The sequence below is a fragment of the Balaenoptera musculus genome, chromosome 11 (assembly GCF_009873245.2).
Source record: "Balaenoptera musculus isolate JJ_BM4_2016_0621 chromosome 11, mBalMus1.pri.v3, whole genome shotgun sequence".
Taxonomy (NCBI): Eukaryota; Metazoa; Chordata; class Mammalia; order Artiodactyla; family Balaenopteridae; genus Balaenoptera; species Balaenoptera musculus.
Genome location: NC_045795.1, coordinates 102,043,662 through 102,112,570, shown reverse-complemented (window position 1 = coordinate 102,112,570; position 68,909 = coordinate 102,043,662). Strand labels below are relative to the sequence as shown.

General features: G+C 53.7%; 3 protein-coding genes across 5 annotated transcripts; 2 read left to right on the top strand and 1 right to left on the bottom strand.

The window, feature by feature from the left end:
* Positions 1-3,167: 3,167 nt before the first annotated feature.
* Positions 3,168-20,539, top strand: ISY1 (ISY1 splicing factor homolog). Its single transcript, XM_036868032.1, has 11 exons — positions 3,168-3,418; positions 5,367-5,389; positions 5,897-5,948; positions 6,927-6,992; positions 7,173-7,215; positions 9,681-9,793; positions 13,130-13,247; positions 16,163-16,285; positions 17,290-17,420; positions 19,498-19,584; positions 19,904-20,539. Exons 1-11 carry the CDS (start codon positions 3,416-3,418, stop codon positions 20,009-20,011), a joined length of 867 nt encoding a protein of 288 aa, XP_036723927.1. The 5' UTR covers positions 3,168-3,415; the 3' UTR covers positions 20,012-20,539.
* A 5,521-nt stretch (positions 20,540-26,060) lies between these two features.
* Positions 26,061-53,008, top strand: RAB43 (RAB43, member RAS oncogene family). Of its 3 annotated transcripts, none has more exons than XM_036868034.1 (3): positions 26,066-26,394; positions 46,771-46,948; positions 49,349-53,008. In XM_036868034.1, exons 1-3 carry the CDS (start codon positions 26,197-26,199, stop codon positions 49,597-49,599), a joined length of 627 nt encoding a protein of 208 aa, XP_036723929.1. In that variant the 5' UTR covers positions 26,066-26,196; the 3' UTR covers positions 49,600-53,008. The 3 variants fall into 3 exon arrangements, with proteins under 3 accessions (XP_036723931.1, XP_036723929.1, XP_036723928.1); XM_036868033.1 differs by having other exon boundaries at positions 26,070-26,394; positions 46,765-46,948; XM_036868036.1 differs by lacking the exon at positions 49,349-53,008 and having other exon boundaries at positions 26,061-26,380; positions 46,765-46,901.
* A 3,300-nt stretch (positions 53,009-56,308) lies between these two features.
* On the bottom strand, positions 56,309-58,450 carry GP9 (glycoprotein IX platelet). Its single transcript, XM_036867841.1, has one exon. The coding sequence runs from the start codon at positions 56,876-56,878 to the stop codon at positions 56,345-56,347; it is 534 nt and encodes a 177-aa protein (XP_036723736.1). The 5' UTR covers positions 56,879-58,450; the 3' UTR covers positions 56,309-56,344.
* Positions 58,451-68,909: the final 10,459 nt, after the last annotated feature.

The following is a 68,909-nucleotide window of genomic DNA, read 5'->3' as shown; positions in this document are numbered from 1 at the left end:
TCCAACATCTATTCTGATTACAAGGAATCAACCACTGTATTACTTTGCCATCTACAAATGTCTCTTGCAATATAAGGTAACGTTCACAGGGTTTGGGGATCAGGACACGTACATAAAAGGGGGAGGGTATGCTACTACCTCAGGCTGCACTCTGTTCCCTCAAGATTCACAGCCATCTCACATGCAAAATGCATTCACCTCATCCCAACATCACTGAGAGTGTCAGCCCACCACAGTCTTTAAGTCTCATCTAAATGTCATCAGCTCCGCAGTCCCCAATCTCATTGTCTTAAGTCAGGTATGGGTGAGATCTGGGTATGATCCATCCCAGGGCAAAACTCCTGTCTGCGGTTTTATAACTTGTTTTAAGGTTATCTGCTCCCCAAAATCAATGGGAGGCATAGGACACCAGCAATCGGACAGAGGACACCACCTTTGACAATGGGAGACGAAGGAAAAGGCATCACTGGTCTCAGCCAGTTACAGAATCCAGCAGGGCAAACAGTATTAGGCTTTAAGGCCTGAGCATTTCCTCTGCTTGAGCTGCCTCCCCCGGAGCCATCCATTCTTTCCCATGAAGGGTGGCACCTGTTTACGGTTGCGTACTTTCATCAGTCTGTTTGCTGCCCCTACAATTTCAGGAGTTGAACAGCCTTTCGTTTTTGTCCCCTCTCTGTCCCTCGAAGTCCAAGCTGGCAATGGTTCTGCTGGTGTAAAATGTTCAGCCTAGGGGGTCTCCTGTGTATGTCATGGGAATTCACTCTGTTACACAAGAGGTTTCTCCACGGATCATTTCTGGATAATCCCATCTCTTCCTGGCTTCTGCTGAAATGGTTGAGGGGACCCATGAGTCACACACCTAATCTCTTCCAAAAGCCATCTGTCCTTTTAATCCTTCTGAGACACTAGAAAAGGGCTGCCCACCCACACCCTTGGCTTTTCCTCCAGAGCACATGTCCCTTGATAGTGAATCTCCTAATTTTAGCATCTTTTACAGTTTTACTGTGGATATATAGATAAAATATATAGACATATAGATGGTTGGTACTAGGATATGAGTACAGAGATGCTTACTACAAAAAACGCTGTTACAGCACACAGGGTCACTAGGAAGCAGCATCAGCTGGGGCTGTTGGCCCGAACAGAAGGCAGCACAGCCTTGTTGTACGTGCCCTTCATTCAGCCATAAAATCTTCCATGTCAGACCTATGCCTGCGGTGGGTGTGGAGGTGGACAGAGAAAACGAGAGAGGATTACAGTAAGGGCAGGCCTGTCGATCTTAAACCTAGTGATTTAAAGGCTAAGAGAGCTTTTACAAAGCCCTGCAAGCCCCTGAGCCTGGCCAGCTGACGGTACATGGGAGTTAGGTGAGGCCACACACTAGATCTGACTGCAGTGCATGGGGTTTTTGTTTTTGAAATAGTTGAGAGCTTTACATAGATCTGTTTTGAGCAGTTTTTGTGCGTAGTGTCTCCTTTAAAACCACAGCTCCTTAAGGCAAATGTCCCAATTTCGTGGATGAGGTAATATGAGAGCAGGAAGGTAAATACTCTTAGGCCAATTTCACAGCAGAGTAAAAATTAAACAGAGAGGTTGAGTATGTCATCTGAGGCCACAGAGCTAAGAAGCATTGGAATCGGGTTATGAATCCAGGCTGTCTGAACTGCCTTAAATGCTAAGCAGGCATGAACAGGGGATTAGGTGGCTGGATGGAGGAGAAGGGTTCTGCAGGCAACAGGGACAGTTGACGTGGACAAAGACAGCATCAGTGTGAGACTATAGAGGAAGGACACTTAGCCGACTGTGGCAAGAGAAGTGGATCAGGATGCTCTGAGTTTCAAGTACCAGGAAGTCTGACTATTGGCTGCAACACTGAAGGGAATTTATTGGTTCACACAACTGAAGATTGAGTAGTGGGCTCCAGGCAAAGACTCAGCAACTCAGTGATGTCACCAAATACTAAGGATTATCTGCCTTTGGAGTCTGAAAGTGGCTGTCAGCCTGGAAGGGAACCCCCCAATTCTCAAAATACTTCATTTCTTCCTTCAAGGTGGCTGCTCCCATAGTCACCAGTCAGCAGAGAGGGGGAAAAGGGCAAGGCACGTCCATACTGTTAAGGGCACCGCATAAGTGGCTCACATTCCTTTCAGTCAATTCCCATTGGCCATTATTTACTGGCAAACCCACACCTAGCCGTCAGGGAGGTGGGACGATGGAGTCTAGCAGAACGGCCTAAACTTTTAAGGAGAAAACTTGTCATGGTTCAGGCACGAGTTCCTGGTGTCTATCCCAAGTACATGTCTGTCCTGACATCCTGAACCACACACGTCAGCTGCTTCTCCCGCTGGCCTGTGCTTCCCGCCTGCAGCCCGAGTTCCCGGCATCGGTTAGGCCCTGTGGCGGAGCAAGTCGCCACGGTGAAGCACCATGCTTGCAAAGGGGGAGCCGCTGGAAATGGCTGAATTAGCCACCGGCCCCCGCCTGAATGTCACACCACAGCTCGCTCCATCACTGACACCCTGAGGGAGGGGCCACCAGGACCATCCCTACCGGTGGCCTCTCCCCTGCCTCCCTGGTCCTGGTCTGTGGCCCTTCTGATCCCCGCAACGTGCCCAGCAGACACCGACTGACCGTCCCTCTCTCACCACTCTCCTTACATAAGTGGCCTTTTCTCCCCTGGACCTTACATTGCTTATTTTAAAAGGGTGACCTCAAGCCCTGGTCCAGCTCCGACAGACCCCTCGATTCCAGGAGGAGAAAATCTCAGAAAAGGCACAGGCCGCAAGTAAACGCCTGGGAGGCGAGTGGGGGTTGGCGAGGCCGGGCCAGCTCCTGCCCCTGGAGAGAACGCAGGCGGCGGGAGGGCCCAGTCCAGCGGCCCCGTCCACTCAGAGGGATGAGGACGAGTAACTTCCACAGGGCGTGTCTGATCTCGCAGAACCAGACAGGGCAGGAGGGATGCGCACCTACAGTTGCACACACATCTCAGCTAGCCTCACACACAACCGCAGGACCGCGTGTGCAGGACCAACAGCTACCGCGGGACGTCTCGCCGTTGTTATCGCGAGAGCAAAACCAGCGCCCCGCGCCCAGTTAGAGGCACGTCGGTTCCACTGCGCAAGCGCGGTTCTGCCAGCGCCCCTATTTTCCGTACGGGCGTGACGGTGCGAGGTCCAGACGCCGAGGGAGGGCCGCCTACGGGAGCTCGCTTGCGTTTTCTTCCCTTCCCCGGGTCAATTCTCAATTTCGCTTCCGGTGCCTCACTTCTGGTCCTTCCCAGTTATCCTTCCGACTCAGAAGCAGGTGGTGCCGTCAGCGAGAACCTTCAGTTCCCGTCCGGGTCGGCCGCGCCTGGGGCGGCGAAGCTCCCTGGGCTGGGGCCGCGCGGCCTGAGGGCGGCGCCCTCCCTCGCACCATGGTGAGCGGGGCGGGGAGTGAGGGAGGCGAGCGGCGGGCCGGGTCGGGGGCGCCCAGGGGACCCCTGCGGGCTACAGGATCCGCGGCCGGGACGCGGGGGTCTTCGCGCCGCGTGAGCCCAGAGGCTGGAGGAAGCTGAGCCTCGGCGCCGCCGCGCCGTCCGCGGCCGTGCTTAGTCCGGACGGCGCGCTGTAGTTCCCCACCGGGAAGCCGAGGCTCCGGGAGGCGTAGGGTCGGCGCCGCGTCCCGTGAGGGGCCCAGCAGCGGTTCCTGCGCTATTTGTCTTGTGTCTGCTCTCCGGCTCCCCGACGGAGAGCTTCCCGAGAGCAGGGTCTTCCCACCTCTGCCTCCTTAACGCCTGACACGGTGTCTGGCGCGTTGTCGGGGTCCAGGGATGGACGAGTGGCCGGCGTCGTGTGACCGCAGGAGGGTGTGATCGCTGTGGGCAGGCGCGGGTGGTCGGCTGCTTCATTTGTTCTAGAAGCGCTCACGACGGAGCACGCAGTGCCGGCACAAGGAGGATACTCTTACATGTTGGTTACCATGATGGTCTCATTAAGTGAAGCGCACGACGCCGTAATAAATGGTAGAAGGTGTAATGGATGCCATTGTAGATTGATGAGCCCAAGATCCGGAGGACGAGAGAAACCGGTGGACAAAAAGCAGCCCTTTCTATTCTCCAGCCCTCGGAGGATATGCCCCGTATTACTGCTTCATACTAGCCGGCTCAGCCTCTTGATTCTGCCTCTTGTTTCTGAACTCTGACAAACAGGGAATCGCCGGTCTCCGTTCCCTAGCAGGACAGAAGGATCCCTGGGCCTGGATGTTTCTGGCAAACTGTCACCAATACGCATTCATATTTGTGGGTTTCCATCACCCCTGGTACATGCCCTTATCACAAGATTCATGTTTTTTGGGGGGAAATTCCTATGAGTTCTCTCAAAAGGGAGAACCGTGACCAAATTCCTAGTACCCAGCGTGGTGTTTAAAGCATGGAGTAAGCATTGAGAAACATTAAATTAAATACTTAGAATCTGTAGGCTTTAATGAAATCGGTAGGACACATCCTCAGCCTTCAAGATGATGGTTTCTCCTGGGAGAACCTCTGTTTTATTCCTTAGTAGATATTGTGTTCATTTATCTACAAACAAACTTGACAAGTTTGTTTCTGTGTCCATTGAAAGGGAGAGTCAAAAAGATTTAAACTGAGCTCGCTTTTGCTGAGCATCTGATGACTTCATGTATTTATCTCATTAAATCATCATGACATCTTTATGAGATAAAAGGTATGGTCCCTGCTGTAAAGGTGGGGGAACTGAGGCTTAGAGAGACAACCTCTCAGGGATCGTAAGTTGGAGAGCCGGGAGTGAAACTCAAGTCCTTGACTTAGCAAGTACTCTTTCTACTTATACTACAACGCAGAAAATGTGTTCCGTGCCTGACACTGTGTTTCAGGGATAATTGACTTGACATTAGTGCAACAGTATTTAGATAAAACTCACTTTGTAAAAGCCAGTCTTTCCTTCCTCAAATTTCACTGGCAGGGAACAGACAATTGTGATGCTGGGTGGAAATTGTGTGGTAGGTATAAACCCAGACAGAGGGGGGCAGCCTGGCTGGGATGAAGGGGCCACAGAAGAATTGTCTGGGACGGTGATAACACAGGTAAATTCTGAAGGATGAGTGGCCAGATCCAAGGGGTTTGGGGGGGGGGGGTGGAGGAGTAAAGACTTTAGGTAGAGACAGCAGCGTAAGTAAGGCCACGGGATGTGGGCATCTTGTGATTGTTGTTGCGATTGTTACTATGTTCATGTACTACTTCAGGCATTCTGCTTGTGCCTGTGTCCTTGTGAAACTTTTCTCTACAAAGTAAATGAAACTTTTTCTAGAAAGTAAAAGAAAAAGCTCTTTAAACGTGGACATTTTTTTCCCCTTCTCTCTCCTTTTAGGCCCGAAATGCGGAAAAGGCCATGTACGTATCAACTCGATTTCGTCTGTAAATTTCTGTTTGGTCTTTTGGTATAGCTTTCTTTCTCTACCTGTGTTGAAATAGTATTCATATAGTATTTGCCCATACATTTGTTTTCCCCATAGTGTTTTCTGACAGCTCCCAGAACTTACTCTGGATGAACATTTGCTCACCTGGGGTGGTGCAGGGGCTGATAGAGTGACAGCCCATAATATTAGTCTTTTTAACATCTGGATGTGTTGCTCGCCACAGTGGCCTGACGAGTAGAGTTTCCCACAGTCCAGTCCTTACACGCCGTATGGGTGAAAGGAACACAAATCCTTATAAGCCCTACTTTTTGGAACATGGAAACCCATAACTTCTCTGTGGTTTCTTGATTGCAATATGTATATATGTTTATGAGTGATGGATGACATTCAGTAAGGTCATGAGCAGATTTACCCATCCAGGAACTTGGATGATAAGAGATCTTTGAGCAGGATCTAACGGTGTCTTCTCTGTTCCCGGTAGGACGGCCTTAGCAAGATTTCGCCAAGCTCAGCTGGAAGAGGGAAAAGTAAAGGTTGGTTTAAATCTTCCTCATGAATTTTTAAATTATTGAGAAAAAGTGCAGTAAAACTCTCTCCTGAACAGACTTCAGACTCCAGATCTTCCTCTTCCTCGTTCATGCTTTCTTGTGTCTTATGAGTCTGTACACTTGAATCCCAGGTAGCTGGGGCAGTGTGATGATCTGACTACTTGTGCTTCTGTCTGCTCTGTAATATGATGATTGGGTTTCCATGCTCTCCCAGCCCTGCCTAATACTGAATGGTACAAAGTGGGGTGTGCTGTGAGGAGCAGCTCTAACCTGAAACCAGTAATGACCTTAGCGCATAGAGACTCAGCCAGGTTAGGGGGAATATGTACTGTTCCTTGAATATTTTTGTTCTGTTTTCTAAAATTATACACACCCCCGCACACACACCTGTATACACACAGATGTGCATGTATGTGTATGTTTGTTCTAAACACTGAGAGCTGTCATTTCCTAAGGTAGTATAAATATGTCATGAAATGGGTATAACCGGGTGTACTTCGCCATCTCTCTGTAACAACTGACCCTGAACAACACGAGTTTGAACTGCATTGGTTCACTTATACACGGATGTTTTTCAACGGTAAATACTACAGAACTACACGGTTTGTGCTTGGTTGAATCTGTGGGTGCGGAGGAAACACGGATACTGAAGCCCGACTGTAAGCTATACTTGGGTTAACCCCCATGTTGCTCAGGGGTCAAGTGTACTGGACTTTTACGTTGTTTCCAGCGGCTGCCTGTACCAGGTACAATGCAGTGAATGTTTTTGCCTGTGTAGTTCTTTCCTAAGGAGAGGCTGCAGCGTGAGCCATAAGGCTTGATGAAGAGCACCTGGAACTGAAGCTGCAGCTGTCTTTAGCCTGTTAGACATTTCAGGCTTCAGGCCTGAGTCAGTCATGAATGTTGCGCAAAGCTTGTAATTTCATACAGTACAGCGGCAGCATGTGTTTTGCTTTTCCTTAGGAGCGAAGACCCTTCCTTGCCTCGGAGTGTACTGAGCTGCCCAAAGCCGAGAAGTGGAGACGACAGGTATGTGCTGGGTGAATCTGATCTTACGGAAGAACAGGTCTCTGATGGCTTTTGTAGCTACATGACTCTTCAACCAGAATTCTAAGAATTTTTAATTACTGATTTTGAATTATATATTTCTTATGCTTTCAGGCTTACTCAAAAGTCATAAAAATATATTGCCTTTTATTTTTTTCACAGATCATTGGAGAGATCTCAAAAAAAGTGGCTCAAATTCAGAATGGTAAGCTAGCCTGTCTGTTTAAAGTACTCGATTCTCACATCCACAATTAGCCTTGGGGACGTCAGCCTCCTCTCTCAATAATCAATAGAACAAGTAGGTACAAAATGAGTAAGAACATAGAAGAACTGAACAATACTATCGATCAGTTTGACCTAGTTGACCTTTATGGAACACTCCACCTCACAAAAAAGAGTACAATTTCTTTTTTTAAGAGCAAATGGAATATTCACCAAAATAAAGCATATTTTAGGTTATAATATGAATGTTAGCAAACTTAATTAAAATTTTGCAAAGTATGTTCACTGATTATAACACAGTTAACATAGAAATCGATAACAAAAAGATATCTGGAAAATTCCTAACTATTTAGAAATTAAACATACTTCTAAACAACCCATATATCTAAGAGGAAACCTCAAGGAGATTAGAAAATATTTTGAACTGAATGAGAATGAAAACGTAATGTCAGAATTCAGGGGACAAAAAAATTTATGGCGTGCAGGTAAAGCAGTGTTTAGGTGAAAATTTATAGCATTAAAGTAAAAGAAAATAAGAAAGGTCTCAAGTCAGTGATCTAAGCTTCTACCCTAAGAAACTAAAAAGGAGGAGCAAATTAATTCCAAAGTAAGCAGAGGGAAGGAAATAATAAAGAGAAGAAATCAATGAAATTGAAAACAGAAGATGAATAGAGAAAATAGAACAAAAGCGGGTTCTTTAAAAAGATCAGGACTTACCTGGTGGCACAGTGGTTAAGAATCCAACAGCCAATGCAGGGGCCCATGTGCCGCACGCAGCAGCGGAGACCCAGTGTAGCCAAAAATAAATAAATTAAAAAAATTAAAAACAAAAACCAAAAAAAAAACCTCAGCTAACTGGGAATTGAAGGGAACTTTTTTTTTTTTTCCTGATAAGGGACTTCTACCAAAAAACCTATAGCCAGCTATAGGTTGAATGCTTTCCTGCTAAGATCAGGAACAAGGTGGAGATATCCATTCTCACCACTTCTATTCAGTATTGTACTGGAATTCCCTTCCAGTACAATAAAGCAAGAAAAGGAAATAAAAGGCCCAAAGATTGCAAGGGAAGAAAAATGCTCTATTCTGAGATGACATAACTTTCTGTGTAGAAAATCCCAAGGAATCTACAGAAAGATTTCTAAAATGAATAAATGAGTTTAGCAAGATCGCAGAATAGAAAGTCAATACACAAAAATCAATTCTATTTCTATGTACTAGCAGTGAACATTTGGAACTAGAACTTTTATTAAAGTGTTATTTACAGAAGCATCAAAACACAAGAAATACTTAGGTATAAATCTAACAAAATATATGTATGACCTGTATGCTGAAAACTATAAAACAGTGATGAAAGAAGTCAAAGAACCAATCAAATGGAGACATAGACAGTGTTTGTGGATGGGAAGACTCAATATAGGAAAGGTGTCGATTCGTTTTCTTTTTGAAATCTATCACAGTCAAAATCCCAGCAGTGGTTTTTGGTTTATGTTGACGAACTGTTTCTAAAATTTAAATGGAAAGGCAAAGGAACTAGAATAGCCAAAGCAGTTTTGAAAAAGAAAAAAATTGGAGTATTCATAACACCTAATTTCATGATTTAATGTAAAGCTAAAGCTATTCAAGACAATTGGGTATTGGTGAAAGATAGACACACAGACCAATTGAACAGAGTAAGAAGTCCAGAAATAGGGGCACACGTATGTGGTCAGTTGACTTGACAAAGGCACAAAAGCAATTCAGTGGAGAAAGGGAAGGCTTCTCCCTTGGAATAGCCCCAACTGCTCCTGGCTCCCAGCCGCCAACGACTACACCTCAGCAAACTCCCTGTCGTCATCCCTTTAAATCTGTCCCTTAGGGACTTCCCTGGCGGCCCAGTGGTTAAGAACCCGAGCTTCCACTGCAGGGGGCACAGGTTCGATCCCTGGTCGGGGGAGGTAAGATATGGCGTGCTGCGCGGTGCAGCCAAAAAATAAATAAGTAAAAAATAAAGACTATAAATCTGTCCCTTAGGCTCAATTCTCAGGCCCTAGTCTTTGTCGAAGATGTTCCCACTTAACTAGGTGTTGCTTTCCTGAAAGGACTAGACTGACACAGACTGCCGCCAGCCCTGATGCTGTCGCTGCCTCACTGCATCTTGGCTGACACTGATTGGACGCTGTGTCCCCACCTCTAAGAGTTCACTGTTTCAGTGGCGGTATAAATGGAGCTGCAGGGTTGCTTCAGTTTGTGTTTCTGTGGTTGCTAATGAGGATGAAGCTCTTTCCCCCCCGTGCTGCCCAAACTCTGTGCATGATTGTTGCCCTTCCGTGAGTTCGGTGTGGGTGGGTTTTCTTATAAATTGAAATAGTATCTTTGTGTTATGCACCTTTTTAGGTGTTGACATTCACTCTTAAGGCTATGACATCGAGTGGTATTTTCAAGAAACGATAGGACATTTTTGTTTTCTAGCTGGTCTAGGTGAATTCCGAATTCGTGACCTGAATGATGAAATTAACAAGCTGCTAAGAGAGAAGGGACACTGGGAGGCCCGGATCAAGGAGCTGGGCGGTCCTGACTATGGGGTAAGCAAGCCGCGGCCCTGGGGGCTGAGCACGGGCGCTGTCTGCCTGCAGGGTGGCTCCTGCTGCCCCCGCAGCCCTGCCACACAGTAGGCACTGGAGAGATGAAAGGAGGCTTGACAGTGCCTGTTGCGCGTGGACAGGAAACATGAAAGCACGGGCCAGTGGTGCTTAAAGGTCCACAGCGCAGGCCTCAGCACGTGTACTGGCCAGGTGTTCCAGAGTGAGCCACGCGGGCTCCCTGGGCCTCTTGTTTGAAATGACCTTGGCCCCTCACAGTCTTCTCTGAACTCCTTGAGAATTGGGACAACCATTCCATTGTAGGCTTCTGTACTCAAGGGGGCCCTGGGGACATGGCTGTGCTTCCTTTCTCTGGATTCTTTAAATGCAGTATTCTAGAACAGTGACTTTCAAGCTTTTAGGCCCATGACCCACTCTAAAATAAACACACACACACACACACACACACACTCACTCACTATATCACAGCGCAGTACTGAAAAAATACTTGGTATATGTTGCTGCAGTTTGATATTTTCTATTCTGTTCTATCTTGATTTTTTAAAAAATTGATGATTATGACCCATGTAATGGATTTCACGACCCGCCAGTGGGTCTCAACTTTGAAAAATGCTGCCCCAGGCCCTGCCCCATTTACCCAGGTCATTTGAACCAGTAGTATCTAGTCAGTGGACTGTAGTATGTTATGTAAGAAATATGTGCAGTTTTTCTATGTATTTAATGCAAAACCACAGTTCTCACGTTAGTACCTGGCCTAAAAATGAGGCATTTATTCTTGTTGCAGAAAGAAAGGCACTTCCACTCCTGGAGTACCTGTGCTAGGAACGTTCTCACTGCATCTTCAGTAGTTCTGTGACGGTGATTTTGCTCCCTGTCAGACTGCTTTAGTGCAGAGGTTTATTACCCTTCCTGGAAGGGTTACAAAATTAATATGTACGATATTCTTAAGTTCCACCACCCAGAGTCAACAGTAATGTTTTTATGTATTTCCTTCTAGAGTCTTTTTTTTTTAATTTATTATTTTTATTTTTGGCTGTGTTGGGTCTTCATTGCTGCGCGCGGGTTTCTCTAGTTGCGGTGAGCGGGGGCTACTCTTCATTGCAGTGCATGGGCTTCTCATTGCGGTGGCTTCTCTTGTTGCGGAGCGTGGGCTCTAGGCACGTGGGCTTCAGTAGTTGTGACTCGCAGGCTCAGTAGTTGTGGCGCACGGGCTTAGTTGCTCTGTGGCATGTGGGATCTTCCCGGACCAGCGCTCGAACCCATGTCCCCTGCATTGGCAGGCGGATTCTTAACCACTGTGCCACCAGGGAAGCCCTAGCGTCTTTTTAATGCTAAAGAATTTTATTTTTATTTTCTATGTACAAAAGTAACATTTAGGGAATTCCCTGGTGGTCGAGTGGTTAGGACTCAGCACTTTAACTGCTGTGGCCCAGGTTCTGTCCCTTGTCGGGGAACTAAGATCCTGCAAGCCACGCAGCGCAGCTAAAAAAAAAAAAGTGACACATTTTGAGTTTGTTTTACCAGATGGTGGTGATGGTTGCATGACACTATGAATGTACTAATACCACTGACCTGGACACTTAAAAATGGTTAAGACGGTAAATTTTATGTTACGTGTATTTTAGTACAATAATAAGAGAAAAAGTAATATATTAAGTTCAGAAAAGTATAGAGCAGAACACCATGCAGTCATGATCCTTTTAACTAGGAGCAGCTTCTGGAATGTTTCCGTCCATTGTTTTTCCATGAGTCCTGTAACTGAGGTCATACTCATGTATGTACAATTTTGGTTCTAGGTTTTATACTTCTTTTCAAAATGGTAACTTTGATTGTATAAAGAATACCTACTTTTATGTCAAAAAAAAAAGAATACAAAACAAAAAATATAAAAATTCTAAAATATAAAAAAATTTGGGCTTCCCTGGTGGCGCAGTGGTTGAGAATCTGCCTGCCAATGCAGGGGACACGGGTTCGAGCCCTGGTCCGGGAAGATCCCACATGCCGCGGAGCAACTAGGCCCGTGAGCCACAGCTACTGAGCCTGCGCACCTGGAGCCTGTGCTCCGCAACAAGAGAGGCCGCGATAGTGAGAGGCCCGTGCACCGCGATGAAGAGTGGCCCCCGCTCGCCGCAACTAGAGAAAGCCCTCGCACAGAAACGAAGACCCAACACAGCCATAAATAATTAATAAATAAATAAATAAAGGGAAAAAGATGGTTCAATTAAAAAAAAAAGCAACATCAGCAACAACAAAAGCAAAAATTCCAAATACTTCTTCAGCAATTCTAATAAAAGGATGTATTTAAAAAAAAAAATTTTATATACTCTGTGTGTGATATAGATTACATTATATATTTTCCTACCACCCAGAAATGACTGCTATTAACATTTTCTACTTATCTTTCTAGAATTTCTTCTATGCATATATATATATTTATTTTTACAGATAATGGTTCATTATTCTAACTATATGCTTTGTTCACTTAACAGTTTATCAGACGCATATGTTCATGTCAGTAAATAATCATTTATATAATCGTTTCAAAAAGCATTTCTGAGCTCACAGAAAGTTCCACAAATTGTATAGAGAAATCCTATGTACCCTTTATACAGATTTACCAGTTTTTAACATTTTGCTGTATTTGCTTTATCATTTTCTATGTGTACCTTGAGATTTATTTTCTCTGAACCGTTTGAGGCTTAAATACATCATGTTCTTTTACCCCTTAATACTTAAGGGGTATTTCCTAAGAGATACTTTTGTGTGTATTTCCTAAGAATAAGAATGTTCTCTTATATAAGCATGGTAGAGTTTAAGACATTTAACTTTGATACAATCACTTGGCTGTTTTATTGAGTTTCATCCTTATGGCCTTTCCCCTTACGGCACAGAGCCTTGTCCAGGGTCACATACTGTATGCAGCTGTCAACATCATCATTTTTAGTGGAGAGAATTCCATCCTCTGGATATTTCATTTGTCTTCTACTGCTTGTCATTTAGGCTTTTTGCAATTATTTAAAGCTTTTTTCACTTAACATTATATTGTGTTTTTCTAAGTCAATATAAGAGTTTCGTATGAACCATCATTTTTAAGCTATAGGATATGTTCCATCCTGAATATGCTATAATTTACTTAAATCATCCTCTTACTGTTAGGTATTTAGGTTGATTTTTAAGGGATTAAAAAAAGTACCTAAATATATTTCTGTGTACATTAATATTTTCTGCCTTTAGCATTATCATCTTAAATCTGTTTGCAAACATGGAAATAGTGGGTTTAAGGATCAGATCCATTTTCTCTTTTTCCTTCCCAATAAGAAAGTTGGCCCTAAAATGCTGGATCATGAAGGGAAAGAAGTCCCAGGAAATCGAGGTTACAAGTACTTCGGAGCAGCGAAAGACTTGCCTGGCGTCAGAGAGCTGTTTGAGAGAGAACGTAAGTAACTGGTGTTCGCCGGGGTGTTAGCCTGGGAATCTTGGTCCTGCTTGTAACAGTAGACATGCCGTCTGCAGGGCACTCTTCCTATGCCGTTTCTTAGCCGCACAGCAGCCCCGTGTCCTCAGAGGATTTTCGTTCTCAGGTGGGCACACAGTTGGGGTGAGAACGGGAACCCAGAACTGACAGGTGTCAGATTGCGGGCTCTGCCCACACCCGTCTGCGTGTGAACGAGGAGTCTCCCTGTTTGCAGTTCAGTCAGCTTCATTTTCAGTTATGTGTTCAGTTGAAAAAACTCTTAACTGAAGGACACATGACACCTCGGGCCGAACCCCGAAATGCACAAGTGGAGGAGAGTGAATCCAAGCTGGGCACCCTCTCCGCTCCTGCCCTTCCCTCCACAGCCCTGGGAGCCTCCAAAATGCAGTTGGAAACCGCTGGTCTGGAATTTCTGTGTATCTTAATTTTGACTTTTCAAAAAGCCGTCCAAGCATTTTATAGAAAGAAGTGTGGAAAGCAGAGAAGGATGAGACCAGGATTCCTCTCACTGCTGGCGTTCTGCTGTTTCCTTCCAGTCGGTTTCCTATTTGTTTAAAAATACAATTCTGCTTTCATGAAGCCCTGCTCATTCTTAAATTCATTATGCACACACTGGTTTTGCATGCGTGATTGGCATCACTTAAAATAATTCAGAGTTTAAATATCATGCCGTTTATTATGAATGCAGTATAATTTTATTATAGACACGATGTAAAATACAGAAAATCAGAAAAAACACCCACGTTTTCACAACTTATAGATGATGGTTGTTGACATGTTGGGATGTATCCCCTTCCAGTTTTTTAAGGCTACTAAAGTGAGGGTGTGCTGTGTATGTTACTTTTTTTTTTTTTTTGCTTTTACATTGTTTCTAAATTTATTTTTATTTATTCCAGTCATAGAGTTGTTTTTTTTTTTTAACCAAGAAAGTGTGCAACTTAGTCTTAATGTGTATAATGGAAATAGTAGCACAGGGACTTCCCTGGCGGTCCAGTGGTTAAGACTCTGTGCTTCCACTACAGGGGGCACGGGTTTAAACCCTGGTTGGGAAACTAATACCCCGAATGCCGCACGGCAAAAAAAAAAAAAAATAGTAGCACAGTCCTCTTGATCCCCTTGACCCCCATCCCAGTGCCCTGCTAGAGGTGACCCGTCACTGTTATTATCTGTTTGGAATGTTCCCTTCCAGCCTTTTCCATGTACTCCCATGCTTATTTCATCAACTAAATTACATCAGCATAAGTGACAGGTGACTCAACCCCAATTACTTTAGGCAGAAAAGTCTATAAATTTATTGGCTCACATAACTGACAAGGTTGCCTTCAGGAATGGCCGGTTCCAGGTCACATTGCTCCGTGTTGCAGTTTTGGCTTCCATCCTGTGAGCTTTTTTCTCTGTCTCACTCTCCTCCTGTGGTGGCTGGTTGTCTGTCATCGACTTAAATTTTGTTCTCTCTCAGCAACAGATTTTTTTCCCCCAAAACAGTTCAAGCAGAATTCCCAGAGTTGAGTCTGGTTGGCTTTGGTTGGATCACAGCGCCATCATGTGGCCGGAATGCATGCAGCGCTCTGAGGCTGCTAGGTTTCAGCCCTGTCCTGGATGCAGCCCACGTGGTGGAGGGGTGGACAGGGTTGTGTGTGCAGTCCGTCCATGTCCCCTCATGGTTCTCCTTAGAACGCCAAATGATGTGACGGATTAGAGAGTCTCAGGGATTAACCGTACTTGGTGTGACCATCCCTCCTTTGGTATTTAGTTATTTCTAGATGTTTATAATTATAACTTTTGTGCTGATCTGGTGCTTGAAACAATGTATTATTTTTATTTTTTTGTTCCCCCCATTACTAATGAAATTGACAATTGAATTAAGTTACTAAATGGAATTTTCATACATAAGAGTTTTTTCTTCTTCAATTATCAGCTTTTATTCTTTGACTAATCTGTTGGGTTGTCATTTCCCTTTTGATTTTCAAGTATTACTAAATATTCTGAATAGTAATTCTTAGTCTGAAAGTATTTTCTTCAGGAATTTCTCATTTATCTTTTTTGTTTGTAGTTTCTTTTGTTTTATCTGTATTCTTAGTTTTTTCATTAAATATTATGGCATTTCCTGTGTTGTTAAAGCACCCTATGAAGCAGCATTACTGTGGCTTCAGGATCCCCTCCCCTCCGCCATGCTTGAATTGCAGATCATAATCCTTGGCTGTCCAAGTTTTCACTGTTGTATAAATAACGCTGTGATGCACACCTCTGCCCATAAAGCTTTGACAGCTTTTGTTTCTGTTTTTTAAATTAGGATAGATTCCTTCTAAATGGACTAATTGGGTCAAAGATTTCAACACTGATTTAATTTTATTTATTTATTTATTTTAAATTTATTTTATTTATTTATTTTTGCCTGCACTGGGTCTCCGTTGCTGCACGCAGGCTTCCTCTAGTTGCAGCGAACAGGGGCTACTCTTCGTTGCGGTGCACAGGCTTCTCATCATGGTAGCTTCTCTTGTTGCGGAGCACAGGCTCTAGGCGTGCGGGCTTCAGTAGTTGTGGCTCGCGAGCTCAGTAGTTGTGGCTCAGTAGCTGTGGCGCACGGGCTTAGTTGCTCCGCGGCATGTGGGATCTTCCGGGACCAGGGCTTGAACCCGTGTCCCCTGCATTGGCAGGCGGATTCTTAACCACTGCGCCACCAGGGAAGCCCTCAACACTGATTTTAAAAAGAGTGGTACCACGTATATAATCCCGTTACTAGTGTAGAGAAGTGCCTATTTCATGATATTTTCATGAACACACCTACTGTATGCCTGCGTAACATTGTATGAGGAGAAGGCTTGAGTGAGATTATGACGGGGAATTCAGCTAAGCTGGTGAATTCTTTCTTTTAGCTCTTCCTCCTCCAAGAAAAACACGCGCTGAGCTCATGAAGGCGATCGATTTTGAATACTACGGTTACCTAGATGAAGACGATGGTGTTATTGTGCCTTTGGAACAGGAATATGAAAAGAAACGTAGGTCTGCGGGCATTTCATTTCATTGCTGCTGGCATCTGGTTTCTTTTCTCTCCCTTGAAAATGGGGTTTTATTTTTATTTTTATAAGGAACATTGTTTTTTTTAGGGCTTTTTTAAAAATTGAAGTAGTTGATGTACAATATTATGTAAGTTACAGGTGTACAGTATAGAGATTCACAATTTTTAAAGGTATATTCCATTAGCAGTTATTATAAAATATTGGCTGTATTCCCCATGTTGTATAATATATCCTTGTATAGCTTATTTTATCTTAATAGTTTGTACCTCTTAATCCCCTACCGCTAAATTGCCTCTCCCCACTTCCCTCTCTCCACTGGTAACCACTAGTTTGTTCTCTATATCTGTGAGTCTGCTTCTTTTTTGTTATATTCACTAGTTTGTTGTATTTTTTAGATTCCACATAGAAGTGAGATCGTACAGTATTTCTCTTTCTCTCTCTGACTTACTTCACTTAGTGTGATAATCTGTAGGTCCATCCATGTTGCTGCAAATGGCATTATTTCATTCTTTTTTATGGCTGAGTAGGATCCCGTTGTGTATATGCGTGTGTGTGTGTGTGTTTGTGTGTGTGTGTGTGTGTGTGTATACACCACATCTTATTTACCCATCCATTTGTTGATGGGCACTTAGTTTACTTCCATATCTTGGCAACTGTAAATAATACTGTTGTGAACATTGGGGTGCATGTATCTTTTCGAATTAGTGTTTTGTTTTTTTCGAATATATACCCAGGAATGGAATTGCTGGATCACATGGTAGTTCTAGTTTTAGTTTTTTGAGAGCCTCAGGGTGCTGAACTGGGGAGGATCTGGGTGTGTCCCCTAAAAGCTGCCCTCCCGTCTGATTCCTGTCTGATTCCTGCCCACGGGGGCAGGATGAAGCTGACCCTTTCCATCAGGGAGGCCTTGGCCTCGCCCTGCGTGGTGTTTAACGCTTTCTTAGAGGCCAGAGTGAGTAACGCCTGCTCTCCCTTGTCTGCAGTCAGAGCCGAATTAGTGGACAAGTGGAAAGCAGAGAGAGAGGCCCGGCTGGCAAGAGGGGAGAAGGAGGAGGAGGAGGAAGAGGAGGAGGAGGAGGAGGAGGTCAACATCTATGCTGTCACCGACGAGGAGGTACTGGGCGGGCGGCAGGGGACCCCCTGGCACTCACCGCCTTCTCTGTGCCGTGGAGGATGGGGGGGCGGTAGCAGGAAGCACAGACGAGGGGTCAGGGTCAAGGCCCGGCTCTTGCCCTTGCCGCCATCTGAGGCTTCGGCCTTCTCTCCTAGACGGTGGGGACGAAGGTCACCTCCCAGGTTCACAGGGAGGGTTCCAGAGAGGAACGGCTGTGAGGGCACTTGTTAAACTGCTTTACACCAGGGATGACTTACTTGCATCTCAGAGATAGGCCCTCCTGAACATGCTGGAATTGGATTTATAAACACATTTGAAGCCAGTGTGTTTTAGCCCATGACCTCATTGTTTCTGCTTAAATGGCAGTGCCAGTAACTCTTCTGTAGTCTTAACCAGCCCAGAGCAGAGAAGGGACTTCCTCAGGGGGTCCCGGTTGGGGATGGAGCCGTGATCCCTCAGGCAGAGCCCCCTTGCTCCCAGCACCCCTGCAGGCCTTGCTCCCTGGGCAGGTCCAGGATGGAACTGATTTGCTGGACTGAGCAAGGGGAGGGGAGGCACCCATGCCTGGACTATGGGTCAGGCCCTGTGTGACGTCACATGGCTTGCCGTGATGTCAGTGGCAAGGAAGCAGGCTCAAGAGAGGCTTAAGTCACCGTCACACAGGATGTAGCAGACCTGAGGTTCATGCCCTCAGGCAGGCATTTGAAGCAGGATGGCAGCGTGCCCTAGGAAGATTTTCTCTAGATGCAAATAATCCATTTGCTCTTTCAAGGGATGTTTGTTTAATGAGTGGCTACTGTGAGGCCCACTCGAGGGGCAGGACAGCAAACACGCTTCGCTTGTGGCTTGAAGTCCGGGGGGACAGTCCGGTCAGCAGACACCGTGGGAAATGGCAACTGTGATAGGAGCTCTGGGTAGCGACATGGTGAAGGCAGGGCCAGTGAAGGCTTTGCTGGGGACGTGACCCTTCAGCTGAGATCCGGAAACAAGGGGGAATTAACCACGCGAAGAGGCAGCAGGGAACAGCGTGAGCGGATGACCCCGTGGGCGCGCGGGGGACAGAGGACGGGCCGGTGGCTGGAGGGCAGAGTGGGGGCAGAGTGGAGGCTGGGGGAGGGGAGGTGGGCCAAGCAAGGGCCCCGGCTCCCCGGGGAAGCGTTTTCCTTTACCGTGAGAGCGACGGAAGGCCATCAGAGGGTTTAAGAATTGTTTATCCTGAAATGCTTACGATTTACGGGAAGCTGCAGAGCTGCTGCCGAGGGTCCTGTGTGGTCCTTCACCCAGTGTCCCCAGTGGCTTGCACAGTGACAGCGCAGTGTCCACCGAGGGACCTGACGTGGTATGACGCGTGTGGGCAGTGCTGTGTCTTTCGTCACGTGTGTGGATTCTTTGGGGCTACAACAGCCTTCCTTGTTGGAGTCAGCCCTGAGGAGTGGAACTTCCACCCGTGGGCTCGCCTGGGTGGATACAGCCCGACTTTCCCAGAGCCCTGGGACCGGTTTCTCCTACCAGCGGCATCTGAGAGCTTCCACCGCGGCTTTCCTGGCAGCTGGTGATGTGGGGCGGGGGCGGGGTCAGGGTCCGGCGCAGAGACCCGCGGGCAGTGGACCTGCCTCCGCTCAGGCCTCCTCTCTCCTCACGCCTCCAGGGCTACGTCATTCCTTAGGTTATGAGTGATCTCTGCTGACTCACAGGCAGCCTCTGAGTGATGCTTTCTTCTAGATATGCTTTTTTTAAGTTTAATTAAAAAAATAGATAATGTATTCACAAGACTCAAAATGCAAAACGTATACAGAGATTGCACACAGCGTCTCTTTCGCAGCCCTGTCCTCTGTCCACTGGCTCTCACTGAGATCACTGGCTTCCCTTTTCTTCCTCGTACAAGAGGTCGCGCAATACACAGTGTTCTGTTGCTTCTTGTACTTAACGCTGTGTCTTGGGTGTCTCTCTGTCTGAGAACAGAGCTTCCTCGTCGCTGTTTTTCCTTTTAAATGGCTGCAGGCTGGTGCACGTTATGGCGGTGCCGGCACTTGTTAACGGTCTCATCCGCGCGGCCTCTGGTTGTACTCTTTTGCAGTCTGACGAGGAGGGCGGCCAGGAGAAAGGAGGGGAGGACGGGCAGCAGAAGTTCATCGCTCACGTCCCGGTGCCGTCGCAGCAAGAGGTAGGACGGGCTGGGGGCCGCCTGGCCTCCGAGGGGCCCCACGGGGCGCCGCGTGGTTTTCTTGGTGCTTCCTGTCCCTTGGGGCGGCTCTCGCTCCCGACCGCAGGGCGTTGGTCCCTGGGCTCAGGTTAGGGCGAGGCGTCCAGACGAGGCAGCGTTCCGTCTGCCTTGGGGGCAGCAGTCGAGCACTGTGTCGCTCACCTGCTCCCCGGCGGAGATCGGGGCCTCGGATGCAGGGTGCTGGGCTCCTGGCCGGGCGCAGGCGGCGTGTTGGCCTCGCAGGGCCTGCGGCCTGAGCCCTCCGCTCTCCCGCCCGCAGATCGAGGAGGCGCTCGTGCGGAGGAAGAAGATGGAGCTCCTGCAGAAGTACACCAGCGAGACGCTGCAGGCCCAGAGCGAGGAGGCCAGGCGGCTCCTGGGCTACTAGGGCCGAGCCGGGGCCGCCGCCCAGCGCTGTGGGAGGTGGGCCGCCCGGGCCACCTGCCGCTTCTCCTCCTTCCTCCCTCCCCTGCTCTCGCCTGCGTGCTGACCGAGGGCCGTTTGCCTGCCGGATGCCCCGGTGTCCCCTCGTCCCGGTGTTTTGCTGACGTGTGAACCCACTTACTTCTGTCTTGAGTGTGTAGGACACGCCGCTCCCTGTCAGCCTTTGAGTGTCTTAACGTAGCCTCCTCCTGTCGTTTGGTGGGGAGGGCGACCAGTTAGTGACACTCCTAAAAAACGCAGACGTGTTTGTAACTCCTCTTGAAGAATGAGAAGGTGTGTGGGCCCCGAGCCCACATCCCACACGGCGCAGCTGGCGGAGCTCCGCCTTTGGGGCAGCCCTGCCCTCAGTTCAGACCCCTCAGCTGGCCTTGCTCCTTGCTGCCCAGGTGGCAGGAGTTTGAGTTTGCTACTGCTGTCTAGGACTGGCTCTGCAGAGAGCTATTTTTATTAAAGATTTTTGTGTGAAAGGCAACCTCCAGGTCTGGGCTGCCTGTCTTGAGGCCGTGCCTGCACTGGGACCTGAGTGAGGTTCACAGTCACTGCAGGGGACGGGGTCCCGAAACACGCAGCCCTGGTGTGGGAGGGCTGGGACCAGCGGCGGCCCGTCTGGGAGCTGAGGAGGTGGCGGGGCTGTCCTCCCGTGGCCCCCGCACCCACGGCTGTGGGTCAGGGCTGACGCGGCAGGGCCGTGGCGCCGGCCTGTGGAGAGCACACAGAGGATGTCCGGGAGTCGGTCCAAACCCGCCATCCTGGCCGAGTCTTTCCCTCCCGGTGGGGAGAACCCACAGCAGAGGCCGCAGCTCCGGGCAGAGTTGGGGGGGCTCCCCACCCTCAGGAGGGGTTCTGGGCGTGTCGGCAGAGCCGTGTAGCTGCCGAGGTCCCGGCGGGCCTCCCGAAGGAGACTGGGGGCAGCAGAGCAGTGCCAGCCTGAGTGAGGGGGTGACCGTCAGCGTGTGACCTGCCTTAGGATGTTCCCGAGCCAGGGTGGAGGGGGTCAGGCGGAGGCCGGGCAGGGTGGGGAGTGGCCGTGGGGAAGGTGACGTGGGGCTTCAGAGCTGTGAGGGGGAGGGAAGGGGAGGGCACAGGACTGGGCCGGGGGCTTCCCTTCCCTGGAGGCAGGGCTGGAGGGGCCCCTCGGCCGAGCCCCTGGGTGAGTGTGTGCCGGGAGCCTCGGCTGAGCCCCTGGGCGAGCGTGTGCCGGGAGCAGAGAGGGTCAGGGCTGGAGCGCTGGGAGCCCCGGGGGCTGCGCAGGGTCAGACTCAGCCCTGGGATCCACACCCAGCCGGGGGCTGGCCCCAGGCAGGGGCTCAGGAGCGAACTCAGTGGGGACTTGGAGCAGGTCCCTCTGGACACCGGCCTCAGGTTCCCTGTCTTAAAGGCCAGGACTGGACCTGGTGCCCTCCGAGTTCCCCCCGGGTCTGGGCAGTCCCATGGGGTGGGCAGAGGCGAGGGGGGGGCCTTGGGACAGACTGGCCCTGGGGAGCGTTTGGAGGGCCCAGCTCAGACGGCCCAGTTACGGGGTTTTCGTCCAAGGGTCACATGTGGGTGGGGCTCCTTGCATTCAGTGAGAGCAGGCGGTTCAAGCGACAGGTGTTTCTTATCCCTGGAAAGATGGTGGGCAGGTGCATGGAGCTCGGCCCACCCGGACAGTCCCCCAGTCTCCTCCCCTCGGCCCCCCAGGGCCTCGCGGTGGCTTCCCCGGATGGGATGCGGGCAGCACAGGACTCGGTGTCTGGCGTCTGAGGAAACAGGGGCTCTGCTGATGATGCACAGGTGTCCCTGGCAGAGATGGGCCCAACCCCAGGCTGCTTCCTGTGCTGCAGGCCCCGGTTACCTGTCTGCCAGGGGCTGGAGAGGAGGTCTCTGCAGGGCTCCCCCAGGCCTGGAACAGCAGGGGAGTGTGGCCACTGGGGGGGTGTGGTCTCCATGGCCCAGCTCCACGGAAACTTCGACAAAATCTGTTTCATGGTTTATCCCAGCTTTGGCTCTGCCCCCAGTTTCCCAAACAGAGATATACGTGTCCATGGACTTCGCTCCCCTTCCCTCTCCCCTCTGCCCCACCGGCCCGGGTAGTGAGTCTGAAACACCAGTCTCCTCCTGTCATGCCTTAAGACTCCTACACCAGCCCCACCCGGGCCCCGCAGAGCCCTCCTCCCCTGCACCCCAGCCCTCTGCACTCTGCCCCGAGCCCACGTGCTCTGGCTCGGGCAATTTGTAAACCTGGACGAGATTAAAACCTTTCAGGGCGAGGGGGCCCATTTCGTTTCCTCCCAGACCGCCCCATGCCCACCCCATCCTCTGCCACCATCCGCATCTCACTGCTTCCTCCCAAAGCCCCTGCTCATACTGACGGAAGCAGTGAGAGCAGAATCCAGCCAGGGGGCATCAGGTCCACGGTGGGGGTGGTGGATTTTCACATCTGCTCCCCTCCTGCCTCACCCTCTCGCACTCTCCCCCGCAGAAGAAGGCAGACTGTAGAGGAAGGGTCTCCTGTAGGGCTGCCCCTGGCACTTTTCTGTGTCACCGAGCCTACGTTTCGCCCCAGGGAGATGAGCTGGGCCCCAGGTCCCTCTGGTGGGGCCGGGTAGGACTGTGTGAAAACTAGCACGTGTGAGGGGCTGGGAACTAGGGGAGGAGCCTCAGGGCAGGGGGGCAGAGGGGAGCAGAGGCAGTGGGAGAGGTGAGAGGGGCTTCCCGAGGGGCCAGGGCTTGTCCCTGGTGTCTGTCTAGCAGGCCCACTTGGTGCAGGCAGGGGGGCTGGGGGCCAGCGGGAAGCTGCGAGGGGAGGAAGCCAGGGCACCCCTCCAGGGCGGGCACAGCGCCTGGGGTGGGAGGGCACCGCGGGGCTGGCGGAGGTTGGGGCGGAGGTGCTGAGCCCGGTGACCCTGTGTTTCCAGTCAGAGCGTCCTGTGTGCGACTGGTACCTTGGAATGAAGCAGGGCTCCTTTGGCCTCTGTTAGGAGGTTAGGGGGCACTGGGAGGGGAGAGCGGACGTGTGACGTTTCTCTGGCCACCAGGCGGCTGCCCCGAGGAGTCCTCCCAGCCCTCAGCCGGCACCAGCCCAGGGCACCTAAGTCTACAGCTGCTGTGGCGTATTTTTGCATTCTTGCTGCTTTCAGTTCTTTAACATCTTGCAGCAAGCACTCTTCTGTATTAAGAACACAGGGTGTCATGGCTGGTGTCTGGTCTTCGTGGTGTTTTCCACCTTCGTTTCTGACCAGGGGCACGTTTTCATCCCTAGCCTGGGCTCTTCCAAAGAAAGAAAACTCGGACGATATCGTTAGAGGCTATATATTTTAATAATGGTGACTGTAGAAGGAAAGAAAAAGATGAGAAAAGAAGGAAGGAAGGGGGAGAAAGTCTCTCTCTCACCACTTGGAGGAGTTCTGATCCACGCAATGCTGGGGTCACAGCAGGTGCTTCCGTATGTCGGCTAGGATGGTGCCACCGTGTGGCAATAGCACAAACAGTGAAAATTCGTTCAGCTTACCCCCGTTAGCTTTAAGAATGTTAAATTCTTGACACATTTAAAAGATTTGGGGATGTGCATTATTTAAATTTTTGGGCCTTAGACTTCCCTGGCAGTCCAGTGGTTAAGACTCCGTGCTTCCAATGCAGTGGGTGCAGATTTGATCCCTGGTCGGTCGGGGAACTAGGATCCCACACGCCATGTGGTGCAACCAAAAAAAAAAAAAAAAAATTGGGGGGCATTAAGTGAGACATCATAAACATTTTTTAATTACTCCATTTCAAAGGCGCATAATTCATTTTCAGATAAAATGCCTCTGTGCTATCCAAGAATTTACCACCAAAGAGAGGAAATGCATATATTTTTTAACAGCATTCCTGAGATATACTTGACATACCATAAAAACCTACTGCGAGTGTACAACTTAATGATTTTAATAAACCTCCTGGGTCATGCAGGCCTCACGACAGTCCAGTTTTAGAGCGATTCCATCACCCCACAAATGCAAATGGTGGCTGTGTTTTCTGGCAAAGTCCATACCCAGGCCAACACTCCCCACCCCAAACCAGTTCCAGGCAAGGCCAGTGGAGAGGCCAGTTCAGCTGGCCAGCCACTTGCCCAGTACACCCACAGCTGCCCAAGCCTCCTCCCTCTCCCCGTGCCTGTGGTTGGTGGGACTTTGGCCCCTCCGGGAGCCACCTTTCCCCTCCTCCTCGCCACCTGGTGCTGTGGGTAGCCACTGGGACAGACGTTGTTTTCTGGGGTCCTGGGCTTTGACGTGTCCCCGCTTCCCAGAGCCAGCCCGGCAGCGGGGAGAGCCGTCCATCCCCTGTCCTTCAGCCTACTTCTGCCTTGGATGGAGGCTATGTCCTTGGCTCCAACGTGATGTAACAAAGCTGGGCTCCCACACCTGCTTTCCCTGGCACTTGGGGAGCTCCTGTCTGGTGCTGTTGGGTGTTTCTCATGGGAGTGGAGATGAGTAACTCTTCCCCCATCTCCGTGGGTCTGCCTTTGCCTCCTGGTCCAGTCTCTTCCCCACTTGGCCAGTAAAGCTGGTCAGGGTCCTTGGGGGTCCTAGTCCTGGTGAACTTGCTTTCTGTGGTCTCCTTAAGCTACAGGAAGGCCGTCTTCCCTTTTCTACTGGGGAGGATATGGATTTTTCTCTGCTTTGTTCACTGATGGATTCCAAGGCCTTAGAACAGTACCTGACCCATAGCAGGCATTAATCTAATTTTAAAATTACATGGAATTGAAGTTCTGCGGCCCCTTTGTAAGGGTACTGTCTGAAGAGGGCAGGGGTGTTCTCAATTCCCTTCCATCTGGGTAACTGGGGAGACTTTGGGAAATAGGTCCTATGTGATCTATTTTAAGCTCCTGATAGACATTTGGGTCTCACTTCTCTGAGGAGCCCTGGTTCAGCAGGCCATCTGGGGAGCGGGTCTGCCCTAACACAGAACTCCCCATGAAGCTCCCTTGTTCCTCAGCTCAGGTGGGTCAGTTCCCCCAACTGGACCCAAATCCCCAACTGAGCCAGCCCATCCTGAGACGGTTGGGCAGCTGCTTCCACCACTGCTAGGCTGCCTTTTGGGCTTTGGAATCCCCCAAACCTAGCCTCCCACCAAACGGGGCTCCCTAATTCCACTCTCCCAGAATCCTGGGGGGGTCACCTTGAGCACACAGCCCCACAGGGATTCTGGCCTCCTCCCCAGTTCTGTAGCCAGCTTAGTTTTTGGCCTCATGGAAGCCTTCCCTTTTCCTCCTTGCAGTGTGCGCCAGGCCTTTCCCTTCTTCAGTACAGGAAAAATGCCACCGCCTCTCCCATCCTCTGTTAGAGGGATTCTGCAGCCCCTTTGGTGTGAGCACTGAGGTGACCCAGTGGTCTCCCTTCCCCAGAGATCCATTCTAAAGGAGGCCATTCTGGGCCCAAGGGCTGGGTTAACAGGCCACCCTTCCCTCGAGCCCACTCCTTCCTGTGGGTCTGGGAGAGACCAGGTAAGAGAACCCAGGTTGGTAGGAGAGCCCAGGGAGCTGGCTAGGCCTGGGTGAGCGGGAGGTGCGGGGGCGGGGGGGCTGGGGGGAAGAGGCGGAGGCAGAGGATAAATGGGCGGTGGGGGGCGCGGCGGGTACTGGGCTCGGTGCTGTGGGCGGGCTTAAGGGCGGGGCCGAGGAGTGTTAACGGGCTGAGGGCAGCCTTGAGGGCGCAGGCGGGATGGGGACGGGGTCGGGCGCCGTGCTGGGGGCGGAGCTTGGCCGGGGCGGGTCTGAGGCTGGATTCTGATTGGGTCAAGTCTGAGGGCGGAGTCTCATTGGAGGCGGGCCAGAGGCAGTGCCGAGGGCCCAGTAGGCCTGGGGGCGGGACTTAGAACAGCGCTGGAAGAGTACGGCCGGGGGCGGGCCCGGGGCGGTGCGCAGCGCGGCCCTGAGGGCCGGACTGGCCTGGCGCGGCGCGGAGGGCCGGGCCAGGCGAGTCCGGGGCGGGGCCGCGGCCGCGGGGTCTGGCCGGCCGGGCTGGCCGGGGCGGGCCGGGGCGGGGCGGCCGGCGGGCGGTGGCGCCCCTTCCCCAGGTGTTGCGGCGCTTCCACGTCGCCAGGCGGCCCGCGGCTTGCGCGAGCCCAGGCCGCCCCAGCGTCCGGAGCGCCGGCCCTTGGGCTCCCGCGGCCATGGCGGGGCCGGGCCCTGGGGACCCGGACGAGCAGTACGATTTCCTGTTCAAGCTGGTGCTGGTGGGCGACGCGAGCGTGGGCAAGACGTGCGTGGTGCAGCGCTTCAAGACAGGCGTCTTCTCCGAGCGCCAGGGCAGCACCATCGGCGTGGACTTCACCATGAAGACGCTGGAGATCCAGGGCCAGCGGGTCAAGGTGGGAGGCCCGGCCCGGGGTCGCCGCGCAGCCGGGCCCCACAGCGCTAGGGGTCGGCCAGGGCCTTGGAGGATCTCCCCGGAGGGGTCGGGGTCGGGGGCCACGGCGAGCACCCGACTGGTCCGCGGGGGCTGGGGTCCCCTCTGGCCCCCTGTCCGAGCAGGCCTGGGCCTGGGCGTTGGGGCCGGCCTCTGGGCGCAGAGCGCGGGCCTCGGGGCGCTGGGGTGCTCGTGCTGGGGGGAGTGCGGAGGAGAGGCCCTGCCCTCCGAGCTACACCCCGGGGGACTTTGCTCCAGAATAGCGTCTCCGGTGCCCGGTGGCTGAGCGCCTCGGGTGCGGGCACGGGGGACGCCTGGCCGGCCTGCCCCACCGCGGTCGAAGGCCCCAGCTCGGCCCTCGGGTTGGGACCCCAGGCAGAAAGGGACACCCCCACGACTAGGAGGGACCAGGAAGTAGTTGCTTCTAGGACCGGAGGGCCAAAACTTTTTGTCAGAATTTCCGGCCTGGCCACGCCTCCCTGCAGTCTCTTTGTGGACCTGGTGGTGGAACTTTACTCGGCCGGGGCGGCCCAGGTCCCCTCCCCCAGCTGCAGCCCGATAGGAACTGAAAACTTCACGGGCCCCGGAAGGTGGGGGAGAGGACCGAGCTTTGGCAGTGGCTCCGCACTAAACCGGCAGGATGTGGCTGCCACAGAGTCCTGGCAGTGGTCTGATAACTAATATTTGTGATTAGTGAATCAGTTTCTTAACCTGTGTGTCAGCCCTCCCGAACGGAGTGAGAGACCATTGTTCTTGCTCGGGAACTTGACTGAACTGCGCCGGACGGAAATCCTTTCCCCTCTTTGGTGGTTTTGAGTTCCCACCGGCTCCGGGACGGCTCCTAAGAGCCCTGGGCGGGGCAGCACAGGGCCAGGGCATCTCCTGGTATCTCCGTGTTTTCAGGTGGAGCCGGGTGATTGAGTCCCGGGAGCCCCGGTACTGTGGCGCCCGGCTTCCCTGGGCTGCTGTGGGCCTGCTACCGGTTGCCTTTTGCCAGGGTGCTTAGCTCTTTGTTTCTGCAAAAGTGGGATAATTTCTCCCTCCTGCCCCAGCATGGAGAAAAAGTCAGCCAAAAGCCTTTCCATGCACACGGTGCCTCTGGAGTTGATGTGACAGGAGAAGCAGAAACTCCCTGCCAGAAGCGTTGCTTTTTTTTTTTTTTTTTTTTTAACAGTCTTTTGGGTTTCTGTGTGTTTTGGGTCTCCTTAGAATAGGAAAAAAGAACAAGGTGTGGCAGGAAGCTTTGAGTCATTATTCGGGACCATCCTTTGGAGCAGGTGGTGAGGGAAGGGCTGTGGGATGGGGTCCGCGGATGAGTCTGTGCCCTGAGACGCTGCCAGCAGCCACGGGGAAGTGGCTAGTTGAAGGATAGGCGTAAACAAGCAGGCGGCCCGCTCCCGCTCCCCCTCCCTTCCCCTCTCCTCCCTTCCCCTTCCCCCTCCCCTCCCCCTCCCCTCCTCTCCCCTCCCCTCCCCCTCCCCCTCCCATCCCCCCTCCCCACCCCTTCCCTTCCCCTCCCCCCCCCCCTCCCCCCCCTCCCCCTCCCCTCCCCTCCCTCCCCCCTCCCCTCCCCTCCCCTCCCCCCTCCCCTTCCCTCCCTCCCCCCCTCCCCTCCCCTCCCCTCCCCCCTCCCTCTCCCCTCCCCCCCTCCCCTTCCCCCTCCCCTCCCCTTTCCCCTCTCCCGGTGCTGACGGTGGTCAAGGAGGGGCTGGGTGTTCTTGTTTACCTGGCGAGATAACCTATGCAGAGCCCTGGGTGCACTGTGTACCGAGCACAGGTTATGCAATGCAGGGCAGGCACTTCTCCATTTCTTTTCCTGCTGGTCACCTTCAGATTGTTCTACTTGGGAGGCAGCTGGGTGCTTCTGGGATCAGGAGAGCAGTGTAGGCATGGTAACCCCCCTAAGAGTTAACAGCAGCTACCCCTCTCAAGAGTCTGATGTGTGCCAGCTGTTTTACAGATGTGTTCTTGTGATTAACCCCACCTCACACGGGGCAGGCTTCCCCAGGCACACAGCTGGGAAGTGACAGACGTGCAAGTTTTCTTCCAGCTTTTTGGACTCCAGGGCGTTGGGGTCTTTCCCTACACCAGACTGCTTCTTCTGATTGCATGGAGTGGGAAAGCCTGTGCAAGTATTTACTTCCTGATCTTGCAGCCAGAGAATCCTGAGGCCCAGGCACTGAAGAGACTGTGAATTGCAGTTGGGTGGGTGGGGTGAGAGGACAGCCTCCCCGGCCCCGGGTGCTGGGCTCTCGGGACTCAGCGGGGGCAGGTCATTCTTCCTCACCCATAAACTATCTCTGGGGTGTCTTCCAGCAATGTGATTTTTAAAAAAATCAAGTTTATTGAAGTTCAGCTTCCACACAGTAAATGTGCCTCACTTCAGGTGTCGAGTTCTGTGAATCCTGACAAACGTATGCAGTCCTGTCACCACCACCACATTCAGAGTATAGATTCCTTCCATCAACCCGGAAAGTTCTCCTGTGTCCCTTTTTGTCAGCGTCCTCCCTTCACCCCAGGCTCTGGCAACCACTGATCTGTTTTCTGTCGCTATAGTTTCAACATTGTGGTTTTTAACTGGAACCTTTGAGGAGCCAGAGTTTATCGTTGTTGTTTCTGGAGAAAGCATGTCCACATCAGGGATTTAGTTTAAAACCTTCCCAGGCCTGTCTAGGGTCCAGCAAGCATCCAGCAGGATCTCAAAGCCGCCTCTCCTGTGCTTGCTGGCTCTCGTTGGCTCTTGAGGAACCTCAGAGAGAGATCACCTAGCGCTTTTCCAGCTGCTCTGTGCTTGGGAAGCTGCGGACTGAAGGGGGGAGGCCGAGAGACCGCAGGGTCAGAAGGGCCTTAACTAGCTTACTTTTATCCACTTTTATATTGAGGTTCCACTTGTCTTTGACTGAAGAGTTCTGCTGCCAAAAAAAATTAAAAGTTGGGAACGTCACAGATTGAATTAAATCCCTTTCTTTCTTTCTTTTTTTTTTTTTTAAATTTTATTTATTTATTTATGGCTGTGTTGGGTCTTCGTTTCTGTGCGAGGGCTTTCTCTAGTTGCGGCGAGCGGGGGCCACTCTTCATTGCGGTGCGCGGGCCTCTCACTATTGCAGCCTCTCTTGTTGCGGAGCACAGGCTCCAGACGCGCAGGCTCAGTAATTGTGGCTCACGGGCCCAGTTGCTCCGCGGCATGTGGGATCTTCCCAGACCAGGGCTCGAACCCGTGTCCCCTGCATTGGCAGGCAGATGCTCAACCACTGCGCCACCAGGGAAGCCCTGAAATCCCTTTATTTCTGTAGTCACTTCCTCTTGCGACCAGAATGACATCCCAACAGCTGACCTGGAGAGCTGGTCCCCTGTCTGCCTCAGCCACTTCATCTCCCTGCCTCTGCCCCACACTCAGTCCCCAGCCTCACTGGCCCTTTCTGTCCTTCCAACATGCCTGCCTCAGGCCCTTTGCATCTGCTGCCCTGCCTGCCACATTCCACCCCCAGATCCCCGTGTAACAGCTGCTTCATCATTCGGCTGCCACTGCACAGGCCACCTCTTCAGAGAGGCCTTCCCTGACCTCCCAGGCCCTCCGTCCCTTTACGGGGTAGGTTCATAGCATTTACCAGGACTTGACATTCCCTTGTTTGTGGGTCTGTCCCGTACAGTGTCCGCTCCTTGAAAGTGGACACCGCCTTGTGTACCTGTGAATCCCCGCACCTACAATAGTGTCAGACACACGGTGCTCACTACCTGTGTGTTCATTGATTTTTATTTATAGGGAGGAAGCTGAGGCCACAATAAAGGAAGTGACTGACACGCCCAAGGCCCCACACAAGTCAGTGGCAAAACCAGGCTTTCAACCCAGGGTCTCCCTGGCTCCTAATTCCAGCGCCTATTTTTACCCTTGACTACCCTTCTGAGTCCCTCTCAGTTCGTAACGATGACCCTGAGATTCTGCACGTTAATGACTCTAGTGAAAAGACAACTGTGGTCACCGCACTTGGAGAGAAGCATATAGACTTGGGCATTTTCTAGACTTTCAGGAATGAGGGTGGAAACCCCAAGGAGTGTCAGGGTGTTGTCAGCTAACAGAGCATCAGGCAGCCCTGGGCAGCTCCCGTAGCAGCCCTGCTGGTGGGAAGGCTCTGGCCGTGGCGCGGGCCCCCGGGTGGCCCTGTGTGAGTTCACTGGGCTCTAGCTGTGCAGGCTGAAGCTGGGGGCAACTCTGGGAGCTGCTGGCCTCTCAGCGGTGATGTCTCTGCAGGAGAACCCTGGACTAGGTGTCCAAAGGTCTGTGCAGCCTCATCCTAGCCCTGGCCTGTCCCTTGTCCCTTCCTGGAGCCCCGGGCTTCCTCCTTTGTGAAATGGAACGAATGATCTTTGCTCTGCCTACTTCTCAGGGTTGTTGGACAGCTATGGACACGCTCAAAATAGTTACAGATTCCCCTTGTATGTTTTTGGATAATTCATCCACATGGTTCAGAATTTCAAAATTTCAAAGACATAAAAGGGCGTACCGTAAAAAAACAAAAACAAAACAAAACAAAACCAACCCTCCTTTCCACTTCTGACGCCCTGTAAGAAAAGGCAGGCAATGCTACGCATCTCTCGTCTCTCTTGAAAGTGCTATTGTGGATAAAACCGAGGAATTACAGACATAAGGGATTATTTGATTGTTGCTGCTGTTAGCATTTTCCTCCCTAGGGATTATTATTAGGATTATTTCTTAACCTGCCCCTCCGCACCTCACCGTCCGCCAGGAAATCTCAGCCGGTTCTAAATCCTGAACACATCCTCCGAATGCTGCTCACCCACCCTTATCTGGGACGACACAAAGGCCTCTTATGTAAACCGGGCTGTGCACCTCACAGGGGACGCGCACACGGGTCAGCCCTGGACAGCTGGGCCCCTTTATTCGGCCTTCTGTCGGGGTCACTGTCCCCATGCTGGGAAGGCAGCCAGGGTCCTCCCGCACAGAGCTCAGTCTCTGCCCTGGGGCCTGGGGCCCCACGTTGCGGGACCTTGCGCTCCATCGCTCTCCTGGTCCCAAAGCGCTTCTTTTTAAAGTTTGCATCCTTAGCCTTTCCAACTGGGGGTCTGGCCTTGCTCATGTGCTTTTCCTATTTGGATAAAATTGGTTTGACTCTTCCGGTTTTGATCAGAAATAGCAAAAGGATCGCTAGATAAGAGATAAGTTCTGGGTCACGCTGGTTGTCTGAAGAAATCTGTCCTTGATGCCGGTGACAACCATCCTCGTGGCAAAACGAACCTGCCTCTTGAGGTTTCTGCCAATCCCGAGGCAGCACGTGCTGTGGGAAGATGGTGGGAAGGGGGCCAGTGGTAGAGCCTCGGGCCCCAGGTCACAATCTTGGCTCTGCCGCCTGGGGCACGTGGCATCACCGCTCCTGATCTGTTCGCCTGTCAACCCCAAGCTTAGGGACCTGACGCACAGCAGAGCATCAGCAGGTGGGAGCTGACACGGGCGTGGGTCCCCTGAGAGAGATGGTGGCCTGGGTCTCGGGAGGCTCAGCTTCTCAGCCTGGCTGCCCAGCTGCCCTTGTGCACTGATCTGCTTCCCCAGCGATGAAATGAAGGCAGAATCCCCACGTCCGTGCCGTGGAGGGCCCGCTGTGTATGAGAAGGCGAGCCCGCTGGGGTCACAGGGGGGCGGGATCGCCCAGACCGGGCCTCCTCACAGCTCAGGGCCTCTACCTGCCTCCTTTCTTTGCTTCCATCCCTTTGGTGTTTCGGCCCCTTTGTGTTTTCCTTCCTTCCGTCAGCCCCTGTGTGGCCCTTGCAGAGAGGCTTTGGGCGTGAGGTATCGTAAAGCTTAGTAGTAAGGGGGCAGTCCTCCCTCCCTGAGTCCCCCATCTCCCTAGTTGTCACCACTGTTCTCGTGCTCTGTTCTGCCTGGTCCTTGCAGCCGCCCGGTGAGACCCCATTTCACAGACGGGGAGATGAAGGCCATGTGCGGCAGGTCTGAACCAGAACCTTGCCTGCCAGCTCCTCGTGTGGCGCCTTTTCCTCACTGCTGTGCACGCCCTCTACCACTACCAGCCGCCACACGCACGTGTGTGAGCTCATGCGCGTGCGCACACACAGACACACGTGCATGAACACACGCACGGAAAGGTTTGGGACCAATGTGAAATCTGGGCCGTCGTGTATCACTTGCATTTTACATTTTCTTACATTTTGATTAGCGGTGTCACATCAACATACTAATGCCATCTGCTTGTTAAACAAATCCTTATTAATTCAGATTAATTGGCAGAAGGGGTGCTTATGGCCAGTGTGAACAAAAGATAGCGCCTGCCTTCTAGAATGGCCTACATAATGCTGGTTTTTTTTTAAAAATTTATTTATTTATTTTTGGCTGTGTTGGGTCTTTGTTGCTGCGCGCGGGCTTTCTCTAGTTGCAGCGAGCGGGGGCTACTCTTCGTTGCGGTGCGCGGGCTTCTCATTGCGGTGGCTTCTCTTGTTGCGGAGCAGGGGCTCTAGGCGCGTGGGCTTCAGTAGTTGTGGCTTGCGGGCTCTGGAGTACAGGCTCAGTAGTTGTGGCGCACTGACTTAGTTGCTCCGCGGCATGTGGGATCTTCCCGGACCAGGGCTCAAACCCGTGTCTCCTGCATTGGCAGGCGGATTCTTAACCCCTGCGCCACCAGGGAAGCCCCGTAATGCTGTTTTATTGAACGTACAGCCAGTGCTGGTAGGTAGAGGCGTCTGCAACCTGCTCACAGGGTGGGTTTGATGACTCAGAAGGGTCAGAGGCCACCGGAGCAGAGCCTGCCACGCTGTCAGGAGGCCTTTGGTCCCAGATGAGGTCTGACTGTGAAAGCAGAGTCCAGGCTCACGTCAGGCCGGGCCTTGCCCGAGGGCAGTCGCCATGTGTGGGCGACAAGGTTCGTCCTGATCCCAGAGGCCTGCAGAGGTGGCCTCCGCCTCACAGCGGACAGTCGGCGGGTCGTTTCCCTTCCGCATGTCAGTTTCCTTGGGCGCCATGTGAGGAGGCTGGACCACGATTACTGAGGGATTCCATTTTCCTTGAGGAAAGTTCCGTGTAGTTTCAAGCCATGCAAACAGCCCCACCTCTGCCTTTTTTTATGTCTGAGAAGTGTAAAAATCAGGGTTTTTTTAAATTAAAAATATTCTGTTTATATTTTTCAGTGAGACACTGTGATTTTTTTGGTTTAACTTGTTTTTTACTCTCGGGTTTTAAGTCTGTAGTGGGGACACGAACAGTGGATGATTTCATGATGAAAAAATGGATCACAGGATAAACTTCAGTTTGCCAGCTATGAATTGTCAGTATCTGCCATGTTTGCATTACAGATGAAATACATGGGAAAAATCAACCTTAATATTGAAATCACAAGGTAAATACCTCAACGTAAACTCCAGCTCTGCAGTTTGCATTGGGTTATTTTCCCCAGAATAAGCCCTTGACCAGTATTGGCTGAATGAAGGAGTGAGTGGGGGGTGGGGGAGGGCGGGGAGAGGGGGAGGGGCATGTCTGCACCGGAGGTGGGTCCGGAACCTCAGCTTGCAGAGTGGGGTCCATGCGAGAGCGGGGGGGATGGAAGGCCCCCGTGTGCTAGGATGCCTGGGGCAGTTTGCTGTGTGTGTGTACGTGTGTATGTACATCAACACGTTATTGTTTTGCTTTACGTAAGTCAGCCTTACCTGACCATCGTGTCCGAAGTAGTACTCCACCAAGTTCCTTTTAAAAAAATCTTTATTGAGATATAATTCATATACTGTGAATTCCCCCATTTAAAGTGTGCAATTCAGTGTTTTTTCCTGTTGTTTTGAATACTCACCAGGATCAACTTTAGGATATTTTCATCACCCAGACAGGAACCTGGTAGCCGTCAGCATTCATGCCTGTTCCACTCTCCCCCAGCCCATCTCTGTGGAGCTGCCCCTTCTGGACACACGTGTACATGGAACCACACACTGTCGCGGGGTCCTTGGGTCATGTTTTTGAGGTCTGAGTGACTTTTCATCCCTTCCTCGCCCTGCTTAGTTTTTCTTCCTAGCACTGCACCCACCCCCCAAGTCACGCTCACCGTGTTGTTCCGTGCATCTGCACCTGACACTGTGCCTTCCCCATGTGTCCTGGCAGGTGAGTAAAGCACTCTCTCCAGGTGATGGGATATTCCCATTCATCCTCTCTGAACTCAGTGGGTGTAATCAGTATGAAAAGTCCCACGCTCCTGAAGCTCTATGGGATTCGCTTGTATTGCTTCGATTCATCCCTTCTTGTCATTCACCCTGTTCTCTGGAGGTTGCGCAGGGCGGGAGCTGGGCTTAGGGTCTGGCCTCCGTAGTGACAGCGTGTGCTGCTGTGCTGTGTGCTGGCAGCCCGTGCCCCACCTTCCAGATCCCTGATTTACTTTTCAGCTGCATCTATTCCAATGTTCATTTCATCTTCTAGTTTCTGTATTCTGACAATTACGTTTTTCATTTCCAAGATCTCCAGTTGGTACTTTTTCCTATCAGTAATATTTTCATTCTCAGGATATTATTAATACTTCTATTTTTTCCCAATTTTTCACCATGAAAAAGTTAAAAAATATAGAAAAGTTGGAAGAATAACATAGTGAGCCCCATATATGCTCTACATAGATTTAACAGTTGCTCATGTTTTGCTGAATTTGCCTTATCTTTCTGTATGTGTAATATAAATTTTTTTATTTGAAAGTAAGTTGCAGATAGCATGATACTTCACCCCTGGATACCTCGACATACAGCTTTTAAGAATAAGCACAGTGTGTTATCATACCTAAGCAAGTCATTGTTTCTATAAGCATCTACTTAGTCCATTTTTAAGTGTCCCCAACTTCCTCCAAAATGTGTTTTATAGAGTTTTCCCCCTTGAGCTGGAGTCCAGTGTGGGTTTAGTCCAGAACAATGTCTCACTTCTGTTTTGATGACTGATGTTTTTTAAGAGTCGCTTTCTGGATTTGTGTCCCATTTCCCTCGTGGTGTCTTTTCCCTCGTTCCTCTATCCTTTGTATTTTCTGTAAACTGGAGGTTGAGTTTAGAGGTTCAGAGACACTCGGGTGGAAGGGTTTTGGCGAGAATGGCTCACGGGTAATGTTTGCGCCCACACTGCCCCACGGCAGGCGGGACGTGATGAAGGTCCCCCGCTGGAGGTGAGGCCAAGTTTGACCTCCACTCACATTTATTGTTAAAGATTCCTTTTTGCTCCATTTTCCTTTGTTTCCTTTGTTTCTTGGGTTATAATTTAAGAGTCAGGGCCTTGAGCTGGCCTCTTCTGTCTGGAGCAACAGACAAGTTAAGTGAGATGAAAAGGGAAAAACAGCTGAAACTTAGAAGGTGGTCTGTCGAGCTTAACCGTGGTTGTTGGCTGGAAGGTGCCATGTGACACCCAGGACAGAAACTGCACGTCAGTGGGTTCAGGGTTTGTTCTGTGAGTACCTCCTCTCTCCCAGGTGCTGTTCTAAGTGCCTACAAAAGGAAGACACATGAGATGCGTCCCTGTGCCTCGGAGCTCACGTCTGGCTTGGGGGACAGACGTGCAAGCACCGAAGTAGCATGGGTGCCGTCCATACTGCTGCTGCAGGGACTGAACTGCCAAACCAGGAGCTGAATCATGCGGCCTTACAGGCACACGTGTGTTTACTGTGGCCATAGCAGGAGCAGATATTTGAAATTCGGACTCTTCCTGCTTGGGTGCCGTGCTGCCACGGGGCTGCTTGCCTGGTGCCCAGGACACAGACGATGTGCAGTCCTCTTCCCGGGCTTGGAGCTGGGCGTTGAAGGAGGACAGTTCCCAGTGAGGAAAGACAGGGGCTGTGCTCCTGGGCCGTGTTCATGTGCAGCCCCGGAGGCGGGAGAGGGCCTGGTGTTCATCCAATCAGGGGAAGCGGGGCCCCGTGGGGCGTGGGAGCCGCCTTCCGGTCACGCTGGAAGGTGTGCGCTGGGCCAAGGAGCGAATGGGTTGGCTTTGTCTCATGCTGGGTGGCGGCCCAGCCGCAAGTCCTGGTCCAGGCGCTGCGGCCCCTGCTCTTGACCTCCCTGGGGGGCACAGACTGCTGCCTGGCGTCCTACCTGCGTTTCGTCCCCGTGTACCCCATTGTGCCTGAAGGGGCTACAAGCAGGTAAGAGGTCACCGGTGAGTCCCACCTTGCTCGCCAGCACAGGGCCACCAGCTCCCCAGGCCCTCCTCGCTGCACCGGGAGCTCAGGCTGCCCACATCCCCCATGGGCGGAGGCTGGGCCTTTCTTCCCGCCAGGACTTAAGGACAGGCTGACTGATTCCTAGGAGGAGGAGGGTTTCATGAAAAAAGCACAGGACATGGTCTGTGGAGGAGCCGTGCACACAGCGAAGGGCACAGGCTTCGGAGTCAGACTGAGCTCTCCTTTCCTGCGCCCTGGGACCCGTCTTGTAAAAGGCTCTAAGATGCACCTGCAGGGCTGCCTGAGGATGGAATGTACCGAGACAGGGAGCTCCGGCAGAGTCAGCCTGGAGGGGCTCACAGCGCGTCTGTCACCTTCATCACCCGGGTTCCCACCACTGTTCCCAAGATGCTGGAGGTGAAACGCAGGTGCCGGGAAGCCCCCTGATCACCCTTGGTCCCCCGGCTGGCGGAGCAGGGCGGGGAACCAGCGGTCCCGCCTCCCTTCTTCCAGTGGTGCTGGCTCTACAGGGAGAGCTGCATGGTGACAAGGGACACAGAAAGTTGCCTCTGACGCTGGGATCCTGAGCAGTCGTGTTTCGGGGCCGGGAGGAACCTGTGCCCAGGAATCCGTCCGCAGCCCTTGTCAGCTGCTGGGAGGCGCGTCTGCGTCAGGTCCGCGCGGCCCCCCCGTCCGGTGTTGCTGCCCCGGTTCTCCTCGCTTAGCCTCCATCCCCTCCGGCCTGTCTCGCCCGCTAACACATTAGAGGTTTTGCAGGGTCTTTACCGTCGCTCCTGGAAGTGCACCGGCCTCTCAGCCGAGGCTTGTTTTCCAGCCCGGGGCTGAGCTCTTCCCTGAAGACTGAGGCAGGAGTGACAGCGGCTGGCCGGGTAGTAGCTTGCAGACCACCTCCTGGTTCAGACTCCCCACATTCCGAGACACGATGAACAGCAGCATGGGGGCTCGTATTTGGGTCTGTCCAACCAGTTTTTGGAGTTTTGTCTTGAGAACTAATTTTTCCAAGGTCCCTTTCTGCTATGAAGAAGCAACGAACTTCCCACTGCCGGCCTCATCCTGTGGGAGAACGGCTGTTCAGATAAAATCCTCTTCTATTTCCATCGGGAGGGACGGTGCTGGACAAAGGTTCTGGGACCTGAATCGCCAACGGTGCAGTTGATTTTATTTATTAGGTTTGTTTAACCTACTAAGCAGAATTGACTTCCCACCGGGGCACGTGGGAACCCTCCCTGGAGAGCAGCCCTTGCCCCGCCAGCCTCATCTCGCTCCCACTGGCCTGACCGCAGGACCTGCCCTCAGAGGGCTTCCTTCCTGGTCAGGCACCTGCTCTGTGCCAGGCTGTAAAGGAATGAGATGGGGTCTGTCCCCACCAGAGCCCGTTTTTTGTTTTTTTTGTTTTATTTGTTTTTTAATTTTTGGCTATGTTGGGTCTTCGTTGCTGCACGCGGGACTTTCTCTAGTTGCGGCGAGAGGGGGCTGCCCTCCGTTGCAGTGCGTGGGCTTCTCACTGCGGTGGCTTCTCTTGTTGCGGAGCACGGGCTCTAGGCTCGCGGGCTTCAGTAGTTGTGGCGTGCGGGCTTCAGTAGTTGTGGTGCATGGGCTTCAGTAGTTGTGGCTCACAGGCTCTAGAGCACAGGCTCAGTAGTTGTGCCACACGGGCTTCAGTAGTTGTGGCTCACGGGCTCTAGAGCGCAGGCTCAGTAGTTGTGGCTCACAGGCTTAGTTGCTCCGTGGCATGTGGGATCTTCCCAGACCAGGGATTGAACCCGTGTCCGTGCGTTGGCAGGTGGGTTCTTAACCACCGCGCCACCAGGGAAGTCCCCAGAGCCCATTCTTGATGGCGAGAGGCAGACTTACAAACCAGGAGCCCCACACATACAGCCCTGGGCCAGTTCCCACCGTGAACCGTTTCGTTTGGCCTGCGCAGTGGTGGTTTGCTGGTTTGTTTTTTATTGAATTTGCTTTAGGCAGGATATCCTTTTCTGTCACCTTGCTGGATTTTATGTTCCCTGCCTGGCCCCCAAAGGCACCCAAGTTTGGGACGGTTGACATCCTGTGTGTTGTATGCTGTCATAGAGGCAAGAGTAAAGGGCTGTGGACCACAAAGAAAGGAAAGCTGAGTCCGCTTGGTGTGGGGCCCAGGCCTGTGCGTCGGGGAAGCTCCACTGACCAGGTGACCTTGAACTGGGGCCCTGACGGTTAGGTAGGAGTTCACCAAAAGGTCAACAGGAATGCAGTCTATCCTAGAAAAGGAGATAATGACAAAATGATAACACCCTTCATGGGTGTGGGGACCCAGAGGGGCATTGTGAACTGGGAGTGGTCAGGTGTGGCGCTTAGAAGGGAAAACAGCCTCGTCCCTCACCTTGATACCGTACTTCCCCTTGAAATCCCCACCCCACCTGTTTGAAAGGGGTCACCTGACTGACCCCTGCGGAGCTGGAGGGGGGCAGCTCCCCTCTCCCGAGCATCCGTGCTCTGGGAGCCCTTTTCCATCCTGGCCGGGCCTCAGTCCTACCCTCTGTGCCCCAAAGATGCTTCTGGACTTCACTCTGGGTATCAGCAGCCCAGAGAATTTCCCCCAAAGTCAACTGTCAGTTGAGAGAGCCTGGCTGGGAAGGTCGGAGAAACTGGCGATGTGCCCGCTGGGAGGTGGGTGGCAGGCGGGCGTCGGGGAGGGGGCTCGGGTGTGATCCGTGAACAAGGCCCCCGTCTGTCCAGTGAGTGCAGGTGGAGAACTTCCAGGTGGGGAAGGAGGTGGGCGGGGGTGGCGGCTTCAACTTGGCAGGCAGGTGCTCACCCAGCCGACGGACCGTGTATTCATCGAGTGCCTTCTACCTGCCAGGTGCTGTGCTGGCTGGTGGGCTTATGCAGAAAGCCAGCCAGACACAGCCCCTGCCCTCAAGAGTCCCACGTGAGGGAGGGACAGTAAACATTTAAGAAGTGTGCGTGCGCGCCTGTGTCCAGCCAGGCGGCGGAGGGGCTGAGGAGGGGCCGTGGGGTGCGGGGCTGGGATGGCGAGGGTCTGGGACAAGAGCGTTTCAGGCAGGGGCCTAGATGCGGCCTCCCGGGAGCCGGACACGCGGGGTGGGCGACGGCAGAAAGTCGGGTCCTGTGGGGCCTGCAGGCGATGCGGAGGGCTCGGGGGACGCACATGAGGGCGGAGGCTGGAGAGCGGAGGGGCTGCAGGATCTCAGCCGGGTTCTGGCGGCTCCACAGGGGCTGCCGTGTGGGGCGTGGACCGGGCGCTGGGCGGGTGGAGGCCGTCCGCAGGGAGCCTGGTGCCGGCTTGGCGGTGATGCGTGTGAAGGCGCGGGAGCCGCAGAGCAGAGGGGCCTCCACACCCATGATTTCCTGGGCGCTGGGCCCCTGCCGAGGTCTCTGGTGGGGAGCAGGCAGGCACGCGGGCTTGGACCCAGCACGATGCCGAGACGCCTTCCTCGGCCAGTCACGGCACCTCCAGAGCCGGCTTTCTCCTCTGTGACGTGGGGATCACGGTCTCTGCCCACAGCCCCGTGAGACCCCGAGCGAGGCCGGCACCCCCCGCGGGTCCCCGCACTACCCCTGCGCAGGTCCCCACTGCGTCCACGTGGCACTTCCGCTCTCGTTCCTAAGGCAGGGCCCGGGCCTGTGCTGCCCGGGAGATGGCTCAGGACGACGCTGCTCTGCTCGCCTGCTTCTCCGGTAGCTCAGGTGGCCGCTCAGCCTCGTTAACCTTCTCCGCAGCCTCCCCGGGGCCCTGCCTGGTGGAGGAGCCGTGCTTGGCTGCCGGAATGCGGGGCCGCTCCCAGCCTGGCTTCTCCCAGCTCTTGGAGCACAGGGGGCATTCGGGCCAAGCCGTAGGGCCGCCTCTGTAGGACCGTCCTCCACCCAGCAGCCGGCAGCTTTACAGACATAAGTCGGGGCACGTCCCGGCTTTGCCTGGGCTCCCTGAGGACAGCCGTAGGCAAGAGCGTGCGCAGAGCTTGTCTGTTTCTAGAACAGAGGAGGGAGGAAAGGCTGTGGAGGCTGCATTCTCATGTGGGTCCCTCTGTGGGCAAGTGGGGCTTGATTGGGCCCGGCATCCCCTGCCCTGCACTGGCTGAGTGTCATTCCATAGGCGGGTGGGTCCCTCTCATCTGGGTCACGAGTCCCGAGTGCTCGGTGGTTTCCAGCCGGCCTCCTGGGCTAGGATCAGGGAGGCTCGAATGCTGTTTCTGTGCGAGGCTGGTTGCTGCGGCAATGGCTGGAGCACAGGGTGCTGCTGAGACACGCGAAGCGGAATGAGAGGCGTCTGATACACATCCCCTGCTTCGGACGATCTGCCGCCGTCTCCCACCACAGTGAAGTAACGCCCACCCTCAGGCTCTGGCTCCGGCACCGCCAACGGCCTCGCCTTCCGGGGTGCTGCTTTGCTGCCATCTGGCCACACTGCCCTTGCTGTGTTTCCAGCGTGGCAGGCTCTGACCCGCCTCTGGGCCTTTGTCCCCCGCGCCTGAACACTGTCCCCACAACCGGCAGGAGCCTCAGCCCAGGTGCCACCTTCTGTGACCACCCTCGGAGGTGCCATGCGGGGAGGCCCTCCCGTTACCTTTGCTTTCTTCAGGGTGCTCGTCCCGCCTCTCTGCAAGTATCCCACTGGCCTTCTTCTCGTCTGCCTCCTTTTTACTGGAAAGGGAACTCTGTTCCTGTTTCACCCCCTGCAACATTGCCAGTCCTTCCAACAGGGGCTGGGACACGGCCGACGCTCAGTTTGTCCTGAATGAACAAGTGCGTGGTCGTGCACAGCCCGGTGTGCCTTTCTTTGGGCGCTTTACGCGTTCTACTTTGCATTAAAGCTCCTTGGCGTGTATTAAAAGCGCCAGCCCCAAATGATGCCAGCTCAGTAACACTGTTAAGTGGACGCGTTTATCCAGCCCCTTCTCTGCGCCCGGCTCTCAGCACGCTGAGTCTGTCATTCACCCTTACGGCCCCTTTTTTTGACAGATGAAAACCGAATTAGGTTTTAGGCTGGAGACACCAAGGTGGGAAGTGGCGGGATTGGTTCAGGATCTCAGGCTGCCGGGCCCGAGCACTGACCCTGCTTCTTCCTCTTCCCCTGGCTCTGATGTGGGGAAGTAGGATGAGAATATTACCAGTCATGAGAAGGACCTACTTTCCTCCAAAAATATTTCCTCCGTTACTGCCCAGATTTCACGAGTGGGTTGACCCACATACCGTAATCTGTTGTGTTGGGTTTTTAATTTATTTTTAATTGTTATCGGTTACACTTGTGTATGGTGGTTCAACAAGGCTTGTTACGAAACGGTCCCCTGATAGTCCCCTCTGCCCCCAGCCTCTGGGGACAGTCGCTTCCGGCTCTTCTCTGTTTCCCCTCCTCTTGCTCGTCTTGCTAACCCTCCTCACCCAGGTACACGCGTCATCTATTGACTTCCTGCTTTGGAAGATGAGGGTTTAACTCTCAGCACTACCCTAGCCCCCATCACAGACACGCACGCGTGTGCGCTTGCACGCACACGCACACACACACACACACACACACACACTTTGCATCCTCCCAGTAGAGGTGTGTGGTAATGTTGATTAGATCAGCATTAAGTTCCTTTCAGTTCTATTCGCAAAACATAGCCCCAGTTTGATCACTTCTCCCTAACTTCACTGCTGCGACTGTGGTCTTTTACTTGGATTATGGCCACAACCGTCTAAATGGGCTCCCCTTTTCTGTCCTTCCTCTTTTTTTTTGGCTGCACGGCTTGCGAGATCCTAGCTCCCCGACCAGGGATTGAACCCGCACCCTCAGCAGGGAACCCATGGAATCCTAACTCCTGGATCACCAGGGAATTCCCTGGCCTTGCTCTCTTTTGATCTGTTCTCCATACCGTAGTCAGACTGATCCTGTTTAAAAGTAAATTTGATTGGCTCAAAACTCCCTGGCTTCCCCTTCACTCACAGTGACGGACAAAGTTCTTGCTGTGGTCTCCAGGGCACTGCATGATCTGGCCCAATTCCTCGGTCATCCCTCATTTCTCTCTCCCTTTTCACTCTGCTCCCAGCACACCGATCTTCGTGCACCCGTCATGTCTCTGCCTCAGGGCCTTTGCACTTGCGCTCTCTCTCCCTGGAATGCTTGTCTCGCAGGCATCTGCACAGCTAGCTAACTTTCTTCAGATCTTTACCCAACTGTTATCTCAATGAGGCCTTCCTATCTAAAACGTCATTCCTCACCACACTTGATAACTTCTTCCTCTGCTTGTTTTTTTCCATCTTACCACTATCTAGCATACCGATTATTGTATTACTTATTTTATGATAAATATTTTATTTATATTCTGTATTTCCATATAAACAAATATATATACGTATTACTTATTATTATCTTACTTAGCATCTGTCTCCTGCACTAGACTGTAAGCTTGAGCCCAGGAGTTTGTGTCTGTTTCCTCCGCTCTCTCTGGTACCTAGAACATAGAGCAGGTGTCCAGTAAGCGCTGTTGAAATGGCTGAATGAACACGTTTTGGTTAGTAAGAGCTGTTCACGGCTGAGCCATGTAGCACTGTCTTTCACTCCCCGTGCTCCCTCGTTTTTCCTGGTGGTAGTGATCATCTTGTTTCCGCGTGGGGTCTATGTATTTACCATTAACTCAGCTCCAAATTCTCCCCTAATTGGCACACTCACCCTCTCTATCTGCCCCACATCCTGTGTAATTGTCCCCGCAACGTCTTGCTGCCTCTCAGTTCCATCTTCTTGAAGAAGTCTCTCCCAGAGCGTTCTTAATTTCTGTTTTAGATTTTCTGTGGCTAGAGCAATATTCTGTAAGAATACAATCTTTTGAGATTTACTGAGGCTTATCTTAAGATTTAAGATCTTACTTAATCAAAGATTAAATACTTGGTATTGATTTTTCTTCAAGTTCACTGATTCTTTTTTTCTGTCTCCATTCTGCTGTTTAAGCTCATCAAATGAGTTTTCCACTTCACTTACTGTACTTTTAAGTTCTAGAATTTTGACCCTTTTAAAATATGTTTTTAGAAATAATTTCCATTTCTCTATTTGCCCACTTATTTGCCCATTTGAAATTCCCTATTTGCCCACTTAGAGTGATATTTTGCTTCAGTTCTTTGAACATATTTTCCTTTAATTCTCTGATCATATTTAAAATAACTGCTTTAAAGTCTTTGTCTGCTAAATCCAATATTTGGGCCATTTTGGCATCATTTTCTATTGACTGCTTTTCTCTCTTGGGGTCAAATTGCCTTTTTTTTTTTTTTTTTTTTTTTTGCATGTTCAGCAGTTTTTTAATTGTATACTGGAAATACCGGTTGATACTGGGTAGTGACTCTGGATCGTGTTTGAAGGGCACTGATTCACGTCCTAGTAGCCAATTCAGTGACTGGCTGGTCACCTTGAACCTGTGTAGCTTGTCTTCATGTTCTGTTAGGGCAGAGAGGTGCAAGTCTGACAGCGTTCCTCTAGCCTTTTACCTGGACAGAACGCGGCCTCCAAACCTGAGAGCTTGGTTTAGGGTTTCCTGGGCAGGTGTCGGGAGGCCCGCCTCTTGCCGTGGTCCTCACTCGCAGGGCACAGCCTTCCTGATGTCTCAGCTCGGTATCTGGGTCCTTCGCAAGGTGCTAAGGCGGCCTCTTCCCCGTGGCTGGGTTGGAATATCCCCCAGCACTACTCAGCCTCCACCCCTGGTGTGTCCTCACCCCCGGAGGAGCCCCTCTCTGGTTAGAACCTGGGAGCCTCACCCTGTGCGCGGAGCCCGCGGGCTAGGACCCACCAGGGACCCCCCCCCCCCCCAACATCGCTCCTCATCTCAGTCACACCAGCTGCTCCAGGCCCCGTGCCCTGCTTGGAGTCTAGCCCCCTGTCCTGTGGTCAGGAAACCGCCCCCAGTAGACTGCTGGCAATCCTGAGGCGCCTTCCACGAGTTTTGCTTCTTTCAAGGATTAGGGTCTCGTGCTGTGTTGTTTACATCCTGAAAACAGTAGCCTCCCATGTTTTTCTCAGTCTCCCGGTTGTTTAAGGAGGGAGGTCTCCACGGCCACTGAATACTCTGCCGGAACTGGAGGCTCCCGGCCGGCCCGCATCCTGGCTCGCGGCTTGGCTGCTGTCTTGGGATCTCCCTACCACCCCGGGGTTTCCCTTCACCTCTCTTTTGAGTTGAATTCTTTTTCTGGATCCCCCCATTTTCTTCCTGTTGGTTGATTTCAGCAGCTTCCTTAGAAAGGGGGGCAGGAAGGTAAATTTTTTGAGGCCCCTGTGTCTGAAAATGCCTCTGTTAAACCATTGCACTTGACTCATAGTGATTAGGTGGAGAATTCTAGGCTGGAAATTATTTTCCCTTGTAATTTTAGGCATCGTTTCATTGAATGTCTAATGCGATATGGATCTTTTCTGTGAAGCCTTCAAACCCGTTTTTCCTTTCTCTCTTTTTTTTTCCCTGCAACTTTTTAGGGTCCTTTCTTCTTCCTCACTGTTCTGGAGTTCCCACGGCCAAGTGTCTTGTGTGGGTCTGTTTTCCTCCACTGTGTACTTAATGGGCCTTTTCAATCAGTTCTGGGGAATTTTCTTGAAGCATTTCTTTGATTTTACTATTCTTTTTTTTCCCAAAACTCTTACTATCCTGATGGTGGACCTTCAAGGCTGGTTCCACAATTCCTTTTCTCTCTTTTCCATCTCTTTGCATTTTTTTCCCCTACTTGGAAGTTCTTCAAGTTTATCTTCCAACCCTTATGTTGCATTTTTCATTTATGTTATATTTTTAATTTTCAAGAGCTCATTTTTCCTTTCCGAATGTTCCCTCTACTTAAAATAAGAGTGTCCTTTTATCATTTCATGGACCTTTTCTTATCTCTGAAAACACTGATGATTATTTTGGAGATGGTTTTGAGAAACTCTGCCTAGTTTCTGTTTCTGCCAAGTTGCCTTTTCCCGTGTCTGCTTGGCCTTTGTGTTTGATGCTCCCCTCTGGGGTGTGGAGGGGAGTCCTAGGTCGTCTGGATCCCAGGCTGGTGTGGTGCCGAGGTCCCGCCTTTCACGTCACCCCTGCGTGAGCTGTGCCCCGGGGCCTGCTTCCTGGAGCCTCTCACCCTGCAGAGCAAATGGGACGTCTCAGGCCGGGGGTTTGGTTTGGCGAGTCGTGGCTCAGAGCGCGTCAACCGGTGGACCCCTCTTGTGAGGCCCAGGAAGAGGTGGTCACCTCCACAGTGCCAGGGCCAGAAGCCCTGCCCGCAGGAACTGTCTGAGGCCTCTGGGTCTGTCCCCACCCTGGACGCCCCTTGAGAACGGGATAAAGAGGCACCCAGAGTGCTTGTGCCAGCGGAGGAGGCTGGATGGCCTGCGGCTCAGGATGTCACCTTCAGGGCCCCGAGGACCTGCGGCCTGTGGAGCGGAGAAGGCAGGCCCTGAGCCGCCGAGAGCCCTGGACCCGCCCATCTGGTGCCCGCCGCGGCGCAGCCTCCTGGCCCGGGCACAGTGACCGTCCAGGTCGGCCCCCGGCCCAGCCTCCGCCGCCCTACCTGGGGTCTCTGCCGCCATCCTGCTGCTGCTGCTGGGAGCCAGGGCTGCTCCCGCCCCCCAGGCGCCCATCCAGGCAGGCCCGGCAGCGGCCCTGATGGGTGCTGGTGAAGTGAGGACCTGGGCGGGAGGAGGGTTGGGACCGGGGTTAGGGTTAGCAGGCTGCGCCAGCTGACGGCAGAGGCCGCCTGAGAGGAGCCTCCCTGGGCCGTCCCTGCCCAGCGTGAGCATCTTCCCCGGTGCCGCTGAGGCAGAACAGAGAGCCCGAGTGCTGGGGGCCTCCCGACGGCGGGGGCAGCGGGCACTCGCGGCCCAGAGGGGCGGGCACTGGACACGGCACCAGCAGCGAGCCTGGTGTCCCGGGCAGAGAGGATTCGGGGTCCAGTGTGCTTCCCGCCACGGTGCAGAACCCACCCCCTTGTCCTGGGACTCTGGAGGTGGAAACGGGGCTGCCCGCCTCCCCTTTGCTCCCCCCGTCCTGCTCAGGCCGCTGAGCTGCCTTCCAGGGGCTCAGAAGGCCTCTCCGCTCTGTCCACCTTCTGGCCCGTCCTACGTGGTGCCTGCCGAGGTGTGGCCGGTGGCCTGCCCCCGGAAGCAGCGCTTTGGGGGTGGGTCTGGGGGCTCGGCCTCCCCGTCCCCTGCGCTCGGCTGCACCCCCGGGTTCACGGGACCCCTGTTTCTTTAGCTGCAGATCTGGGACACGGCTGGCCAGGAGCGCTTCCGCACCATCACCCAGAGCTACTACCGCAGCGCCAACGGGGCCATCCTGGCGTACGACATCACCAAGAGGAGCTCTTTCCTGTCCGTGCCTCACTGGATTGAGGACGTGAGGAAGTACGCGGGCTCCAACATCGTGCAGCTGCTCATCGGTGAGCGGGGGCCCCTGCGGTCCACCCGTCTGTCTGTCTGTCTGTCTCTCTCTCTTTTTTAAACAAAGGGCAAGCAGAGCACAGAGAGGGCTGAGCTTGGCCAGGTAGGAGTGGAGCCAGGACCATGATCTAGAAAATTCGGGGACTTCTCTGGTGGTCCGGTGGTTAAGACTCTGAGCTGCCACTGCAGGGGGCACGAGTTCGATCCCTGGTCAGGGAACTAAGATCCCACATGCCACGACGCGCCGCCAAAAGAAAAAGAAAATTCAGATCCTGCTAATCACTTGTAAAGTTACAGTCAGAGTGGAAATGAGACGACGCAGGCCAGGAAGCGGTCGCCACGTGGCCGCACCTTGGTCCAGGCTAGTTCGGTCTTCATCATGTGTGTTCTCATAACCCTGCCTGCTCCTCGTGTGTCAGAGACGGGGCCGAGGGTCAGAAAAGTGAAGTCATTTATCCCGGTCCACATAGCCTGTGAGCACGTAAACGTGGCCGATCGTAATTCAGTGACCTGCTCTGTCGGCCACCCTGCAGGGGGCGCTTCTCAGGTGTCCACGCTCCTCCCCGTCACTCTGAAGTCTTGGTGGAGGGCAGACGCCGGCACCACCCGCAGAGCATCTGATTCGGGAGCGCTGGGTGGGCCCATGAATGTGCATTCCTAACAAGTTCCCAGGTGACACAGTGATCCCACTTTGAGAACCGACGCTGCAGGGGGTGCCGTGACCTCCATTTTACCTTTTCCTCCTGCATAAACTTCCCGGGCCTGGATTCAAGAAGCTTTGGACCATGTGTGTGGTCCCTGGGGTCCTCGTCCCAACAGTCAGGCTGATTCCTCTAAGGTGAGCAAGTGCAGATGGGCCTGGGCCGGGGTGTGGGTGCTCTAGGCGGGCTGGACGCCCCGGGCAGGAAGGGAGCTCTCCCCACCTGGCCTGATGCTCCCCTTTCATCCAGGACTTTTTTTTTTTTTTTAGTTTTTTATTTTTTTTGGCCACGCCGCTCGGCTTGCAGGATCTTAGTTCCCTGACCAGGGATCGAACCGGGGCCCCCTGCAGTGGAAGCGCAAAGTCCTAACCACTGGACCGCCAGGGAATTCCCAATCCAGGACTTTTAAAATAAAACATTCTATCATAGAGCATTCTATACAAGGACATAAAAGGAATAGCGTAACAAACCCCAGATTCAGCAGAGACGGCAAGTCCTGTCCACGTTCATTTCAGCCCTCGGCCCCTCCCCCGACCTCATATTATTTTGAGGCAAATCCCAACACCAAATGATTTCATTTGCCAATGTTCCAGCGTGAATCTATAAAAGATACAAACACTTAAAAATATATAATAACAGTACGTTTTCCACATTTAAAACATACTGACATCTCCTAATACAATCAAGTTAGCTGATCTGTGGTCAGATTTATAATTGCTCATAAATATCACATGTGCTTTTCTTTTCAGTTTGTTGAAATCAGGATCCAAATAAGTTCCAAACATTGAAATTGGTTGCTGCATTGTTTAAGGTTACCAAAGAAATTTCAGATATTTTTTTTCCTTTTTTTTGGCCATTCCGCGTGGCTTGCGGGATCTTAGTTCCCCGACCAGGGATTGAACCTGGGCCCCGGCAGTGAAAGCAACAAGCCATAACCACTGGACCGCCAGGGAATTCCCTAGATCTTCATAGATGCTTATCTATTTTTTTTGTCCCTATAATCACATTATAAAAGTCAATCACTTAGAGACTTAAAAAAAATTCTTGTAGAAATTGGACCAAAGAGCAATTGACCGGATTATTTAAAACATAATGAAACATCTCACACCTCATGGGAGAAGCAAAGGTGTGCTCTCAGGGGCAGCTGTAGTCTGTGCTCTTATTCTCAGAAAAGCAAAATAATCAAAACCCACAATCTTACAGAGAATTTAAAAATTCCAAAGGAAAATAGGAGAGCCTAAATAATCCGAATAATGACAAAATTTTAGCCAAAAAAAATAGCAAGGCCAGATTTCTTTAACTTCAGCGTTGGTGGAGTGCCCGCTAGGTGCTAGGTCGTGTCCACTGTGTCATTTAATCCCTACTCCGCAGAAGGTGGCGTCGTAGATGGGGAGGCTGAGACTCAGAGATGGAGTGAGTTACCCAAGCGTCACACAGCAGGTGACAGCAAGCTGGCGTCTCTACCCAGGTCTTCTTCCAGCTCTAAGCGCCCTGTTCTTTTCACCAAACCTTCCCGCTTCTATTTCTTAGGAAAAAGCAATAAAGTGCACAAGCCCCTGGCAAAGATAAGGAAGAGATGAGATGAGGGACTAAAGGATGGGATAAGAGCATTACAGATAGAGTCTAGGGCTCTCTGCCTTTAGCTGTAGCCGCGCCCGCCTGGGCCCTGGGCCTCACCACTGCCCCACCTCCCCGCAGGGAACAAGTCGGACCTCAGGGAGCTGAGGGAGGTGCCGCTGGCCGAGGCGCAGAGCCTGGCGGAGCACCACGACATCCTGTGCGCCATCGAGACGTCGGCCAAGGACTCGAGCAACGTGGAGGAGGCCTTCGTGAGGGTGGCCACGGAGCTGGTCATGCGGCACGGGGGCCCCCTGCTCAGCGAGAAGGGCGCTGACCACATCCAGCTGGACAGCAAGGACGTCGGAGAGAGCTGGGGCTGCGGGTGCTGACCGGGGTGCAGGGCAGGCAGGCGGGGCTGCCCCACCTCCTCCCGCCCTCTGGCCGCCTCGCCCAGCCCTCCAGAGCTGGCCTCCAGGGTGCCAGCCAGATAAAGGCCTGGAATTACCCCGCCTGTGGCCTGGATGCTTGATGGGAGCACTGCCCTCCAGGAAGGAAGAAGCAGGATTCCTCCCGCGGGAGGCCCTGTTGGCACAGGGTAGGGTGTGGGGCCCTTCCTGCCAGCCAGCCGCTGTCCCCGCCACACATGGCGCGTCCCAGGACTGGCCTGAGCCCAGCGGTGTGGACCTTGGCCCAGGGGCTGGGAGTGGGACCGTTTCACACCCGAGGAGGCCGCAGCAGGGTGTTGCTTTCCAGGGATGTGGCCGGAGCTCCGGGTCCTCCCAGGGCATTCCAGGGCCTCCTGTGCAGGAGCAATGGCCCAGCAGACTCAGTCCTGAGCTCCATCCCGGGGTCCCTGCCTCCCTCCTTCCTTCACGGCCGGCTCTCAGCTCACGGGCGCCCAGGGCCGGCTCCTGCCTCAGCGGGGCCTCCCTCTCCCATTTCCATGGAGCTTCTCGTTCTCACCGGCACGACGGTGGGTCACGGCCTACAGCGCTCGTCTGCTGGCTTGGGGCCCAAAGTTCTGCCACTCAGGTTGCAAAAGCAGCGAATCCTTTAGCTCTGGCTCTCCGAAGCTGGGGGGTAGTGGGAATGAGATAGGAGTGTGGACATTTAAGGGAAGAGTAAACGCTCACACCCCTGAGCCCCGCCTGTCCCACCCCACTTGCAGAGATCCTGCCACGTTCAGAGCGCCAGTTCCCCCGCCACTCCCAGTCTAGCTTAGAGAGTTTCCCACACAGAAAAGGCGCGGCCCCGGCAGGCCTGGGTCTGGGCCCACCCACGCTAATGGCCTCTGCGTACGCTGGCCACTGAGGGTAGACAGCAGGGGACCAGGATCACTGGGGCCCTTGGAAGCAGCACCGTTCTCTGGGTGCAGCTCAGAGGGGCGCAGGGACCGAACTGGGGGAGCAGGTGGTCTTCCCAAGCCAACCTCAGCCCCTCCCATCAGCCCAGTTCAGCCCTGCAGGCCCCCCCCAGTATGGGGCCCCAGGAAATCAGCTGCTCTCAGAGCCGTGGGCGAGGCCACATCAGGGAGACACAGCCCAGGGCCCCTGAGAGCCCAGAGGTGCCACACAGCTGCACTCGGGCTCCCTGCCTGCCATCCCAGCACCTGGTCTGCGTCGAACCCTCCCAGGCAGGCCTGGACGCAGAGCAGGAAGTCGGACCTTGCCAGGCAGCCCCAGGAGGTGGGTCGGGCAGGGCTGCTGGCCCTTCCAGCCGCGGAGGCTGAGCCTGGTCCTGGAGGGGACGGACGCTGGCCTGGCCGGGCCAGGAGCTGCTGAGCAGGGGTCAGCCCGCTGTCGGCCGCGTGGGGTGGGAACTGGGAGCAAGAAGGCCGCCTGGCTTCCCTCCCCCGTCCCTGCTGATGGGATGGGGTCCAGCCCCTCCACCTGCACAGTAGAAAGTGCCTGCACTGAGGGGTTCCCCAGAGAGGGGCCCCCTTCAGGCCAAGGGCAGAGGTCCTCCAGCCCCATGACCTCTCTGCTGGGGGCTGATGTTTGGGCAGAGCTGGGCGTTCAGTCCAGGCCCAGCTGGGAGAGAAGTCTCACAGAGACCGCCTTGCACAGACTTGCTGCTCTGGGGGGTGGGGTGCATGCAAGGAGCAGTGGCCAGGACTGCGCCCCAGTTCCAGCGAGCACAGGTACTGACCCCGGGCCCAGGGCTGCCTCACAGGGCTTAGGGAAGGAGGGAGGCCCCCAGCTCACCTCCTCCAGAAGGAGCCCTGCCGGGCTGCCGGGAGCAGCATCCAGGGTACACAGGTACAGGAAACACCAGTGACAGGGGCTCATCTGCCACCTTGGGCTGTGAGCCATCCCCCTACGCCTGTGCCCGGAACCCTGCACGGGGGAGGTGGCCTCACGGTGGCCCTTCCTCACCCAGAACCAAGGAAGCAGCACTTCACTCTCTCCTTTCACAATCCCAGGGCCCAGTGGGTCTCCTGCCACCCATCCTCTGCACGAAGCAGCCTCACTCCAGGGCTGTAGCCTAGAACTCAGGGGTCATTTCAGGCTCCCCACTTTCTCCCCCACCCTACAACCGTGCCCCCGGCCCCTCTGCCCAGATGGGCCCCATCCCCTCCCCTGGATGCCTCCCTGACCTCCTTGGCCTGGGCTTCCACCACCCCAAGCACCATCCCGCTGCTGTGAGGGGGGCAGCTATGAAAGGTCCCTCCCCCATCCTGACACCTTCCAGTCGTCCCCGGGCCCTCGGGAGGCAGGCCATCCTCACGCGGGTGTCCAAGGCCTCACACAGCTCCGTTCCTTCTCCCCTGCACCGTCTTGCCCACAGGAGCAGCTTCTGTCCAGGCCCTTCCTGCCCTCCCCCCCTTACCAGCCCTGCCCTTGAATGCGTGCCATTTAGAATCCCACAGATGACCAGCTGGACACCTCTGAGGACAGGCCCCAGCTGGTCCCTTGCTCACCGTACCCCCTGGCAAGAATGCGTTCCTTCCCTACCCACGCTTGGCCTGCGAGGTTCCCGTCCTGGGCCGAAGCCATTCCCTAGAGGCTTCCCGTCCTCCGTCTCAGACCCAAATGCCAGTGCTCAGGGCCTCCCGGGGCGTGCTGCCGGCTGCCTGCTCTGGGGTGCCCTGGCAGGTGGGGGCCTCACTACCTCTCTGGGCCTAAGTCCTCTGTCAGATGGGCCCAGACGGATGGACTTGGCCAAGGGACAACGGGGAAGTGTGTAAGACAGCACTGCCCCGCCTCTTCCCTCTCCCAGCGCCTCTTCCTTTGTTTATAAGTTACCCAAGAACAGGAGCAGGTGAGGTCAGGGGCCAGGGACCAGGAGAGGAAGCCGGGCAGGAGGGCCAGGAAGTGTCCCAGCCACCGGGCGGAGGAGGGTGGTCTGTGGCCTGGACTGAAGGAGGACCAGAGGAAGGCTGGTGTTTTATGCTCCCGGGAGGGGGGCAGGCAAGGGACAGGGATCCGGACTCCTGAGCCAGAGACGTGGGCCCGGCCCAGAGGGCGGGGTGGGTGTCGGGGTGGAGCTCAAGGACACGGGCCCCAGCAGGCGTGAAGCTGGAGGAAGTTCCTAATTCACATTGAATGCAGTTACTTCTCCCCGGAGGGCTGCCGAGGCTGGGACCTCAGAGACCTCTGAGCCTGCACCTGGGCCGGGGTGGGGAGGGCCTCAGCCCAAGGATGCCATTGCATTTGGGGAGTTTTCACGTTGCCTATTTATGAATATATAAATCTTTATAGCGAATCTATTTTTTAAAACATGGAAAAGTTGCCTTTATGGAGACTTAGCAGAGCCAGAGTGTACGCATTCCTAAACCATTAAACGTTTCTGTAACGAGCCGGCAGCGCCCAGACTGGTTCTCTTGGCTTGGAGCTCGGAGCTGGCTCCAGTGGCCACGGATCCACAGATGTCCCACCTGCCTGGCCGGCTCCCCCGACTGGCCTCCAGGCCCACACACTGCCCCCTGCCCGTCTGTTGCCCAGAGCCCTGTTAAGACCATCGGGACCCCTGGACGGAGGAGCAGACAGTGCCTCAGGGGTGGGGAGGAGCTGGGGTTGGGTCCCATCTCTGCCAGGGATACCTTGGGCGAGTCACTGCACCTCTCTGGGACCCAGGATCCCTCATCTGGTTTCGTGCTGGGGAGGCAGGTTGGGAAGTGCTACTTGGTGATCGCCAGGGGCACCAGCCCAGCAACCCTTAGAGGCACACGTGTTACCATCCCTCCACCCTTGACTTATTCAGATGAGCCGACATGCTCAGGGTAGGGAGTTCCTTGCCTGAGTCCTGCAGCCACGAGGAAGTACAGCTGTTACTCCAAGTCAGGGTCTGCGAGGTCCCGGAGGACGGGATGGGTCTTGCTCATCACCGTTCTCCAGCGCCGTGCCCGGATCCATGCACACAGTAGGCGCTCAGAGAGCTGCTGGGCACCTGGATCAGGGCCTTGACCCCAGGGACCCCATGAATCCATAGCCCCCCGAGATCAGCGGAGTCCGTCCCTGGTCCCTGACAGAGGGGACCCCTGCTGACGGGAGGGCACAGCCGCTCACCTGCCCAGCCTCCCCCAAGACAGGCTGACAGGCTGGGGGTCACACCAGCCTCCACTCAAACCCCAGGTCTGCCCAGGCTGGTTTCTGACCTTGGACGAGGCATTCCTCCACCAGAGCCTGGTTTCCTCGGGACACTGATTCCTGCACTGCCTGCATCTGGGCCGTCTGAGCTGGGCCCTCCAAACGCTCCCCAGGGCCAGTCTGTCCCAAGGCCCCCCCCTCGCCTCTGCCCACCCCATGGGACTGCCCAGACCCGGGGGGAACTCGGAGGGCATCAGGTCCAGTCCTGGCCTTTAAGACAGGGAACCTGAGGCCGGTGTCCAGAGGGACCTGCTCCAAGTCCCCACTGAGTTCGCTCCTGAGCCCCTGCCTGGGGCCAGCCCCCGGCTGGGTGTGGATCCCAGGGCTGAGTCTGACCCTGCGCAGCCCCCGGGGCTCCCAGCGCTCCAGCCCTGACCCTCTCTGCTCCCGGCACACACTCGCCCAGGGGCTCAGCCGAGGCTCCCGGCACACACTCACCCAGGGGCTCGGCCGAGGGGCCCCTCCAGCCCTGCCTCCAGGGAAGGGAAGCCCCTGGCCCAGTCCTGTGCCCTCCCCTTCCCTCCCCCTCACAGCTCTGAAGCCCCACGTCACCTTCCCCACGGCCACTCCCCACCCTGCCCGGCCTCCGCCTGACCCCCTCCACCCTGGCTCGGGAACATCCTAAGGCAGGTCACACGCTGACGGTCACCCCCTCGCTCAGGCTGGCACTGCTCCGCTGCCCCCAGTCTCCTTCGGGAGGCCCGCCGGGACCTCGGCAGCTACACGGCACTGCTGACACGCCCAGAACCCCTCCTGAGGGTGGGGAGCCCCCCAACTCTGCCCGGAGCTGCGGCCTCTGCTGTGGGTTCTCCCCACCGGGAGGGAAAGACTCGGCCGGGATGGCGGGTTTGGACCGACTCCCGGACATCCTCTGTGTGCTCCCCACAGGCCGGCGCCACGGCCCTGCCGCGTCAGCCCTGATCCGCAGCCGTAGGCGCAGGGGCCACGGGGGCCTGGGGAGGACAGCCCCCCAGGAAGGAGCAGGGCAGAATTTAGGGGCACCCCACTTGGGGACTTGAGGCTGAAGGGGCTCAGTTCTGGGGGTCCAGGGCGAGGAAGCTTCCGAGAGGGCGCTTCTCAGGTCTGATGGGGGACGTGTCTGGCCTGTGCCTGTGAAGTGACCACGGGCCTGGGCCTGAGTCCCCCTCCACGTGGTGCAAGAGGACAGCACCTCCTCACAGGGTTCACAGGGTACAGGAGAAAGGCCCGTGTGGGGGGCTTTATGCAGAGCCTCCCACATACTAGGTGCCCAGTTAGTGGATGCCAGCTGATTCCTAATGCAGAAACCAAACTCTCAGCTTCTGGACTATTCATGTTGATTAATATGTTTTATTTGTCCCGTTGACGTATATTTAAAAAAATTTAAATTTAGGCGCCAATGCTTGAATAATTCAGAGTTTAACATAAAAATCCAGATGCCCAACCTCTCTGGAAGAACGGAAGAACGGGCACCTGGCCACCTTTCCACGTGGCAACATTCCACTGGGCCTCTGGATGCAGCACGGGCTCCCCGGTTTGCCACAGTCCCCACCACTCCCTATTGTCCACCGGCCCCGAGTTTGGGGCTCCTGGTCCAGCCTCACCTCTGTGGGTCGGTGCCCTCCAGTGGCGCCTGGTGCCCACTTGGCCCTCCTCGTGGCACCCTCTGACCCACAGCCCCACCACCTGGACCTCCTTGCGGGGGGGATCTTTGGTATAATTATATTGGATTTGGGTTGGCCAGTAATGGATCTGTAATTATTATCTCATATGGTGGAAAAAAGTTTAATATTTTAACTGCTGGCACCAGAAACCCACTGAGGGAGAGAAGCATCTTGTTTGAAGACTTTGGTGACCGTTGCTTAGGGTAGAGGTGGGAGCCCAGAGTTTGCAGGTGTCTGATGCCAGCATCAGGAGGGGAGTTGCTTCCATGAGAAAGGGGGGAATTGTTTTGTTTCTGAAGAAGAGGCATAGAGAGGAGGAAAAGGAGGGAGAGCGAGAGAGAGAAGAAGATGACAAAGGACGGGGCAGGGTGAGCCCAGGTGGCCTCATGGCCAGGTCAGGGCGGCCAAAGCCCATTTTGGGAACACTGATGTGCCTTGCAAGGTCTGTCACAGGTATGTCTCCTCTCCTCCCACCCGGGGTCTGTTCGTTGCTGCGTTGTTAGGACAAGGTTTTTGTGGAACTTAGAACATTGATGTGAGGGTAGCCTGGGTTGTCTGGCGGCCCGTGTGGGAAGGAGGTGCCAGCAGCCAGGAGGGTGTGAGAACGGGACTCCCGGGACCTGGGGAAGTGCCTGGGGTGTCCAGAGATGGTGGCATTGGGGGTGGCTGGAGGAGGTGTGGAGGTGGGATAAACCGTTTTGCTAGGAACTTGGAGAACAGAGAAGCCCCAGTCAATATCTGTCAAAACAAACATGGTCGCAGGTTTCCAGGATGAGACAGACTCGGGTGCTAAGAGGGAAACATCTCCGAGCCTGGGTAAAGGCTGAGCCGCTAGTTTATTTTGAGCTACCGGTGGTTGGAATGCCCAGGGCCGGGGCCGGGGTGACCCGGGGGGCACCGGCTCAGTCCCGGGGCACGGAGACGGTGCACAGCAGGCCCGCCAGGAGAGCCAGGCCCAGCGCGGCCACGACGGCCAGCGCCGCGTCCCACCAGGGCCCCGAGTCGGCCCAGGACGCCCGCAGGCTCCAGCCGCAGCTGCCCAGCTCGGAGCCGCTGAGCTGGCCGAGCGCGCGGCCGGAGGCGGGGCCGGGGCCGGCACAGCGCACGCGCAGCAGCTCCGCGGGCGCGCGGTCCTCCAGCCAGAGGCGCAGGTACGTGACGCCGCAGTCGCAGCGCCAGGGGTTGTGCGCCACGTCGAGGCTCTGCAGCTGCGGCAGGTGGTCGAAGGCGCCCGGGGGCACTGAGCGCAGGCTGTTGTTGGCCAGCAGGAGGTGGCGCGTGTGGGCCGGGAGGGCGGGCAGCGCCGCGAGTCCCCGGCCCCCGCAGTCCACCAACAGCCCCATGGTGTCCAGGGCGCGGCAGGCGCACGCGGCGGGACAGTCCTCGGAGGCCTCGGCGGCCGCCCAGAGCAGGAACAGGGCAGCCCAGACGGACATCGGGCAGGACGGGCTGCGGGGACAGTGGCCGTGAGGTCCTGGCGGCCTGCACCCGACCCGAGGGCTGGTGGGACCCGACAGGACAAGGGACCACTCACCTCCCTCTCCGGCCCGGCTGTCTCCTCCGTGAAATGGGTGCTGGGATCAAGGAAGTGAAGCGTGCGGGATTCAGGCCGGCTGACCCTCCGCGGATGGTCAGCAGGCAGGGCCGTGACGGCCGCTGCGGTGGGAGCACGGAGCGGGCTTAGTCCTTCCTTGGGAAGAGGAAGGACCCTCCCGTCCTCTGGCAGAGACCCAGCCTCTGCTCCGCGGTGGGGGGAGATGCCTGCTAAAGGTTCCCAGGCCTGGCCCCGCCCCCGCCCCGAGGCCGGGGAGGGCCGCCCAGGCTGCTCCCAACATCGACCCCCAAGCCTTAGGTCTGGCAGATGGTGTGCACGCCCCAGACCACACCTCGGCCCACGGATTCCAAGTAGCTTGGCCCTGGCGGAGTGAACTCTCACAAGTGGTCCCTGGTGTGGAAGGCGGCTGAGGATGCTGACGGGGGGATAGGGAAGGGGACCCAGAAGGGGCCGCGCCTGGAAAGCGGTTGATCGAGGCTCATGCTTGGAGTTGGGAAATTGAGGCCCAGAGAGGGAGAGTGACTTGTGCAGGGCTGCCCAGCGCTCCACATCAGAGACCACACTGGCACTCAAGCCTCTGCTTTCTGCCGGGTTCACTGCCCCTCCAGGACTCGGTGCGAGCTGTTTCCCCTCGCGAAGACAAGCTTCCAATGAACGTTTGTTGAATAAACCAATGAATCTTGACTCAGCCAAGGACCTGGTGTCTCAGGGTGAACGCCTGCCCGTGCCCCCCAGCCCCCAGGAGGGACAGAAGCTGGACTTGCCTGCCAGCCTCCTCTCTCCCTGCCCGGCCTCGTCCCACCACCTCCCCTGCCAGGGGCCCACACGGCGGGAGGTGGTGCTGGGGTGGTGAGGGCCGCTTACCTTTCAGGCCTGCTGGCGGGGCACCCCTTTCCCGTCCTGAGCTGTCCTGCCTGAGGCCACAGTGATCGCTCTGTGTGGGGCAGCCGATGGCAGCCCCTGCCCGAGTGGGAGGAAGGAAATGGTGAAAACAGCCTGGCTTATCCCTGTGTGCAGCCCCCAGAGGGCCTGTCTCCAGAGGTGGGGGCCCTCGGGGTCCCAGGGACTTGCGCACAGAACCGCAGGTCAAGCCCAGTTTACGGAAGGGTACAGTGCATCTCACTGCACCGCCAGTGCCCCATGATCCTCAGTCCAGGGCGTGCGGGAGAACCAAGGGGGGCCCCAGTCCCAGAAGGTGGGCAAGGCTTCCAGGAGGAGGGTGCCGTTGCATCTTCAGCGCCTTTTAACACTTTCTGATCCTTCTTTTTAACAGAGAGCTGCATCAGTCTCAGGCTAGAAGTCAAGACCATAGTCGTATGTGCATTGTATTTATTTCTATAGCGACATTCTACTCTGGGGAGTGACATCAGCTTCCCATCTATGTTAGTGATATAAAGTTCTCTAGAAAAAATAAATGTATCTTTAATTTAATTATATTTTAACGTTATAAAATATGAATTAAAATCAAGCTGAACAGTGAAATATTACGAAGAATTATATCGGAAAATTAGAACATTAATGTATGCCTTTTATTATAAGTTATAAAAATGTCAGCAATATGAAATATTAACTTAGTCAATAAGGGATTTGCAGAGATGGCAACAGTTGCACCCGTGGCGGGGTGGGGGGACTGAGGTGTGGGAACCCCTGGGGTATAGCAATGCTTTGGGAACAGGGAGAAGGAGTTCTAGCAACCAGAGGGGCCCAGGAGAGGAGCCCAGAGTTGGGGGCTGCTGAGGAGAGGGACCCCTGGCCATCCCCCATGGCTGTGGCCAGTGTCAGCCAAGGACGTCAGTCTCGGGCCCCCAGTCCGGACGGTAGTAAACCCTCTAAAACTCAGAGGGTTCCGGCTGGAGAGCGAAACTGAGGCCCAGAGCTGCCATGCTGCCAGCCGAGGGGACACCGGAAGGTGAGCAGAGCCAGGTGTCACCCCAGCCAGGAGGGAGGGAGCCCGCACCCTCTCCAGGTGATCCTTGTTCTTAAAACAGGGTCGTTGCACCGGAGGTCACAGCGCTGGGCAGGAGAAGTCAAAGGCAGGGGGCTGAGGGCGCTTTACCCCCGGCAACCCAGACCCACAGGAATGTTCCTCACATTCAGGACAGGGAGCAGGTGTTGACCCTGCGACTCCCAGGCTGTTCCTGACCTGACCTCATCTGGTCGGGCCCACGCTCTCTCCTCCTCTCGGGCCTCTGAGGTTTCCTTCTTATTTTCAACATGTACAACTTAAAACCACAAAAAGCGACACAAATAAGAAATCGTTTGCATTGTGGAAAACCTGAACTCTGCAGATGAGCATGAAGAAGATGATAAAAATTGTCCTCAACCCCAATATCCAGCAAGACTACCTTTTATTTCTGTCCTGTGAGTATTGTTTTCTTACCCAAACAGGGCCACGCAGGGTCCATGGCCTTGGGGAACCTCCTTTCGCGCCTGTGGATACAGCCACAGGTCACCAGCGTTCACGTGGCTCCACTCTGGACACATCTTCTCTGTGGGGATCCTGGGCACGCGGGGCTCGCCTGCTCTCCTTATCTCCCCGCAACAGGCGTTTGTGGGGACGGGGGGGGGCAGCCTCTGGGCTTCCGGAGGGGACCCCCGCTTCCAGGGCTGCCTGAGCTGGCCGGCCTGGCTGACCACACGGTTCCCCCGGGGGGAGGCTGAGGTCCTCCTGCTCCGGCCTCTCGGGCTCCTTGCTAGGTCCCTCCCTCCCTCCCTGCCTGCCTGTGGAGGCCCCTCTCTCTGGCTCCTTCTGTCTGTAAACGTGCTCAGGCCTCCTTTGTTCTGGAAAAATCCTATGTGCGTGTGCGTGCGTGCGTGTGTGTGTGCACACAGGCCTCCACGTCCTGCCTTCCCACCTGCTCCAGCGCAAGGGGTTCCTGCTCCTGTAGGAATCCCCAGGAACGGCCCCCACCATCCCACAGCCTGATCCCTGGACCCAGAGAATCTGGTGCGACCTCAGGGCTGTGTTTCATGGGACGGCTGACCCCGAAAGAGGGAGGTTTTCCAGGAGGCCTGAGCTGAACGTGGGAGCCCTTAGATGCAGACAGCCTTCTGTGGCTGGTGCAGAAGAGGAAGCGAGAGATGCAGCAGAAGGGGACGTTGTTGCGGTCACCTCTGCATTCGCAGGGCTTTGTTACAGCAGCGAGAGAAGATCAACACGAGGGCCGACTCTGCTCTTGAGCTCTGAATTCTGCCCCCTTCACCGGTTCAAGGTCATGGCTACTGCAGCGAGCCCACTCCCATCGCCCTTCCTTCTTCACTGGACCCTTCCCATCAGATTACAGATGCCTAGAACACGGCGCTTCTGGAAAGCCCGCCCCCTAAGTCCACATCTTCCTCCAAATGCCTCTGCTTTCTCTGCCTCTTCCACAGCACTTTGCAGGACCTAAAATTATCTTCTGTTTACATTTTGCGTGCATTTATGAAATGTCTCCTCCCACTGGATGTGAACTTCAGAACGGTAACCGCTGTTTAGGACACACCGGTGCCTGGCACAGAGCAGGTGTAAGAAGCACTTGTCAGCCTTGTGGACCATGTCTCCTCTGGTCCCAGCCAATCCGCTTCTCTCTAGGACGCCTGTCTCCTGGGTGCCGGGCTCCGCCTCTGGTGACAGAGCTTTGACCTCATCTTCAGTGTCCTCAGGTTAAAGTCAGCTCCTCAGCAGGGTCCTCCCTGGCCTCGTCTCCAGCCTCCCCTGTCATTGCCTTGTAACCGGAAGCTTCATAGCAGGTCATCCTCGTCCCCTCTCCCCACCACAGGCCGTTCTCCTTCTGGAGCCCTCCCCTAAACTCCACCTGGCACTCTCCATCCTTTCAGGTCCACCTAGGGCATGACCTCTTCCAGGAAGCTCTCCTGGACCGCTCCCCCAGCAGAGTAAGTGGTGCTGCTGTTTGCTGTGTGTCTGCCCACGAGCCCAACAGCTCCGGGGGACCATGGTGGCCACACGGGACGTGTCCTGGGCGCTGTTCACAGAGCAGGTGCGACTGAAAGTTGGGCAGGGCTCTTAGGCGGTCTCAGGCGGTACATGCCTAAGACATAAATAATGAGAAACAAGGGGCAGAGCCCCCTCTCCCCTGCCCTGACCTGGAGGCGGAGCCTTAGTCCGTTCACTGTGTTATAAGGGAGGACGCGGAGGAAGACCTTTATCTTGCGGGCCCAGGACCCTTCACTATCCCCCTGAAGCAATTCTTCCTTCTCGCAGAAGCAGAAACCCTGCTTGTGAGTCTGAGGGCGATCGTCACCTAGACACATCACACCTGTAACCTGCCCCCACGGATTCTCTGGAACCCTTGCACCTCCTCCAGGCCGCCCGGAGCCTAAAAAAGATGTTTCCCTGAGTTGTTTCGCAGGAACTTGGAGTCATCTGTGTCCAGTTTGAGCTCGAGCTGGTTAAGACTGGTTAGGACCACCGACCCTCCAACAGGGCCTGCGCGAGTGTCCGCTCCCTGACCTTTGACATCAGAGGCCCCAAACTCCACCCTCCGAAGACGCTAACTAGGCCTTTTTCTGAGCATGCGTCCCATGAAGAAGCCTGGAGCGGAAGGACCGCACCGCGCCTTTTTCTTCTGTCCAATCACCGTTCCCTCCTCCGCAGCCTCAGCTTTATCCCATAGATACCCCAGCCCCTCGCCTTCCGGGAGGCGGATTGGAGGTTTGCTCTTCCGTCTTCTCCCTTGGCGGCTCGTGAATAAGCCCTCTCTCTGCTGCAAACCTGGCGTCTCAGCGCACGTGGGCGACTGTCACTCACTGCGTCTTTGCAGACACGCGCCTCTATCAACAGGGCTGTGTGGGGCTGGGCTGGGGGGCTACGCCTGGCTCCCGAGCCCGGTGTGCTTCTCACCAGCTCTGTGGTCTGGGAGAGTCTCAGCCTCCCTCTGCCTCAGTTTGCTCGTCTGTAAAGTGGGGAGAATGAAGCGTGAGGCTTGAGCGCGGCCGGCGTTGACCGAGAGCTGCTCGGAGCCGGCCTCCTGAGGCGCAGGGGTGGCCTGAAGCCCCTGCGCTGCCCCCGGAGTCGGAGGGCTTCCGTGTTGGGACGCGGCCTGCAGCCCTGACACGGGCCTCCCCGCGCTGGTCTCCTCAGGCTCCGCAAACACACCTGGTCGGAAGCGAACAACGTCGCCGCATCTTCCGTGAACTGACGTCGTGCTTCCGCCTCTGCAGGGCAGGTAAGGCCGCTGTCTCCACTAATGTATAACACACACTTTCCTTCTTAAGGTCATTTACGTAACTTTAAAAAGTGAGCTGATTCTAGGGCAAATGTAGAGTCGGTAGGAGCACAGGTGGTGGGGGCACATGGCACATCCCCAAGGAGGGGACTGAAGCGAGTCAAAACCTCCCCCACCACACCCCAACCTGCTTTGAGCGTTTGGACCCGCTCACCTTCCCTCCGAGCCGTCGCCACCTGGCGGTGAGAGTGTGAAACTACAAGATGTTTTCATGGCCGGGGTCGGGGAGTGGGGCAGGGGGGAGGCAATTCCAGGCCAACAGAATGATTTTGTTGCCAGAAGGTGAGAGAGGACATTAGTTAGAATTTCCTAGAAAACACGTTTAACGAGTTGCAGACCATTTGACCAACCCCAAAGAAGCCTTTCTAGAAAAAGGCAAAAGGGGAGTGTTGGACGGGGAGGCTATTCACAAATATCCCGTTCTCCTCCTCTTCTGGAAACACGGCAGGGTTCGCGCCCCGCGCCTGCCCCTACCCTACTCTGCCCACCCAGGGCCAGCTGCAGGGCCTGCCACCGGTGCGGCGGCCCGGGGCCCACTCGGAAAGGCCCTGGGCTTGGGGTTTGGTGCTCTGCGGCCACTGTCCCGAAATTCATAATCATGGTACCTTTGCGTTGTCCTGTCAGTGAAGTCCAGCGGGACAGTGGCGTGTGCACTGGGCACCTGGAGCCTCGGCTGCACAATCTCCGCTTCCTGTCACCTCTCCGACTCCTGGCTGCCTGCCCCCCTGGCCCCCCAGGCCCCCAGGATGCCCTTGGCCAGGGTGTGTTTCATCAGTCTGCGGCTGGTGGCGGGGGGGATCCATCAGGCCTGCGTCTTCCCCCAGTATCTCCGTGCCCGTGAGTGCTCCTTCAGCCGGCTCTGTGTCTGGGGTGCCCTCCTTCTAACCTGCTGGTTATTACTGTCAGGCCTCCTAAGGTTACTAATATACCTAAACACCTGCCAAAACACTCCCAAATCACCCTGTGTGCTGAGGAAGCATGGCTTTTCACTAGGAAATGTATTTGTTATCTCTTGCTGCTGCATAACACATCATTCCCCAAACTAGCAGCTTAAAACAGTGACATGCATTCATTTATGATCTCAGTTCCTGTGGGTCAAGCCCTAGGGAGTGGCTTAGCTGGGCAGGTCTGGTTCTGGATACTGCAGTCAGGACCTCAGCTGGGGCTACACTCATCTAAATACCTGACCTGGGCTGGAGGACACGCTTCTGAGATGTGAGCTGGGCCGTTGGCCGGAGGCCTTGGTTCCTTGCTGGCTATTGACAGAGGACGCTGATGTCCTGTCACATGGCCTTTTCCACGGGGCGCCTGGGTATCCTCTTGACATGGGGAGCGAGGAGGCTGCCCAGGCCTTTCACGCGCTGGTGTCTGAGAGCACCTCAGCAATTCCGCCGTTCTCTGTTAGAAGTGAGTCACCGGACTTCCCTGGTGGCGCAGTGGTTAAGAATCTGCGTACCAACGCAGGGGCCACGGGTTCGAGCCCTGGTCCGGGAAGATCCCACGTGCCGTGGAGCACCTGAGCCCGTGTGCCACAACTATTGAGCCTGCGCTCTAGAGCCCACGAGCCACAAATACTGAGCCCGCGTGCCACAACTACTGAAGCCCGTGCGCCTAGAGCCCGTGCTCCGCAACAAGAGAAGCCACCACAATGCGTTCGTGCACCACAACAAAGAGTAGCCCCCGCTCACCGCAACTAGAGAAAGCCCGTGAGCAGCAACGAAGACCCAATGCAGCCAAAAATAAATAAAACAAATTAAAAAAAAAAAAAAAGAAGTGAGTCGCTAAGTCTAGCTCACACTCAAAGGGAAGAGAATTTGGCTTTATATCTCAAAGGAGACTTTGTAGACATTTTAACAGGAAATTTTCAAATTCAAATATCAATCGTTGCAAGGCCTCTGTCAGGAAAACTCTACAGCTTTATTGAGAGGCCCTGTGAAGGGATAATTGGTTAATGGAGCTCCCGGGAGCCTCAAGTGATGGGAAACTTCCAGATCCAGGTCGTGACCGATTTTCAGGCCCTGTTTTTGGTGAGAGTTTCTCAGGAATTGTGCACTTTTCTGCTTCTGACGGAAGGAAGCCCCGTTTCCCGTGATGTCAGCTCCCCGGGCTCCACATTTGTCCCCTGGAGACATCACCCCAGTCTTCAGCTCAGCAAAGGCGGGCCCTACCTTTCTGTGAAACTGTACCCTTTGACTCCCTTTCCTGTCAGTGACCTCAGGCCTTGGTGCCCAGTGAAGGCCCTGCCTGTTTATCACGGTGACAGGGTGTAAGTGGTCATGAGTGTGGGCTTGGGTCGGCCAGCTCAGGGCCGGAACCCTGGCTCGGTGGCGGGGCTGCGTGGCCGTGGGCACGGCCCCAAATCAGCATCCTCGTCAGTCAGGGTGGAGGTGGGAGGAAACCCCACGCCTGGCTTCTGTCCGTCACAGACCCAGGCCTTTCTCCAGGCAAGTCTGTGGTCTTCTCAGGATCCGTCGCCCTGAGGCCTTGGGCCAGGCTTCGCTGGGCTGGGAGCGGCAGTCTGACCTTGGGCCAGGGCAGAGCATCAGACAGGTGCTTAGGTCACGTCCAAGTTCAAGGTCTGGGATTGAGGGGGTCCCAGCCTCTCCCCGCTGGGTGAAAGGGAAGGCCACCAGGCTGCAGGCCGGCAAGGCTGAGGGTCCAGGAGGCACCTGACGCCCCGGCTGACTCTGCCCAAAGGTGGCTGAGGGACCTCCTGTGCCCATTCTCCCTTGCTCCTTTTTTTAATAGACATTACTTTTTAGATCAGTTTTAGGTTCCCAGCAAAACTGAGTGGAAAGTACAGAGTTCCCCGTTACCCCCACAGACTCCCCCACTAATGTGGTGCATTTGTTACACCTGGTGAACCTACAGCATCACCCAGAGTCCATCGTTTACATGAGGGTTCATGCTGGGGGTTGTATCTTCTGTGGGCTTTGACCAATGTATATCTGGCATTATTGTATCATACAGCGTATTTTTACTGCCCTAAATTCCTCTGTGCCTCACCTATTCATCCCTCCCTCCTCACCCAGCCCTTGGCAACCACTGATCTTTTCACTGTCTCCATAGTTTTTCCATTTCCAGAATGTCATATAGTTGGAATCATACAGTTTGTAGCCTTTTCACATGGGCTTCTTTCACATAATAATATGCATTTAAGGTCCCTCTGTGTCTTTTCATGGCTTGATAGTTCATTTCTTTCCAGCACTGAATAACATTCCATTGTCTGAATGGACCACAGTTTATTTATCCATCACCTACTGAAGGACACCTTGGTCACTTCCAAGATTTGGCAACTATGAATAAAGCTGCTATAAACATCTGTGTGCAGGTTTTTGTGTGGGCATAGCTTTTCAACTGATTTGGGTAAATGCCAAGGAGCACAATTGCTGGATCACATAGTAAGAATATGTTTAGTTTTTAAGAAATTGCCAAACTGTCTTCCAAAGTGGTTCTACGGCTTGTGGCATTTCTACCAGCAAACTGGCATTCCATCAGCAATGAGGGCAGGAGAGTTCCCGTTGCTCCACATCCTTGTCAGCACTTGGTGCTGTCAATGTTTTGGATTTTGGCCATCCTAACAGGCGTGCAGTGGTAGCTCATTGTTTTTTTGTTGTTGTTGTTTTTTCTTTTTTTGTGTGTATCTGTTAATCTCAAATTCCAAATTCACCCCTCCCCCCCTTTCCCTTTTGGTAACCAGAAGTTTGTTTTCTATGTCTGTGAGTCTGTTTCTGTTTTGTTTTGTTTTTTAATTTAATTTTTTAAATTTTTATTTATTTTTTAAATCTTTGGCTGTGTTGGGTCTTTGTTTGGTCTTCGCGCTTCGCGCAGGCTTTCTCTAGTTGCGGCGAACGGGCTACTCTTCATTGCGGTGTGTGGGCTTCTCATTGTGGTGGCTTCTCTTGTTGCGGAGCGTGGGCTCTAGGCACGCGGGCTTCAGTAGTTGTGGCACACGGGCTCTAGAGCGCAGGCTCAGTAGTTGCGATGCACGGGGCTTAGTTGCTCTGCAGCATGTGTGATCTTCCCGGACCGGGGCTCAAACCCGTGTCCCCTGCATTGGCAGGCGGATTCTTAACCACTGCACCACCAGGGAAGTCCAAGTAGCTCATTGTTTTAATTTGCATTTCCCTGATGACATATGTCGAACATCTCTTCATTTGCATATTTGCCATCTCTGTATCTTCTTTGGTGGTTTGTCTGTTCAGGGTCTTTGCCCATTTAAAAAAAAATCTGGTTGTTTTCTTATTATTGAGTTTAAGAGTTCTTTGTATATTTTGGATAATAGTCCTTTATCACATGTGTCTTTTGCGAATATTTTCTCCCAGTCTGTGGCTTGTCTTGTGGCTCATTCTCTTGACAGTGTCTTTCTCAGAGCAGAAATTTTTAATTTTAACAAAGTCCAGCTTATCAACCATTTTTGATGGATTATGCCTTTGTTGTATTTAAAAAATCATAGCCGTACTCATGGTCAGCTGGATTTTCTCCTGTGTTGTATTCTAGGGGTTTTAAAGTTTTGCATTTTACATTTAGATCTATGATCCACTTTGAGTTAATTTTTATGAAGGGTGTAAGGTCTGTGTCTAATTTTTTTAAATTATTGGAGTATAGTGGATTTACAATGTTGTGTTAGTTTCAGGTGTTCAACAAAAAGTGAATCTGTTATACATATACATATATCCACTCTTTTTTAGAGTCTTTTCCCATATAGGCCATTACAGAGTATTGAGTAGAGTTCTCTGTGCTATACAGTAGGTTCTTACTAGATATCTGTTTTATATATAGTAGTGTGTATATGTCAGTCCCAATCTCCCATTTTATCCCTACCCCACCTTACCCTCTGGTAAGCATAATTTTGTTTTCTACATCTGTAACTCTATTTCTGTTATGTAGATAAGTTCATTTGTACCCTTTTTTTAGATTCCACATATAAACGATATCACATGACATTTGTCTTTCTGTGTCTGACTTACTTAACTCAGTATGACAATCTCTAGGTCCATCCGTGTTGCTGCAAGTGGCATTATTTCGGTCTTTTTTATGGCTGAGTAATATTCCACGGTATATATGTACCACATCTTCTTTATCCATTCCTCTGTCGACGGACACTTAGGTTGTTTCCATGTCTTGGATATTGCAAATAGTGCTGCAGTGAACCATTGGGGTGCATGTATCTTTTCGAATTATGGTTTTCTCCGGATATATGCCCAGGAGTGGGATTGCTGGATCATATGGTAGTTCTAGTTTTAGTTTTCTGAGGAACCTCCATACTGTTTTCCATAGTGGCTGCACCAATTTACATTCCCACCAACAGTGTAGGAGGGTTCCCTTTGCTCCACACCCTCTCCAGCATTTGTTAATTGTAGACTTTTTAATGATGGCCATTCTGACCAGTGTGAGGTAGTACAATTCCACACTGTCGTGATGACTGTAGTTTTGTCGTAAGTCTTGAAGTCTGATATTGCCAGTCCTTCAAGTTTGTTCTTCTCTTTCAATATTGAGTTGGCAACTCTGGGTCTTTGGCCTCTCCATATAAACTTGAGAATCAGATGGTCAATACCCGCAAAATAACTTGCTGGAATTTTGATCAGAAATGCATTGAATGGAGAGATCAACTTGAAGAACTGACATCTTGACAGTATTGAGTCTTCCTGTCCATGAACATGGACTATACCTCCATTTATTTCATTAAAAAAAATAAATTTATTTATTTTATTATTTTATTTTATTTATTTTTTGTTTATTTTTGGCTGCATTGGGTCTTTGTTGCTGCGTGGGGGCTACTCTTCGTTGCGGTGTACAGGCTCCAGGCGCATGGGCTTCTGTAGTTGTGGCACGTGGGCTCAGTACTTGTGGCTCATGGGGTCTAGAGCGCAGGCTCAGTAGTTGTGGCGCATGGGCTCAGTTGCTCCGTGGCATGTGGGATCCTCCCAGACCAGGGATCGAACCTCTGTCCCCTGCATTGGCAGGTGGATTCTTAACCACTGTGCCACCAGGGAAGCCCTCCATTTATTTCTTTAATTATTTTATTGGAGTTTTCTAATTTTCCTCATATGGATCTTGTACACATTTGTTAGATTCATATCTAAGTATTTCATTTTTGAGGGTGCTAATGTAAATGGCATTGTGTTTTGATTTCAAATTTCACTTGTTTGTTGCTGGTATTAGAAAAACAGTTGACTTTTGTATATTAACCTGGTATCCTGCAATCTTACTATAGTTGCTTTTTAATTCCCTTTTTCATTGATTTTTTTGGATTTCTATGTAGGTGATCATGTCATCTGCAAATGAAGGCAGTTTTGTTTCTTCCTTCCTAATCTGTATTGCCTTTTGCCTTAGTCACAAAATACTATACACTGGGGGGCTTAAACAACAAGTATATTTATTTCTCACAGTTCTGGAGGCTGGGAGTCCGAGATCAGGGTGCCAGCATGGTCAGGTTCTTGGTCAGGCCCTCCTCCTGGTTTACAGATGGCCCCTTTTCTTGTTGTAGCCTCACATGATGGAGACACAGAGAGAGGAAGCATGTTCCATGTCCGTTCTCATAAGGGCACTAATCATCCTGAGGGCTGCACCCTTGTGACCTAATCATCTCCCAAAGGTCTCATCTTCCAATACCATCACTTTGGAGATTAGGGTTTCAACATATGTTGGGATACAGATATTCAGTCCATAACACCTTTTATTTCC

Bases quoted from the DNA above. Each gene is read 5' to 3' on its own strand.
- ISY1 (XM_036868032.1), top strand. The intron at 5,390-5,896 runs GTACGTATCAAC...TGTTCCCGGTAG, and splicing joins CGAAATGCGGAAAAGGCCAT to GACGGCCTTAGCAAGATTTC. The intron at 6,993-7,172 runs GTATGTGCTGGG...TTTTTTTCACAG, and splicing joins CCGAGAAGTGGAGACGACAG to ATCATTGGAGAGATCTCAAA.
- GP9 (XM_036867841.1), bottom strand. From the start codon at position 56,878: ATGTCCGTCTGGGCTGCCCTGTTCCTGCTCTGGGCGGCCGCCGAGGCC.
- RAB43 (XM_036868033.1), top strand. From the start codon at position 26,197: ATGGCGGGGCCGGGCCCTGGGGACCCGGACGAGCAGTACGATTTCCTG. The intron at 26,395-46,764 runs GTGGGAGGCCCG...CTGTTTCTTTAG, and splicing joins TCCAGGGCCAGCGGGTCAAG to CTGCAGATCTGGGACACGGC. The intron at 46,949-49,348 runs GTGAGCGGGGGC...ACCTCCCCGCAG, and splicing joins CATCGTGCAGCTGCTCATCG to GGAACAAGTCGGACCTCAGG.